Here is a 72,089-nt window from a genome sequence, read left to right as displayed (position 1 = left end):
ACTATTGGTAATCTGGAAGTTGTGTTCCCATAATCTTTAGTGCTCTATAAGATGTGTTTCAACATGGATTAGTTGAGTTGATGGTGATTCAGATGTTTCTATTATTGGATATGGTGTTTCAATCGATTGTGTTCATGTGTATCTTGGTTCTATTCTTATTTTTATTGTATTGGGCAATGATCTTTGGGTCTAGATTAAGTCCATAATTCAAGGATGTGCAACATCATTGGTGTAGCGTGTGAGTCATGATTTGGGTCCAGAATTTGTAATGGGTGTAATGTTTTGATCTGGCTGATGATGTGTGTTGTGGTATGGTCTACTTCTCATTCCTTCCCACCACCAAAATGTTTAGTGTTGACCTATTTTTAGATCTCTATCTTGGTTGACTTAGAAGATTATGTTTCCCAAAGACAATCTATATATGAGGATGATCTGAATGAGTTATGGAAAGAGAAGTGTGACATTGTTATGGAAGATAAATGAGTTTGAAAAGGAAAGATCTATTTACTAATGTTGTGTGAAGTGTGTTGGTGTTGAGGTACCGAAAATCAGTTCCAATTTTGTAGGTTGTGTTGCAGTGGTGGATTACTTTTATTTCTTTCTTTCTTCCTTTAGTAGTGATCCTTTTCTAGGAAGTGAGCCCTCCTACAGTGAGCCACCCTTTGTAAAAATCACCTTAACTGGTGTTTTATATTGAGAACTAACATTCTCCAAGGTTTTTTCCTTCTTGGGTTTTCCATGTCATAGCTGGTGTTCATTGTGTGATCTGTTGTATGTTTATGTTTTCATGCTATATATATTTTAGTTAATTTTGTTGGTTGCTCTAGATGTGTAAAAGAATAGAAGAAATTGATTTAAGTTGTCATCTGATTCACCCCCCCTCTCAGTTGCCCGGATATTCAATAATTCATCCCACTCCTATCTACCAATTGCAAGAAAGTAGAAAAGTGTGAAATCAAAAATCTCATCATGTATATCAAAATGGAAACTAACCAAATTAATGTGGAGATATATCATCTCACCTAGGTCTACCTCTCACCATTCAATATCGACTAAACTAATAGGTGTCTCAAATATTGTAATACGCATTGTATTTGGGGGCATAGTAGTAGCCCTTCTTGACTATCCATTCTCATTATATCTTGGTACCTCAACAAAAGAGGTTGATATTGATGATATATATGATCAAGAGGTAGGTCTCTTGAGTGGTACAACATCATCCTCTCTCTCCTCCACTCTATACCCTCTATCTATGTGATCGGTGGATCCTAATCCTAAGCATGGTCCTAACCCTGCTCCTACTCTCAATCTCAATCCTAATATCCATCTCCATCCTCCTCATCCTCCTTTGAATCATGCCTCTGATAAGTCTATGGTCTCAGGTTATTGATAAGATGATCCTCAGGGAATATGAGGTCAGGATGAGCAATCTCCCACCATATAGTGTATCCTCATGATATGCATCTCACTTCTTATCCTATATATCACTTAGGACAACATCCAATGTAGTCACTTGGGGCTCATCTCTGGTCTCATGGCACTATGAGTTGACTACATATACGTTGGTACTAGGTGTGGAACTCTATGTACCTGACCAAACTACCATGTCACTTGATCATGGTAGAAGGGTATATCAATGTTGTCATAGCAGTTGACAAGAATTTGATCCCACTACATCTTATTCATCCTCTCTATATGCCTTTCCCATAACTCAAGGTCCTATATGGCCTACATATGATGTTTGTAGGCTCCAATCTATCAAAAGTCACTCTCTAATACAACATGTATCATCTCTTCCATGGTCTTTAAAGTGGATAAGCATGTGCTCATGGGTAACTTGCTAGCCTTATTTATGTAATGCACTTGAATACCCACACCTAGAGTAATCTGCACGTCATCAAACCATATTTCTCATAATGTATGTACCTCTTGAGATCATATTAAAGATACACTAGCATTCTTAGTCCCCATGCATAGATGATCCTACTATGATCCATCGCTTATATTGTATATACAAGGACCCTAGCAAGGTGTGTGTCTTATCCATCAGGTTCTATGACTAAAGTGATAGTAATGATGAGTATCCATCATTAGATAATATCCACAAAACTCTATAACAACCAATGTATGAAGATGTGAATCCTTGTGTCTTTGGGTATGGTCCACCCTATACAATATATCTTATCCTCCTCAATTATAGTAGGAGTACATGGATCTATTTATCTCACGATATCACCTCACATTGGTAAATGAATAAAGTTATACACATCCTCTATAGTGACAATCATCTCCCCCATCAAAAGATGGAATGTGGAGATGTCAACATCTCATTGCTAAATCAAATCCATAAGCATCACACTATTATATCTTAAATAGTAGTCATGGCGTATACCCATTATATCCCTATGACTCATAACTATGTCTCCAGACCAAGTGGTAGAGAAACCACTTGGTCACACAACAGATTATATATGTGCTCACCTACATGTTCTTGCATCATTGGAGGGGTCTACAAACACATTATTGATGCTTCATCAATACTTTTAATCTCATTGTCATATTCTGAATATTCTCATGAAATCCCATGCAAAATCCATTGGTTACCTATTTAGACCATGGCACCTAGAGAGGACTATGGCACCCAAATAGGTGACTCTCATAGCCCTCACTTACGTCATTTTCTATGCATCTATTCAAAAATAAAAAATCAAGTCAATGAAAAAGTTAGTGTGGCCTACTTTGTGCATCTGAGTTCCCTTAATGACATGTCTCCTCAAAATATCTATCATGGGTGGCTAGTACACTCACATGGCATCCTTGCTCTCATGATAGTGTGGACCCCTCTATGATAAAGGAAAAACTAAATAAGACAAATGAATAGTTGTAGGGTTAAATGATTTCATTATTTAAAGGTGAGTCTTCTCTAAATCCTAATTTAGCATGCTTCAATCACTTTATCATTACTTGAGCTAGAGAGCTCTAATTCACACGTTGTTTGTTGCATTGGAATCATGATTCAACTCTTGTTTTTACAAAAAAAAAATTATATGGTGTTTTTTTAATTAATGATCCTATAGAAAGAAATTTTTATCACTTTTTTCCATAGTTTGGTGTGGTATACATGATACCTTGTGTTTATGCTAAATTGCAACCCTATTTGTAAACCCTATAGTTCCAACCACAAAACCCTAATCTATAGTGAAATTCAAAAAAGCATTAATGAAGAAGTATCACACATGCAAAATAATAAAATTAACCAAATAATACCTTCACACATGTAATAGGTTTGATCTTCATTGTTTTCCTATCTCCATTGATCTTTCTTTCATGGGTTGCTCTTAGATTTTTTTGCTTGCACAAAAGCCCAATGAAGAATGGATGTGGTTGTGATGATTTAAACTTGATTGTGAAGATGTAATCTATTATTTCAGCATAGTGTAGATATGATTTATATGAGATATCCCATGATGAAATGGAAAGGTTGCTTTTATAGATATTCTCATGAGAATGAAGGGTAGAGATTAAGAGGTGAGATAAAGATGGTAAGATAAGATTAAAGCATGATTAAAGAGAGTAATTAGAAAGAAATAATATAATAAAGGAGATGGTTAAGTTGGATTAGGAAATGTATGCCACTTGTCATTTGGATAATGGAGAGAAGAATAAACTAAATGAATTAATTAAAAAAAATATTTAACTAATAGAGAAAAGGCCACATAAATTAAATAGAAAATATATCTATCTAATTTAGGAGAAATGAGAATTTAAATAAATAAAATATTTATTTAAAGAAGGATATAAAAGGCTTAGTGAATTAATTTAACAAATCAATATTCATTTAATTAATAGAAGAAAAGGAGAATAATTAAATAAATAATAAATATTTATTTAATTGGACTAGGACAATTTTAAGTGTCTAAACCTTGTTTCTATCTACATAATGAGGAAGAAGAAATAGGGGGTATATATCTACCCTCAAATTTGATCACTCTTAGTAAGCATTCGAGGTGAGTTTGATTTCACTAACAAAGGGGTTTTGTAGAATGTGGTTCCTAACGTTATATTGTGGGTATCGATACACTAGGGGCTTTGTTTGGACATCCTTACGAGTATCATTTACATGAATGTTTACTTTTATGTACTTTATCTTGCATATTCACGTAGTATCATGTGACCACTAAAGTGGGGGCTAAATGTAGCCTCATAAATTACACTCCTTAATTGTGGTCCCAATTTTACACTCTCCTTAGCACTTACTTTAGTTTCCACTCCCCAAGACATTTTTAGGATCATTTCTAGCCTTGAATATAATCCCTAGCTCAAGAAGATGAGTCTTATCCTACTCTAAAATTCAATTTTTATATTTCATATTTAATCATTATCAAATTCAAAAAATAGGTTGGCCCTAAAATCTAGCATTCCACCTTTTTGGGAGCCTATTTTGGTGGGACCATGCTGATTTTCACACATGCCCCAATGAAATTTCCTAAAATGTTGGGTATATTAAGTGTTGTCCTTGACATTTCAAAATTTGGTCTCGATTTTTTAATTTGACTAGTTTATGTTGGCTTTTTATCAAATTTAAGCTTTTTAATCATATATAATCTAAAGGCTTTCCTCATTTGAGATATACATTAATTATGACATCCTTATGATGAGAAAACTCTACCAAATTTGAGTCTACAAATATGAGGAATAATCATCAACATAAAATCTTCATTAAGTATTCATCAACTATCATTCATCATGATGGAAGCTTAAAGGAATGTTGGAGGATAATAGGGAATTACTAATTGATGATGTGTGTGTACTTCTGATTAAAGGTTTTATATGATTTCATGCCTTTATTCCATGTTTTAGTTTTATCTTCGAATCTAATATTTATCATTGTCATTTATGTGATTCATGTATTGTTGAGTTGATATATGTATCAACTTTTGATTGTCTCATTTACGGTTCACTCGAAAACACTTGAGTAAGGCTCTTATTTATGTTTATGAACTTATTTTCTCGCCACAATCTCAGGCACACTTAAGATTCAAATCACACACTTTTATCTCATATCCAACTTAGCTATCTGTGGAGGTGGAAACACTAAACTAGGGGCTTCACTAAGATAAGCACTTATATAGCCACAACACCATTTTCCTCTTCTCTTGTGCATTTGTAGGTTCAAATAAAAATTCTAGTCCTAGTTTGTAGGTACATGAGAATAAAGTCATTTGAGATATAGATATTTCTAGAAAAATTTAAGAAAAAGGGTATGGTCTAGGGTGCCTAGTACCATAGACTTGGTAGTTTGACTTGAAACTTGGAGGAACAATAATTTGGAAGCTTTTGATACTAGATCTAGGAAGTTTCCATAAGTTGGACACCTTTTGGAGTATGGCACCTAACACATTTGACCACCAGTTTTGAGATCTATTTTCTATCATAGGTGCACCTCTCTATCTGAATTTATTTGTTGTACTAGTCTATATATCTCCATTTGTTTATTAATATATTTTATTAGTTTAAGGTATCATTTATGCATTCTTTAAGGCCTAATTAGCTCACATATAAATAAATCATTTATTATTTCATGCAACAAAAGATAGAGCCCAGGTTGCTTGACTTTGTTTGAGTAAGAGTTAGTTAGCATAACACCTTTGTGGTTCACATTTCAATGTTTATGGAAGAGGGTTTTCTTATGGTTAACTTATACTCTAGATTTGTCCATGTATATTCCATATCAAACATTGGCATTGTTACGTTGTCAAAATTGTTCCAAATTTCTCTATTGTTGTATCAACTCCTGAAGAGAATATTATCTATGCATTGTATTTTAATCTTTGCTACTATTATACATTTGAGCTCTCTTTTTTGGAGTGTTGGTTTTTTTCCCATAAGGTTTTTCTCACATAAATTTGGTGTTGTACATTTATGTTTTTTGCTTTTGAGCATTTAATCTGTAATTGATTTAAGGGTTTATAAGAATTTTTTGCATTCACTCTCCCATTAGATTTAGCATTGGAAGTGTTATTTCACACTTAGCTTCCTTTCAATTAAAGCACAACATACCACATAGTGGAAGTAAATATAGGTGTGAAATATGCTTCCTACACTAATTATGAGAGGATATGTGTAAAAAAATCGAATTGTTTCATATGGAAAAGAGATGGACAAATCTAGCTAATAGTTTAATCAAAACAAACCTCTCTTCCATAAAACATCAAAGTACAAATGAACCAAAGGAGTTTAGCTTGACTAATTATAATCTAAGATAGTCAAACAACCTAGGTTTCATTCCTTTAATGTATAGAAGTTAAATTGATCGGCTTATATGCTAGCTAATTAGGTCTAAAAGTATACACAAATAACAAAATACGCTACTAAAACAAAATTATAGACACTCGGGAAGCTCTTGAAAGTTACATAAACGGAATATAGAAATAGAGTGGCACCTATGACTAAAATGTGAGCCTAAAAATTCCAGACACAATTGTAGGGCACTCTAGTCCCAAGGTGTATGTGCCAACAAAATCTTCTTAATTTGTGATCAGGAAGTTTGATAGATCTATCTCCCCAAAATTCATTGCAAAAGTATCACACAGACTTGGAGGGTGCACTAGTATAGGTGTTGTTGAACAACTGAAATACGGGGGGGGGGGGGGGGGGGGGGGCGTAAATCAGTATTCCCTCTTTTATAAACTTTAATATTAACCCAATTATTACTTTACATATTTATATCGATGATCATGTAACATAAAGAAATGACAGATCAAATAAGAAACAAAAGTAGAGATACCATCCACAACAACATGCATAAGAGAACACCATTTTTTTGCGTGGAAACCTGTTAGGGAAAACCATAGAGAGGGTTAACTCTCAATATAATATAACTAGTTATAAAATATTATAAAGTGTTCACTACAAGGCTCGCTGCCTGAGGCTCATTACCAAAGGGCTCATTGCCAAAGGGCTTACTGCCCAAAAGAGAACAAGTAGACAAAATGAATAGCTATAGTTGCATCTTACAAACACATAGAGTGAAATTCCAATTAGGCTCAGTAGACAAACTTCACACACTTCATTAGCTCTTCTGTTATTTGCATCTTCTTCAATTACATATCACCGCAACATATCACATCCAATCACTTTATCACACACCTATGTCTCTATATCTCTATCACTGTGTCATTGAAAGAGTACATCACACACATATATACTAATCTATATCTTAAGTTGACCACACATTCCTTACAAAGAAAATTCTTTACACACTACCACGATATACTTCATACGTTTCACCCACATAGGTCAGCAAAGATATAAAAAAAAGTTAATGCCAAATGGAATACACACATTACCCACAATGCTTAATCATGTCCTAAAACCGTAGGACCAAAAACAATCAATTGATGAAATGTATATGTCCAGACAAACAATTATGTTCCAAAGAAATGGAGTAACTGACAAGCCGAAATGTTGAACCATGTATCTCACTTTTTGAAGATCCATAACATGTACAAACTTGAATAAAGGTACATCTAATATTTATAAGTATACTATCCAAACTACAAACCTAAATCTATAACTACAAAGTAACATGGAGCAAAACATGACAAACTGAGTCACAAAATTACTGGAGCAACAAAAGTATACGTTAATAGAAGTATGCTTACATCAATGACAACTAGTATAGCCTATACACAACATTCTCCTTCACAAAAAGGGCATTAATGACAAAAGTTCAACAATCTCCCCCTTTGTCATTAATGGCAACATGCAAAAAAGTTACTTTCTTCAAAACATTACTTTTCTACTATTCCCCCCTTATGCCATTCAGTCCTTTACCATCACTTACTCTCTCCCTTTTATCACCGTCTCTCCCCCTTTGTTCTTATTCTCCAATATTCTACTATACTCTCCCAACTTCTCATTCTCTCCCCCTTTGCCATCAAGGAAAAATGGTATCAAAAAAGGTACCTTCACACAACTTCCCCTTAACAATAATACAATTTAGAAGAAAATGGAAAAAGGTCTCAATTACTTTTTTGCAAGAAAATCTCCTTATACTTTTCTTTGAGTTCTAGGAGAAAACAATTCCAAGAATTGATAGTAGATGACAACACTATGCATTGACTATTGCATTGCACAAGTAGGTCAATAGAACCAATCAAATCATTCGCATAAGAAAAATTAACTCAACTTTCTTTGTATCTTCTAGAAGATGGGTAAAATGATCTATTTTAGCTTCAATAATTTATTTGACTGTCGAGAACTTCCTAACCAAATCATCTATCTGTTTCTAAACCAAGAACAACTCAATCTACAATGAATTAATCTTACTCCTTATTGCACCATCTTTATCACTCAAAGGAGTCAATCTTTTCTTTGTGGTTTGTTGTGGTAGCAGGCCACCTAACACAATATTTATAGGCATTAGCAACTGCACCCACAAATTTCCTATAGTGTTGAAAATTGCATATCCCATTGTAATTTGACCTACATCTTTTGTAACCACTTTGGTGTCCATTCCTCTAGCACCTGAGTAGGCTCACTTTAGCCCTTGCATCAACATTTTCCCTCTCAAGATTCTCAAGACACCATTCAACAACTATCCTTCTGCTTTTGTCTCCTATTAGCCGTGTGTTTCTCTTGTCACTTGTCATTTATGAGTGTGATTTCTCTCGACACTAGCGCATCATGTGAATGTCCATGAGATGCGCATTTGTCCTGTGACATCTTAACGTTCAAATGTCGGTTCTAAGAGTGCCTTTCCATTTGTCACATATCTTGGTCGATGGGAATGGCTTAGAATATTTTGAAATGGCTCACGACCCTCTCTTTCCCTCCTCTTCTCTCATTTTAAACCCATCTTTCTCTTCTTTCAAGATCTCTAGTTCTTCCATACAATCTCTCTTATTCGTTGGGCTCTTACAACTTTCTTTGGCTCTCTCTCGCTTGCTACAACAATCTCTATTTTTTCACAACACTCTCAAGCTCTCACACTATTCTTTTACAACTCTCTTGGCTTTCTCAAGCCTTTTTTGTAATATCTATCCATTTATCTTGTGTTTGATCATCTTGGGATTTATCATAACCCTCTTCTATCATTTATCATTTATCATTTATCTTATCTACATTTATCTTTTATTCTATCAATCTATCTAGTTGTTTGTGGAGGTGGAAACACCAAAACAAGGATTTGATTGAGGCAAGTCCCCAAGCAGCCCCAAACATTTTTCCTTTCTGGCTTGTGTGTAGGTTGCATTAAAGAAGATATATCTAGCTGGAGGTTTCAATCGAGGACATGTTGTAAGCTTCCTCTAACTTTCCTTCACCTTCTTTTAACTGTTAGTATCCTATCCCATTTATTTTATTTATCACAGTGTTGTTAATTTAGTTATATTATTGCATTCATGTCCACTGTATGGTTTGTATGCTCTATTTGTATAGGACAATAGTGTGTTGTGCTATTGTCCCAGCTTTGCGCATTCATCCTAAAGATAGAGGATTCACAGGATCATTTAGAGGTCTTCTCTACGACATGATCATCTAGTTTTGTTGTTTGTATCCCCTGGCTCACCTTAGTGCTAGTTCGAGTGAGGTAGCGATGAATAGTTTGTTCTCTAAGATTCATCATCTTAGAGGTAACAAATTCCCACCTCTACATTTTGGTGAACCTGATGTGAACACTTCTTTTGTAATATTTTTAGAGCATTCTTTATCATTCCTTTCATCATTCAATGTCCCCCTTAAAAAAAGGACAACTCTAAATCTTTCCACTTCTTCCAAAAAAATAAAATTTGGGGCGCTGCCCTGAACCCCATTTAATGGTTCATTGGCCTTTGGCCGACAAATTTATGCATTCTTTCTTAAGTTTAAGTTTATTAATTTCAAAATGCATATGTTATCTTCTTTTATTAACTTAGTTTCTAACTTTATTCAAAGTGCTAATGACGTTCCTTTTCATGCTTGTGATGGTGACTTAAGTCTACCTATGTCACTCTATGCCTTTGATCCCTCTTGTAATGTATCTTCTGTTTCAAAGGATATTTTGTTACAAGAGGATGAAATCATTCACACCTTTCTTAATGTTACTCTACGATCTCTTCATTCTAGTGCACTCTCTTCTAGAGATGATGCATTAGTGAATGATGAGTCTTGACTCATATCTAATTTTCCAAAGGTCGATGTTGAGAAAATTCCTTCATCTAAATCTTCTAAATATCATAATGAGTCTGTGAATGTCATTTATGTCTCTGCTTCCCCTAAAAGGCCTAAGAGACCAATCATTCATGTGAGTGCAATTCTTCTCCAAATAAGGTAAAATTTATTTATGGTGTTCCTTTTGAAAATGACTCACCATATCTTTTTATGAGATATATATAGTCTAAGGCTCCTTCTTATAGAATAGTAGCCCATACTTATAATACTTGTAGAAATAAGCAAAATGATGATCACTATAATAATTCTTTACCACCTTCTTAGCCAGATCTTCCTCAAGCACCTAAGCCTTTAGTTAAGCAACCTAGTGATTACGATCTTATTGAGAAACTTCATGTTACTCGCACTAAGATCTCACTTTGGGATTTTCTTCAGACTGCTCTGGTTTATCAAGGTATGCTACAGGAAGCTCTACAAAAGATCTTATTGCCTTCTTCTTCTAGGTCGGCAGATGTAAATATATTGATGGATCATATTCATGCAAAGTCACTGAATATTACATTCTATCCACATGAACTCCTGCCTCCAGAAGTAAGAAATCAAGCAGATCCATTAATGATAATCATTTATGTTAATAGTGTTGGCATTAGACGAGCTCTCATTGATACTAGTTCAACACTCAATATTTGTAGTCTAGACCTATTGCCCAAAATCAAAGTGGATTCTAAGTCTCTTGCTGCATCTTTTATGCTCATCCGTGGTTTTGATAATATTGGTAAACCCTCTTTGGAAATTGTTATTTTTCCTATAAAGGTTGGACCAGTTAATATTCCAACCTTGGTGCATGTTATGTCATGACCTTTATCATATAATCTTATCTTGGGTAGACCTTGGATTCATGCTTTAGGAGTGGTCAGTTCTACCCTTCATGGTTCTATTAAGTTTGTTGCTAACAATCAAGTAGTTACAATCAAGGCTGATCCTGAGGCTATGCACTTATGTCAAATTGTAACACCTGGCCATGCCTTAGTTACACCTACCTTTCAAAACTATACTCGATATTTATCTTCTAATATGTCGACAACTATTCCCATGGACCTTCCTAAAGAGGAAATCCATGAGAAGGTTGTCCCTAAAGAAGATCCTCCTAAAGTAGAAGGTCCTAAGTCTACTTCTACTTCATCTCCTTCTCAATCAAATGCATTTATTGGTGATGATTGGGGCTCCTTAGACTTTACAAGCTCTTTCATTGGAGAATATAAAGTCAACCCTATCCACCTTAATATTCCAAAAGTATCATTCACACCCACTACCAAAGATGATTATTCTTCTATAGCGCAAGATCATGTGAACACCATTGGCTATACAATTAAAGGTGATCCTCCCCCTTTGGAGGAGTTGCAATCATGTTATGGTCTAGGGTTCAATATTGCTTCCAAGTATGGATAAAAAGGAGATGGTCTTGGGTGCATGGGTCAAGGAGTTAAGGTCCCTTTGGAATCAAAATCACACTATTTTATAGTGGGTTTAGGTTAAAAAGGTTCTCCTTTATCTTCATCCCCTTCATTCTCTAATGTTCCTATGTCTTATTCTTCTTCTTGTGAGAAGTTAAACTCTTCTCCTCAAGAGAAAGGATTACTTCATGCTCCTCATCCTTTATCTAAGTAAGAATATGTCTTGTTGTGGCTTCTCAAAGCTCGCTTGATTACTCTTCCTCCTCCTACACATAATAAGTTTCCTAGGAATGATTCTTTTTGTGCATACCATCAAGTTCTTGGCCATTCCACTAGTGAATGTAAGGCCTTTAATGATAAGATTCAACAACTTCATCAATTAGGTGTCATCGATCTTTCATGTATTGGTATGCCTGCTTATTCTTCTTTGCATAGAAAGTGGCATTGAGGTGTATCTCTATCTTGTTCTTGATCATATTTCAACCTGTTTTGCATTCTTATCATCTCTATCTCTCACCTGCAGAGGTGCATGTCTATCTCTCACCTATCGTGGTGACTATCCTTTTATCACTTTTCCATGTTTTCCTAGGTGGGGGCCAAACCACTTGATCTTTTTCTTTATCATTTTCTTTGCCTAGATGGGGGCCAAACCATTTGATCTATTGCTTTTTCTTGCCTTTGTAGGGGCCAATCTACTACTAACCAAATCTATCTATATCATCACCCTATTGTATGGCTATCTAACATAATGCACATTGTTATCCATACGAGCGTACCTCATATCATGATGAACACTTATCTTGTATCTTTTCATAACAAGGGGATTTCCTCTAAAGTGGGGCTCATTTTTGTTACGTTGTCTTATCTATCTTCTATCTCTATCCTTTATCTTATCATCTAACATGTTCATATGTAGCTAGTGTGTTTGTGATGTATCGAGTAACAATTTCTATTTCAAATTTCAGCTTCATCTTGCTATGGGCAACCTCATCTAATCATTCAAAATCTACCTCCCTATTGCGACTATCTTCTTTATCTTATCTTTTGGTAGTGGCCTTCCTTCAGAGCAGGGTTTGTGCTACTTATCTTTGATCATATGGTATAGCACAACTTGCTAGATCTATCCCTTTTATCATCATCATGTCTACATGACCGCTAGTGATGCATCAAGATAGTGTCTGGGTCATGTGATATCTCTTTGAGATTGATTGCTTCTTTGACTTCTGGGTGCATTCTTCCTTAAAGTGATCAATCCTTTCATTCTTCTCTTCATTTTAGAATTCCTCTATCTGTTGTTTCTTGTTATTTTGGGGATGATGCATAGTTTTGAGACAACCCTTTTACACCGAGGTCTCTTTTACTTTGCTGACTCAAGATCATAGTTTCTTTATTCTATGCTTTCATGTTCTAACTTGGTTGTCTTGGGATTCCCTTATTCTCTAACCCTTCTCTCTCGTGCAGGTTTTTCTATCTAATGCATTTGTTTTGTAGGTTTTCAGCTTGGGGGCATTCTTCCTTGGCTTGGATATTTATTTTCTTCCTCTACAGTATCCTTTTGGTATCATGACATTATTTCTTGTTCAGTAGATTTCCTTTAGCATTCACATTCATAAGCCCGCTAAAATGGGGGCAAAATATAGTATTGAAAATTACATACCCCTTTTTTAATTCAACCTACAGCTTTTGTAGTCACTTTGGTGTCCATTCCCCTAGCACCTGAGTAGGCTCACTTTAGCCCTTGAATCATCCTTTTCCCTCTTAGAATGCTTAAGACACCTTTCAACAAGTATCCTTCTCCTTTTATTTCTTGTTAGCTGCATGTTTCTCTTGTCACTTGTCATTTCTAAGCGTGATTTATCTCGACACTAGTGTGTCGTGTGGATGTCTGCGGGCCACACATTTGTCCCGCGACATCTTAACATTCAAATATCACTTCTGAGCGTGCCTTTCCACTTGTCACCTATCTTGGTCGGTGGGAACAACTTAGAATCTTCTAAAATGGCTTGTGACCCTCTCTTTCCCTCCTTTTCTCTCATTTTAAACCCATATTTCTCTTCTTTCAAGCTCTCTAGTTCCTCCATACAATCTCTCTTATTCTTTAGGCTCTTACAACTTTCTTCGGCTCTCTCTCACTTGCTACAACAATCTCTGCTTTGCTACAACACTCTCAAGCTCTTACAATATTCTCTTTCAACTCTCTTGGCTTTATCAAGCCTTTTTGGTAATATATATATCTAGTTATCTTGTCTTTGATCATCTTGGGATTTATCATAACCCTCTTCTATCATTTATCATTTATCATTTATCTTATCTTGCATTTATCTTCTATTCTATCAATCTATTTGGCTGTCTATGGAGGTTGAAAGACCAAAACAAGGATTTGACTGAGGCAAGTCCCCAAGTAGCCCCAAACATTTTTCCTTTTTGGCTTGTGTGCAGGTTGCATTAGAGAAGATATATCTAGTTGGAGGCTTCAATCGAGGACTAGTTATAAGCTTCCTCTAACTTTCCTTCACCTTCTTTTAACTATTAGTATTCTATCCCTTTTATTTAATTTATCACAATGTTGTTAATTTAGTTATATTATTGCATTCGTGTTTGATGTATAGTTTTTGTGCTTAGTCCATACAGGACGACAACACATTGCGTTGGTGTCCCATCTCTGTACGTTCATCCCGAAGACATAGATTTCACAAGATCGTTCAAAGGTCTTCTCTGTGGCATGATCATCTAGTTTTGTTGTTTGTATCCCCTGGCTCACCTTACCACTAGTTCGAGTGAGGTAGAGGTGGATAGTTTTTTCTCTGAGATTCATCATCTTAGAGGTAACAAATTTCCACCTCTACATTTTCTCATTTTATTTATACTTTCAGTCATTTTATTTTGTGTAACAACACATTTTATGCTCATATCTCTTTGCACTTCATCTTCAAGATCTAGTTGTCCTTTTTCAATAGCTTTGAAGGATAATTGTTCACTCAATTTTTCAAACAAAACATTCAGGACCAAATTTTCAATAGAACTAAGAACGATATTGTTTCAGAGTAAGTAATACAAGATTCTTCAATCCTTTGTTTGTCATAAGATTGTTATGATAACCATGTGCATCTCCTATTCTCTTTATGCCATCAGGTTCCTCAAGAATTTTCAGCACTTTATCAACTTCAAAGGGATCTTCATCGGAAGAACCATAGAGTTCCTTCAACTTTTCTTCTTCTACAACAACTATCTCCTTCACCTTCACATTGCCTTCAACAGTCTCAATATCATCAATGCTAATGATTTCAATCTTTTTCTTTCTAATCAACTTGTTTTTCTTTGGGATTAAAGAGGGGACCTCAATAGATTTTTTGCATCTCTTCTTACCAGAGGAGGATCCTTCCAGAGCAATCTATCTAGTAACATATAATCCAATGAGTTCTTCATATGTACCAAACGTATCTTCTTTGAGATCTACCTGAAGTTTAAGAAGCTCATCTACATACATCATAGACTCTTCAACATTAATTTCATATCCAAATTTGTTAGCTAAAACTTTCGAGGCAACACAACTTCCAAGAAACAATGATTTGTATCAAGCAAGAATGTAATTCTATCCTTGTACATCTCAAAACATTTTTCCGGGATCCTAAATCTTGAAATGGAGATTTTCTAGAGTTCATAGAAATACTATTTGCATTGCCTTTGTCATTTAGATTATCCAAATATCTCTTAATTTGCTTTCCTATGGGTAAGTTCTCATCCCAAACAACATACTCCTTCATTGGTAATAATTTTAAAAACTAAAATGCCAAGTATACAATTAATGATCCAAAATAAAAATCACAATCTTCATTCTTTGTCAACTCACTATTACATTTGGGCCTAATTTCCGACGAACAATTGTCGATAGTCTGATGACACCACATCAGACTTCTGACAAGTTAAACTGTCAAAAACTCATCGTCAGTCTTTCCGATGATGCCATTGGTGTCAGAATTCCAACAACGTTATGAACTCTTCCGATGGTGGCTATATTTGCTCCCTCGACCAAAAATTTACACAGATTACCATTGGAATTTTGACGAATGCTATGTTTTCTCCTCGACGACTGTCCAACAAGGAAGTGATGTCGAATATACAACATTCTTGTTGGATGTTTCTTTATTTGTCATCAGAATTCTGATGGTATCAGATGCTGTGGGTCAGATAGCTTTGTTGTCGGTGCATGAAAGCATTGAACGAGTTCTACTTTTAAAAATTGCATAAAACATTTTTTATTTATTTGATTCAGTGTTATTTGTAAAAAATGATTATCAATGATGTTTCCTTTCTCTAGGAATTGTCTAGGATCTTTCTGTTAGATAATATGTAACATCCAATGACTAAATGTTTTCTTTACAAATGCTTATTTTATTTAATTATCATTTGAGTGTGAATTATAATTTATATCTATGCGGAAGCAGAAGATACAAGCTGAAGACTCGTGCACAAGTAAATTTTGTAAAACAAAGCAAGCAAGCATTATCTTGAATGACATGGAAACAAGCTCATCAACTGCCTAGAAGAGAGCAATTGGAGAAAAGCAGAGGAAAGTGTTAAAGGGTGATAGATACATAGAGAGTATGCAATACAAACAAACAATGTCTGGAGTGTGTGATGTGATGTCTCTAATTTATATTCAGAGGGACTAACTGGTTTTGAAGTTCCTGGGAAACCTATTGGGCCACGCTTGGAGGAAATCAATGTGTTCATGCAAGGACCACCTTTTTTCTATTATGAGAATGATGCTTTTGCACCGAAGGATATTTGGAAGGCAATATCCAGAATTTCTATAGTGTGGAACCAGAGTTGGTGGACTTGAAGTACTTTTTAGCTTCCAGGAGACCAAGAGGTTATGTACACAATCTCCCAATAGAAGGGTGATTTCAAGCATTACTTCTCCCCCCCATGACTATTCAGGAATCATTTCCTCATACAAAGGACTATTGCCCTCCATGGGATAAAAGAAAAAAATTGAAGCATAGACTCTAGATGATGTGGTGGTGTCCTTCGTGAAGAACTCTGCACTATAATTGAAAATTCATGAGGGAAACTGCAAGATAGTGAATAAAAATACATTCTTGAAAAGTGGGAAGAATGGATCTTGGTTTGGGTGGGGCTAGGTCAAGTGGCTCCTCTAGAGGTTGATGAGATAGAAATCATATTAGGATTTGAAAAAGATCGCACTCATGGAACTTCGTGTGCGATTGATCGATTGCACTTTTTGGGTAATGCATTCCAAATAGATACAGTTGCATACCCTTTATATGTATGCATGAGTATCTATTTAAAATGTATTACCCAAACAACACAATTGATTAGTCGCACACGAAGTTCCATGAGTGTGATCTTTTTCAAATCCTAATATTATTTCTATCTCATCAACCTCTAGAGGAGCCACCTAACCTGGCCCCACCCAAACCAAGATCCATTCTTCCCACTTTTGAAGAATGTATTTCTATTCACTATCTTGCAGTTTCCCTCGTGAATTTTCAATTATAGTGCAAAATTCTTCATGAAGGACACCACCACATCGTCTATAATCTAGCAATTCAATTTTTTTCTTTGATCCCATGGAGGCCAATATTCCTTTGTCTGAGGAAGTGCTTCTTGAATAGTCATGGGGGGGAGAGGTAATTCTTTAAATCTCCCTTCTATTGGGAGATTGTGTACACAACCTCTTGGTCTTCTGGAAGCCGAAAAGTGCTTTGAGTCCGCCAACTCTGGTTCCACACTATAGAAATTTTTGGATATTGCCTTCCAAATATCCTTCGATGGAAAAGCATCATTCTCATAATAGAAAAAGGTGGCCCTTGCATGAACACATTGATTTCCTCCAAGCGTGGCCCAATAGGTTTCCCAGGAATTCCAAAACCAGTTAGTCCCTCCGGACATAAATTAGAGACATCAGATCACACACTCCAGACATTGTTTGTTTGTATTGCATACTCTCTATGTACTTATCACCCTTTAACACTTTCCTCTTCTTTTCTGCAATTGCTCTCTTCTAGGCAGTTGATGAGCTTGTTTCCATGTCATTCAAGATAATGCCTTTTTGCTTTCTTTTACAAAATTTACTTGCACATGAGTCTTCGGCTTGTATCTTCTGCTTCCGCATAGATATAAATTTTAATTCACGCTTAGATGATAAATAAATAAAATAAGCATTTGTAAAGAAAATATTTAGTCATTGGATGTTACATATTATCTAATGGAAAGATCCTAGATCCAATTCTTAGAGAAAGGAAACATCATTGATAAAAATTTTTTCAAATAACACTGAATCAAATAAATTAAAAATGTTTCATGTAATTTTTAAAAGTAGAACTCATGTAATACTTTCATGCACCAACGGCAAAGCCGTCTGACCCACAACATTATCCATAATAGAACAAATCACTATAATAGGCTATTATAAAGAATCTTTACAAAAATATGATAGAACATTAAATTACCATTATGTTGGTAAACAGATTTGTCCCTTTCTTGAAACCTTAACAATTATCTTCTTTAAGCAAAATATGACTCCGTTTTACCCTTTAGAAAGAAACAAATATACCAACAGTTGGAAGAATTAATAAAAAATCAACCTCTGCATTAGAGGGCAGCTCCTCCTATGATTTGCAATGAATTAATTATATATGCTGACACTTTTTACCAGAAAGTGTTAAAAGGCCTTAACATTCATCCATCAACACAAATGAATGCCTTCAAACTAAAAATAGAGAAAACCTTCTGAACATTTAGTGAGAGTTCACAGACTCTAATTCACAAACATACTCACTATATAAATCCAAAGCATAGAAAAAATACAACAGTATTGATGCCTAATCGATTCTCTCTCATGCCTCACAAGACAAGGGGGATTAGCACAAATCAATCCACAATGGGTCTGCTAACAAGTACTGACAACATGAATTGAAGAAAACACAAAAATAACTAATCACAAAATGTTATCGTGCTCATAGAAAACTTCCTAGAAAATATTACTAATCTTCAAACACACAGATTTAAAGATAACACCATAACTTTTCATTGATTTCCAGTCATTCTAGTTTACAACAATTCATAAACAAAACAAAATGAATATTAACTACTAGTGAAAAATCACAGTTTTTCCCCAGCCCATTTCTTTTCTTTTTCCCCCATGTATATAGTCTCTCTCTCTCTCTTTTAAAGAGACTTTCAGTTATCAATAACTGATTCTTGAAAAGATAATTAATTAATCCTTTCTTTTATCTTTTATCCTCTTCCTGATAACTTTTTTGTTTTAAATCTTCAAATATTTTATCTCAGAAGTTTTATAGACCCGTACTTAGAGATAAATAACTTTTGACTGAGATAATATTTTCCTGATCGTTCTAATGATAATTTAGAAAACTAGGTTTTCTAAAACATATTAAAAGTTCAGTGCGATCCAACGGTTCAATTAAAAGTTATACCCCCCACACCGAGACTGATTTTTCTATCTCAGAAAATCCATGGTTCTAGATTACATTGAAAATTACAAACATTAGCCATGCCAATGTTATTGGATTTTTGAACTTTTTTTTGAAATCTGGAACTCACACACTTCGAACCTACATCTGATGAATCTTTGGATTCTGAATTTGAACTTCTGAAATTGAACCTTGAACTTGTGGGCTTGAACCTACGCGCTTGAACCAAAGAAGGTTCAAAGTTCAAGTTCAAAGACCAAAAATTACAATGAACCCGAATTTGAACTTTGAACCTTTTGAACTTTTTGAACCGCTTGAACCTTTTGAACTTGCGGGGTTCAATTAGAAGGTTCAAAAAAACAAATTGCACCCATATTATATTTGATTTATCACTTTGTTTTCATATTTGGCTGCATGTTGAACCTTTTGAACCTAAGTAGGTTCAAGGTTCAAGTTCAATGATAATTGTTCCTTTGGGCTGCCATAGAAAAACCTGCATAACGTTTTACTGAAAGCTCTGTTTCTTGTGAAATTTTAACTGTAGAATAAATAAGATGAGTAGAGCATAACCCAGAAATCATCTTTGCATGAGACACATAAAACTTGGGATTTAATTGTTTGGGTATATGGGTAACCCAAAAAAAAAAAATTAAAATTTCCCAGCCGACATGGAGTTTGGCTATAAAAACTTCAGCATTAAAACATTAACAATAAGTGATTTTTAGCTGATTATGAGGCTTTAGGCATGAGCAAAAATATAGGGGTAAGACATTACAAACCCATAAACTATTAAATAGTGAAAATAGATATAAATTTGTAAATGTCTCCCTACAAACACCACAACCATAACCAAAACAAAAAAAATTTCTTGCCTACAAAAACTAAGTAGCTGGTGAGTTGCAAGTCTACAACATCTCTTAGATGATTGAACCATTTCTTAATTTTGCTCTTCTGATTAGTCAATGGATTTAGTTGCATGTACAAGTTTTCTATTTGAACCCTTTTGTTTCCTTCTGCATCATTCTTCATGTCCATAGTATTGGATAGTTGTACAATTTATGATTCTATAATATCTATGTGACCCTTAATATCCTTAGTATATTTAGGCCACTACCTTTAAAACATGTATGCCGCCACTACATCCTTTACACTTTTCTAAAAAGAAAATAATGCTTTCTTGTAGTTGGATATGTGTTGTTGCACATCTAATCACCAAAACTTCTAGTCTTTTCTCTTCCACCACCTTCTCTACATCCTTCAAAACTTTGGCTTCCAATTTGAAAGAATATTCCTTAAATCCATTAAGCATCAATTGTTTTTTCTCTACACTTGACAAAGACTCATCCAAAAATACTTCTAGAAGTCCTTCATGAAGGACTTTCACTGCATCATTAATAAGTTATGATCCCTATATTTGAGACTTAATAAAATTCCTGTGAGTAGAATGGTGAAGTTTATCACCCAAACAAATCATATGCAAGGGAGACAATCACTTAAGGTCCATTTGATCTTGAGACATTGATGCCCACTTTAGCATGTCACATCCTAAATTGATAAGACTAGGATGCCTTAGGTTCCCTGGTACTCGTGATTGGGACCCAAAATATGACCCCTCATTTCTTGCCTCATGTGTGAGAAAAAATTCAAACACTTTATGTATGATTAGGTATAAAAGGAAGACTACCCTGTCATTTGAAGGGGTCTACCTACAATTCAAATGATCTCTTAATTATAAAATCAATTCAATTCCAAGTGAACAAGCAACCAAGCATTCATCAAGCATTGAAGGAGAATCCAAGTTAAAGCACAACATTCATGATCAACAGTTTGCATGACATCCTAAAACCTTGTGTGAGGATTCAAGAAAGATTCATCAAGGTATCATGTTCATTTTTAAGCATTTTTAGATTAGATCTAAAGGGATAATTTTAAAGAGGGAGGAAGAGATCTTTTCCTAAAGATGTCTACCTCCAAAAATAGAGGAGATATTTAATAAAGATATCATCTTTTAAATTAAGAAATGGGTAGGAGATTAAGAATACAAACCTTCCATATTGCACACTTCAAGGTATATTCAAACCTATTTGACCTAGGAAAGCCCCCATCAACAAACCTATTTTCATCATTTTGTGTGTAGGAAATTGATTCAGGAGTTACATGTGAAGAATTTGGCAAAGTAAATGATGACAATCAAACTCAAATTTTGATGGCATGAAAAGCAGAAGAGTAGGCCAGTTCCATACACCTTCCTTTACTATTTTAAAAATATCATCGACCAAAATATTGTGCAGTAGTAGTATGGAGTGCATTTCATCTATTTTATGCCCAAAGATTTCATCATACCACTTTCTTTCAAAGGTGACTGATAGATTGCGTTGTTTGGGTAATGCATTTCAAATAGATATAGTTGCATACCATTTATCTGTCCTGAAAGCCTTTTATCCTGATGGCATTAAATTAAAGTTATTTCTCTATTTTCTAGTGATCTCTAGAGAAGAGGTTGCTTTGCATCGACTTGGGATACATTTAACTTGTGTTGTATCTATGGAAATATGTATCTTAGGTCAATGCAATGCAACCTCTGCTCCACCAATACCAGATAGAAGAGAAAATACTTTAATTTAATGCCATCAGGATAAAATGCTTTCAAGACATATATTAGGTATAAAAGGAAGCCTACCTTGTCATTTGAAGGGGTCTACCTACAATTCAAGTGATCTCTTAATTATAAAATCAATTCAATTCCAAGTGAACAAGCAATCAAGCATTCATCAAGCATTGAAAGAGAATTCAAGTTAAAGCACACCATTTTGCATGACATCCTATAACCTTGTGTGAGGATTCAAGAAAGAGTCATCAAGGTATCATGTTCAATTTTAAGCATTTTTAGATTAGATCTATCCTTTCCCTCAAAAGGAAAACATTATACTTCAAGGTTAATTCACAACCTGAGGTTTGACCTAGGAAAGCCCCCATCAACAAACCTATTTTTCATTATTTTGTGTGTAGGAAATTGATTCAGGAGTTACATGTGAATAATTTGGCAAAGTAAATGATGACAATCAAACTCAAATTTTGATGGCATGAAAAGCATAAGAGTAGGCCATTTCACACCTCCTAGTCCCAAGAATTTTTGACAACCTTTTGATAGTAGATTCTGTGTACCATCCTAATCCAAAAAGCATTCATTTTGTCTACATCCGATAGGTGGAGTATCTGGTTGATCCACACCTCCTAGTCCCAACAATTCTACTTGAACACTCTGTCACGGGAGAAGAGATATGACTTCTAGGTCTACTAAGGAGATGATTACTATTAGTCATATGATAAGAGAAAAGAGAAGAAACATGAATACTACTAGCTAACAAGCTCTGTAATGTTGGGTGATTCATGTTACATCATGGATTTTATTGGCTAGCAAGTTGTGTTATGCTAGGTGATCCATAATAGAGAAGATTAACAAACAAAACCATTTGTTCGCAAGGCAATCCAAAAACTCTACTACAAAATGGTTGTTGTAGTGACACAAAACACAAACAACAATAATAACCAACACTTGCAAAGGTGTAAACAACAACAATGGTCACACCAGCATTAATCCATGCTATTCCAAGTAACGAATCTCAAAAAAATAATAACCATGCCCTAGGGGGCACTATGTACCACAACACTTCTAGTTTGAGGATATAACATAAATGAATTAACACGAGAAAAAAGGAGAGCTCATATGCCTCCCCTTAAGATGTCAACATACCTCTAGGTTGATATCTTAAGGTAGATAGTGATCAAGGCCGATAAGCACCTTCAACACCAAGAAGATACCCTTAATAAACATACATGCATTCCAAGCTAGGAAGAAAGATCCTTGTACATGCCTCATTGCTATAAGAAAGGAAGAGATAGTTGTAAAAGAGATAGTGAAGGGGTCATTATGATGATTTATTTGAAGGTTCATAAGTTAAAGGTAGTCACTAACATATAAAGAGTGAATAAATTGAAGATCCTGACGAATTGCCAGTGTAGCATGAGGATGTATGATGTTAACAATAGCACAATGATATTATGATGATGGTGAAATTACAAAAAAATTTGATCATATTTTTATTGAGCATGAAAGCAACCACCTTGAGCTCATGAATGATAGGCATCGTGTTGTAGAGTATCAATCCTTGTAAAATAAGGGTGTCACATTTTTGAGGCTCAATCAATGCAAGGAGACATTTTGTGTATATGAAGTGGTTTCAATTAGCCATTTTGTGTATAAGTAGAGAGGAGAGGTCGATGTATTTGTTTAATTGCCTACAAAAAAATGAAAGAGGTCTTGATCAAGGAACACACATGTCCAAGCAAGGAGAGAATTTGAATTCAGGACAATTCTATGCAAGAAAGGATATCAAGTTATAAAAGATAAAAATCAACAAAGGTAAAGTGGATCCTTAAAAAAGAGGAACAATTGACAACTATTATTCTTGCTCCACAATGTAGAGACAAGAAGAACTAGGCTATTACGTTGCCTCCCAAGTATGATTGCACATGAAATCATAGTACCATGAATGACAATGAGCCCCTAATAGGTAATTAAGCTACCAATGTCATATAGCAAGATAAAAAACACAATATGTTATAAATGTCATTTAGAAGGGATATGATGAGTGTATAACTCATTGTCACCTATTATTTAAATGTTACTAGAACTATAATAAGTTGTTGAATTTTAATCTCCAAATCATAACATTCATTAGTGGAATAGTTTATGATGCTTGAAAAAATGGATTGTCCTAATTTTGTTTATGGTTTTTTCTTCAATTTTTCAAGGGGAGAGTAATAAAGTTGGCTTTAAGAAACTCATAAAAAATTATCTCTTGTTGTGATTAAAAGTTGTTGGAAAAGTCATAGATATATTAGATAATGGGGGAGGGGATGTCAACAAAGTAGGAGGATAGAAACCTAAATCTTCTTTAGAAAAATGTAATGTATATTTCTCATGAACCTCCACACTTCATTGTAGACATCCTAAATCATGTCCATTACATCCATGTGTATAATTAAATGTTGTATTTCAATTAATATTTTAAAAGTTTAAAGATCCTCAACCATCATCAAGACATGTGTTGGAAGAAGAGGTTGGAATGGATTTAGAAGAAGTTTGAATAATTGACATATACAACTCCCTTGAGACTTCATATTTGGATAGAGGGACCTTATATCAAATTAAGGAAGGCATGAGAGTGATATATGTATTAGTGTAATTATTATACTTTTTGAATATTTATCCTTAGTATAATATTGGAAATAGTATCTTATACTAATTAGGGAGTCGTAATTAGGATATTATTTTCCCATTTTTTGTTGTTGATCTCATTATTTAAGACACAAATGATTTTCATCATTTCTTTTCTTTATGTGGAATATATATCTAATGTAATTATTTATATTTTTAATAAGAAAATAAATTTCTTGTAGTAATCATGTGGTTTTTTAATTTTATCTCTTGTTTAAGAGAAAGTATTGAAGATCACAACTCTAATATGGCTTTATTTTGGATGAGTAACAAAATTCCTCTATTATTTATCCTATGATAGATGTTCATACCTTGTTCAAAAACTTCCAATTTCTATGAGGCAGTCTATCAAACAGTCGGCGTGTCATTTCAAAGCTCCCTTTTTTGCATAGGCTGGGGGATGTTGACAGATCTTTACACCTATACCCACACCAATAGACAATCAGAAACATCACTATCTCAACATTAAGGGATATTTTCAGATGTTGTAGTTGTGAATGCCCCTAATAGATATCTCTGCAAAATGTGGGAGCATAAAACAAAACATATGAATTGATTTTTGACAAAAAAAAATTCCCAAAAAGGAATGCCCTTGATAGATATCTATGGAAAACTCCATATCCAATTCTTGGGTGGGGGAAGAAGAGATTTGCTTTGCTCAGGATCACCATTCATTTCTAGCAGGGACTCGAGCGTTGATTTAGAATAGATATGCTCTTTATTCAACAGATTCTCCAGTTGTAGATCCAGATGTAGAGTCAGTTTCATATCCCCCAGATGCGGATCGAGCGTACCCATATCCAATGGTGGAGGGGAAAATGGATCTACCAGAAGCGGATCGAGTTGGATATTAAAATGTTGTTGATCCAGTTATCCACCTAGTAGAACCATCAACATCTGAATGGTTGATCAGATTGCTATAGCTGGGTAGCAAACCGCCTTCGCTTATGACTAAACTTCACTATTTGGATCTGCTTCAACCCGCCTCTACCCGTACCATGCCTCTTCTCCCGTCCCTCTCTCCCCTGCAGGTCCGCTTCGAGGCTCAGATGACCTAGAAAAAATCAGTCGACCATAGCATTATGCAGACACGACCTCTCCTCTATTGTTGGGGTTTGACAGAGGTGGAATTGCAAAGAGCCAATCTAGGTTAAGGTTCACGCTTAGTACTGTGGGTAGGAGTACACTACTGGGGCGACAATGTGAGAATGGGAAGAGGCCGTGAAAATGATTTGAAATGTCTTGGTCTTTTTTTTTAAGTAATGCCCGTTGTCGTCAGAATTTCGACGAACGTGAGCACATTTTGTAAAAAAACACAAATGTCATTGCCAATTCCTTCTCTGCCAAAAACATATATTGAATTATTGTCGGAATTTTGACGAATTCGGGCAATTTTTCAAAAAAAAATCAAATTTGTTCACAATATAACTTCTTAGTTGGAAACCTCCATCAGAATTTTAGGCCAAATGTATTAGTGACTCGATATTGTTCAATACTTGTCTCAACAGTTCACATAAATCATAGTCCTTTCATGTCTTGGCCATATGATAAGCAACATATACTATAATAGAAGATGTAGAACCTTCTTTGTTCTGAAAGTAAATCTAATAGGTAATACCCATAACAACATATCTTACCAAAGGGTTTGAAATGATGTCAATCCATAGAGCTCTTTGATCCAAAGTCACACTTGTCAATACTTCAACTAGTTCTTTGTTTCTTATTATCTTCATCACAGGTACATGGTTCCATCCAAACAAAGACTAGTAACAACCTTTAGAGATTCCTTTGAGATTTGATATGGTCTATCTAGCCAAATACAATCATCATGAATTCTACTCAACACAATCTTGACCAATTCTTCATCAAATATCATCAAAAATTCACTCCAAACATTCAAATCCTTGTGCCCTAACTCAACAACTGACTGTAAATTTTCTCTAGAGAGAGAACCTTTGAAATTATTTATTTTTGCATTGTCATACTCTTCAACTTGTACATCAACAAACTTGTATATATCTTCAAGACATACTACCCTATCTAGTAGTGATGAAAATACACCAACTGAGACATCTCTTATCAGTTCTTTCATAAATTTCTTGAATTTAGGTTGGGATTCATCTTTGTGACTAACAAACTTGTTGGAATCCATGAGATAGAATTTTTAAATACCTTATCATTGTTGATAACAATTCCACTTGAACACTTCTTTCTGCTTTGTTTCAATATGTGGCGATTGATCATGCAAGTACTATACACTTGTTATGTATCCTTGTCAGGGTTCAGATAACAACCAAATTTGAGTGTTGCCCTAAGAAATTGATTGTTATAAGTGGTTGGAATGTAAAAAGGCATTGTAATGGTGGTATATTGATTTACTGGATAATAAAAAAAGTTTGGACGATTGTGTTCTATGAATGTAACCCATCTTGGATGAACCATATAAAATCTTTGTGTTATTTGTGTTATGTATTTTTCTTCATCTTTTGTGTTTGTATCTACATATAATTGTTAATTTGTATTTGCTCCAGATCTGCCTAAACCCTAATAATTGGTATTAGAGTCATGTATTTCTATAAATTGGCAGGGACTTTCAGATTTGAGAGGAGCAATGGAAGAAACCAAATTCAAGGTCGAGAAGTTCAACGGCCAAAATTATCAGTTTTGGAAAATGCAAATGGAGGATTACCTATATCAAAAGGATCTGTGGCAGCCATTAGAAGGAAAGGCAAATAAATCGACTGCGATGTCATATGAAGATTGGGATATTCTGGACATAAATACATGTTGGCAAATGCACACTCCAATGAGATATTGTAGGTGATTGAAGGTTTTGTCATTGATGGCAACCTTGCAATCATATGATACCGACAAGACAATTTACCGACACCAGAAATGATAGACTCTACACCGGCACACAGAACACCGGTAGTAAAAGGAAGTATACCGACACCCAGGCCGACAAGAATTTTGTTTATAATATTTTTTGTAATTAATTGTAAAATCATTGTAAGCTGACTTGGCAAGTTGTAAAATGACTCATATATGTATGAGATCATTATAGAATATTTTGTAAGAAAGAAGATAGGTGAAATAAGGTAGACCTAATATGCAAATTATAGGTTAAGGGTTTATGTATGAAGTAGAGCTAAAACCGGTACTAGATCTAGTATAGTAGATGCTATTTTGAAGCAGTACAAGACATTGGATTTGCATGATCCATTTTGTAAGTCAGTGAGACTTCCCATTTTTTAATTGAGCAGTGAGCTCTAGGCACTTGGCCTTCCTGCATGTGCAGGCCCCTATTGTAGCAGTAATATTCTCTTATTGACCAATAAGTGAATATTGTGGGTCACAAATCCACCGAGGCTTTTCCCACACCGAGTTTCCTCGTTAAACTACTGTGTTATGGTGTGCTTTTCATGTGGTTGTTGTTATCTCTGTTTATTGCATTACTTTTGTTTACCAGTATACAATATTGATATGCTTTAACCGGTTAGATATTGATTCAACACCCCCCCCCCTCTCAGTATCTTTGGGAATCCTAACAATTGGTATCAGAGCTTGGTCCTCTATTTTCAGAAGCCTAACAACTTGAGGAAGATCTTGACACCGGTAGAGATGGAAAACTTGATGAAGCAATTAGAAGCAGCTCTCTCACACTATGATATAGAAAAGTTGAAAAATATCAAACTTGAAGATGATCTAAAGGCTGCATAGGATATTATTCAAGCACTTCAAGAAAATCTTACCTTTGCAAGAAACAAGAGATGAGAACTTTGTGAAAAAATGCAAAATGAGAATGATGAAAATGAAACTCTTAGTGATATGATGAATAAGCTGAAACAAGAAAACATGACAACAAAGAATGAGATGCAGGATATGACTATGAGATTTTGTAAAGAAATTGAAGATAGAAAGAAGAATGAAGAAGACTTGACTAGAAGACTGAATGATGCTGCAAATAAAAACATAAGACTTAGTTATGAAAATGATATGTTAAAGACAGATCTGATGCATGCACAAAATAAGTCAAATGAATTCATGAGACAAAAAGGTATCTTGGAAAGAGAACAGGCTACTGCAAATCAACACAAGGAAAAATTCAAGAAAACTTGAGAAGAACTTGTTGACTTGCTAAAAAATCAAAAACCAAATGGTGACACTAATGGCCTTGGCTTTGACGTTGGTGAAAGCTCTGGTACTGCAAACACACATGATCATAGCAAACCGGTAAGACAACCAAATGCTTATGAATTTAATGGAAAATTCTTTAACTGTAACAAGTATGATCATAGAGAAAATCAGTGTAGATCTAGAAATTATCAAAGCACTAATACACCCACCGGTCAATGCTCCAAATGCAACAAAATTGGTCATAATTCAAAAAATTGCAGAATGAATGTAATATGTTATGTTTGTGGAAGATTTGGACACTTATCTAATTAGTGTAGAGTACAAACCGACATAGGATATGGGAAAGATATTCAGAAAAAAAATGTGACCTATTATGCTTGCAATAAGATTGGACATTTTGCAAAATTCTGCAGAAGTAAGGCATCATCGACAAGTAATAATGGTGCTAGTTTGAAAGGTAAAGAAAAGGTTGAAGAGGTAAAGCAAGAATTCTCAAAACAATGGATCAGAAAGTTAGATCTAAATGTTGATAGGAATACTCCTCCACCAACAGAATAGAGTAACGCTCCACCAGAAGGAGACTCTTCATCTAACTGAAGAAAATTCCTTTTAGGGTTTAGCAACCAAATGTGAAACATGCTATTATTCCCTCGGTTGATGGTGAGAAGTTGAAATTACTTCTATACCGGCAGATAAGTTAAGTTATTACTTAACCAGCAAGCATTACATGTGGTGGTTGGCAAAATTAACATTATAAAACAAGTGTTTTGGCTCCATTTTCATTTCACCGAGCATTCAAATCTTCAAGAGTGCGAAGGCATTCCAAGCAAAGAAGTGAAGCAATTAATCAAGCAATCATTCCTTAAGGAAGATAAAGGTATTTATAACCATGGCTTCTTCATCTGCTCCTGAATTCATTGCAAACCCTACTATTGCTGAAGTTATTAAATGCCCTAGACCCATATTCTAGTTAGTTCCTGAAATTACTAAGAAAGATGATAACATTGGTGCATTTTCTAAAATTCCTGAGGGAGTAGTTTTTGCTGAAGACCCTAGAATGTATATATATTGTCATATAGAGGAATTAGGTGATGAGGAAATTAAGAATATGTATAAATCTATAATTTGTAATGAATCTAGAAATATCAAACCTGAACACAAGATAGTTGAAACCCTAGGTTTCACTAAAATTCTTAGTATCCTGGATTTTCCCAAGGATGTTATAAGGATAGTACTAAGTAGGGTACATGGTGAATTCTTCTGGTTGGACTCAGTTCACAAAATCACAAAAGAAGCAGTAAAGGTTGTGATAGGGTTACCCTCCACCGGTAACAGACTCGATAAGAAAAAGAAGGTCTCAAATGACCTAGTGATAAACCTAACTGGTGCAACATCTGATAAGAGATCTTTAAGGGTAAATGATGTAATAGATATCAATGTCAAATTCATTAGTATGATCTTAGCTTACAAAACTACACATGCAAATAGGTTAAACCCAATCTCTAGCCTATGCATTAAAAGTGCCTATGATATGATTAATGATAATGTAAGAATAGATATGTGTGAATGGATTAAAGATGAACTGATTGACAATTTGGGAAAGATAAAGAAAGACAAAAAGGGAACATTCAGATTTGGAAACCTACTTATTTGTCTAATGCTACACATAACCAAACAAGTACCCGGTATTGGTATTAGAAATTTTGGTTTTGATATACCGGTAGGCAAACAGTTGTTAGATTTACTGAACAACATGGGAGAGAACAAAGAAAAGAACATAAATGAGTATTTTCAGGCATTAAAGGCCCGGATGAAGACCAGAGTTAGATTGTCACAAGCAATTATGGACAAGTATAAGGATGAAATCTATTTTGTAATAAAGAAGGATGAAATTTGGATGGAGGCAGTTATCCCAAGAACCATCTGGGTTACTGAAATGGGGTATGAAACTGATGACCACATAATAGAAACATATGCAAAATCCCTCCTAGAAGCACCTAAGGAACCTAAAGAAGAGGTATTTGGCAGTGCTGAGACTATTGAAAAACAAATTCAATCCAAGAAAAATGTTCAAAAGGTTGAGGCAACAGTTAGAAAAGGATTCAGGTAAGCAAAAGCTATTAAGGAAGATGTACTTAAATGAACTGGATATTAGTGAAGATGAGTTAGAAGCACTTCAACCGGAAACTCACCTTTCACCAGTTGGAACTTCTTCAGAAAGTGACATACCAGCTGCATTCAAAAGAGTTGTGAGAAAATGGAAATCTTCACCGGTATCTTCACCTTCTCCTAGAAGAACAAGATAGAAACAACAGGCAGTAAGGCCCCCAACAAAGAAATTAACTCCGAAGAAGAAAAAGGTGACTCCTAAGAAGAAGTCTATAGCTCCTATTGATAAATTACTAGATGAAATTACTGAGGATGGTAAATTGAAAAATATCAGCAAAATGTATAACATATTATCAGATGATGACAAGGAGAAAGTAGAAAATAGTGTAATCCTACACTTAGATATCTACAAGAAATTTTTGATGCAAGTTGTTGATGAAATACCGACAGATCTCTACAACAGACTTGAAGATAGGAGAGTAGGTATTATTGAGCTTGATAAGAAAATAAAAATTGAAAAATTACTTGTTGTACATCCTCTCAACTCACCTGATGAGATAGATAAATTGATCTTAGAGGCTAACCAGTCAGTATTTTCAACTGCTCATTGGCATGTAGCACTAATGGCAGGGAGAGTGAATGAGGTAACAGAAGAAACAACTAATGCATGGGACATATTCCTTGTAGAGAAGGAAAAGCAAGAAGAGTATCGAAGCCCTAAACCCATCAAGGTATATCAAAAGGATAAGGGAAAAGGAAAGGTTGGTGGACCACCCAGCATAAAAATAACAGACAATTTATCCCCACCACCTCTAGATACTCCACCGGTAGTTACTACTGATAATCAATCGGTTAGTGAGAGTATGGACATATCACATGATGACACAAATCCTGATTCTGAGGTGTTATATACAATGAACATTGACACTCAGAAAGTCAATATTGTGGTAGATAAGGAATTGGAAAATAGATGTGGCAACTGGGCCACCGGCAATAGGTAGCACAGAAGAAAAACCAATAGTGGACAACACTGAGAAATAGGCAAAGCAACAAGCTCCCTCACAAGAACAGGTTCATGCAAAGATAGTGCCATCGGCAACAATTGAGAAACCCAAACCTTTGCTTAGAGAAATGCAAATACAAATTGACCTACCAGAGGTCACTACAAGCAAAGAAATTACTCACACCGGTGGAATACAGATTGCAGAATTCAGACCAACAAATGTGACAGAAGTTCTTTGGGATTCTATCAAGAAAATAACAGAGTGTAGCTCACAAGCATACAAAGCTATTGATGATACAATTCCAATTTTGAAAATGATAGCACCCAAATGTAATGTGGATAATAAAGATTCTTTGAATAAACTTGACACATTGTCTAAGTATATTACTGACAATATTGTGACAGTTGAACAAATAAATGAGGAAGCATTCAAAGAGAAAATAGAGAAAGAAAAACAAAAATTCTTTGAAGAGAAAATAAAGAAGTTCATGAGACAATTTGACACTCTTTTACCGGCATTATGTAATACACTAAAAGAGTTTAAAACTTTGTACAGAGATACATGCAAAACAAACTTCGTGACAGTAGATATAGACAAGAAGATCAACAAGGTACAAGAAGAAATAAATAAATTAGCTGACAACTTCATTAATTCATCTAAACCATTATCAGTTTTTGAGTAGAAAACAACAGGTTTTGAGGAGGAACTTCTAAAATTGGAAAGAGAGAAGGAAAGTATAAAAGGAAAGGAAAAAGATCTAAAATGGAAACTTAGTCCAAGATTGGACTACCTCGCCTCCTTGAGAAAATAGATATCTGAGGCTCTAGCTCAAGGACAGAAAACACCGGAACAACAAATGCAACACCTCACTGGTACAATTAAGAGGACAGAGGCCACATTAAAGGATAGTGAATGGTTCACTAAGAGCCCGAATCTGGTATTTGCAGACCTTTTTCAGATTGTAACCAACCGGTTACAAGGATGAAGATGGAAACCACACTCAATTGACACTTTGAAAACCTTTGTCATTGATGGCAAAGGGGGAGTAGTGGTAATGAGAAAAATAATCAGCAAATGGCTCATCAGCTTAGGGGGAGCACATATTTTTTTGGTACACAATTTTTGGTAAGACAATTTTGGCAGATTCTATTTGGATGACACTTTTTGGATTTTTCTCATGAGTGTTGCCATCAATGCCAAAGGGGGAGATTGTTGGCAAATGCACACTCCAATGAGATATTGTAGGTGATTGAAGGTTTTGTCATTGATGGCAACCTTGCAATCATATGATACTGACAAGACAATTTATCGACACCAGCAACGACAGACTCTACACTGGCACACCAAACACTTGCAGTAAAAGGAAGTATACCGACACCCAGGCTGACATGAATTTTGTTTATAATATATTTTGTAATTAATTGTAAAATCATTGTAAGCCGACTTGGCAAGTTGTAAAATGACTCAGATATGTATGAGATCATTATAGAACATTTTGTAAGAAAGAAGATAGGTGAAATAAGGCAGACCTAATATGCAAATTATAGGTTAAGGGTTTATGTATGAAGCAGAGCTAAAACCGGTACTGGATCTGGCATAGTAGATGCTATTTTGAAGCAGTACAAGACAGTGGATTTACATAATCCATTTTGTAAGTTAGTGGGACTTCCTATTTTTTAATTGAGCAGTGAGCTCTAGGCACTTGGCCTTCCTACATGTGCAGGCCCCTATTGTAGCAGTAATATTCTTTTATTGGCTAGTAAGTGAATATTGTGGGTCACAAATTCCACCGAGGTTTTTTCCACACTGGGTTTCCTCGTTAAACTATCGTGTTATGGTGTGCTTTTCATGTGGTTACTGTTATCTTTTTTTATTGCATTACTTTTGTTTACCAATATACAGTGTTGATATGCTTTACATGTTTTAAGTTAAGAAAATTATATAACCAGTTAGATACTGATTCACCCCCCCCCTCTCAGTATCTTTGGGAATCCTAACAATGCACTGGGAACCATTCGGTTATGCCTTGCACCATTTGTAGCATTCAATATATCAAAAGAAAGAACGACTACATATTTGACGTCGACACTAGCTAAACTCTATGAGAAACCCTCAGCTTCGAATAAGGTATTTCTTATGAAGCGTTTGTTTAATATGAAAATGAGTGAGGGAGGATCTGTTGTAGATCATTTCAATGAATTTAATATAGTTACCAACCAATTGACTTCTTTTAAAGTTAACTTTGATGAAGAGGTTAGGGCTCTCTTAATTTTATGTTCTTTTCTAGAAAGCTAGAATAAATTGGTTATGGTTGTAAGTAACTTTGTCTTTGGTACAAACACTTTAAAATTTGATGATGTTGTTGGTGTTATCCTAGGCAAGGAAATGCGATGGAAAATCACAGCTGAAACTTCAATATCATCGGGTACTATTTGAATGTAGAGAACAGGGGAAGATCAATGGAAAGAGGAAAAGGCCTTGGGCATGAGAAGTCATGAGGGAAGTCAAAGAAAGGACACTCTCAATCCAGAGGAAGAAAGGATTGTCTGTACTGCAGAAAGCCAAGACATTTAAAGAAATATTGTTGATCTTAGAAAAATAATTAAGGAGATGAAAAAGAAGATGACAGTAAGGAAGCTAATGTTGCAAGTAGTACTTCACAAGATACCTTGATTATGTGTTTAGATAATGTTAATGATTCTTGGGTAATAGATTCAGGGGCTTCATTTCATGCTACACCCCATAGAAAATATTTTCTAGATTATGTTCAAGGTGATTTTGGACAGGTATATTTGGGCGATGATGAGTCCTGTCAGATTGTTGGAAAAGGTAAGATAAAAATTAAGTTGCAGAATGGAAATGACTGATTGTTGTAGGAGGTAAGGCATGTTCCTTATTTAAGAAGAAATTTAATTACTGCAGGACAATTGGGTAGTGAAGGTTGCATAGTTACCTTTACAGACAATGTCTAGAAGGTCACTAAAGGTGCATTACTAGTAGCTAAAGGTGAAAAGGTAGGCACATTGTATTTTTGTACTGGTAATACTTATTCTACTTTAGCTGCTACAAAAAACATTGTTGTAGGGACATGTAGGATTTTGACAAGATCAAGGGCACAATGAAAAGCATAAAAGAGAATAGAATGACAAGAACAAACTGTATTCTCATCAATATACAAATGATCAACTAGATTAACCAATATAATGAATAGAGGCCTACTTATATAGGCAAGGCCATATGGATGTATGAGCACACAAATATGACATGTGGCTCAATGAGAAACAAGGGTAGGTAAGAAATACTAAGGGTAGGTAGGAGAAATAATATAATATTCCACAAGAGGTGGATGACCCACCGAATGTGGAGTGTAATAGGAAAATAAGACCACAAAAGGTGGAATTTCTCCTACAAGCTCTATCCTTATGTGCACACTTCCCTAAGTGTCTCAAATCCAAACTACGAAGAGATGCATTATCCTAAGTTAACTTAAGTAAGTGTAATAATATCCAAAATGAATATTTATTTACACCAACACCCCACCTTAAGTGCAACTTAGGGGAATGAAGACTCAAGTCAACAATGCAAGATGGGTCTCGGCTATGAGGCCATGATAGGTACCCATGTACAACATGCAAATGCAAGCAAAACTATGCAATGCAATCTCTCACAAATAGAGAAAGGGAGAAAACCCAGTGGGAAAAAACTCCCCCCCAAAAGAGAGATGAATGTACAAAAGACTCTCAAAGAAGAAGGACAAAACCTCAAAGAGTAAAAAGTCCCCCCCAATAAGAGAGGAATGAGAAGTCAACTAACCCCCCCTAATGACACATCCTGCATCCCCAAGAGAGCTTGCAACTGCTGGAACTTACTCTCGGTGAAAGGTTTGGTGAATATGTCAACAACCTGCTCTACAGTAGGTCAATGCTGCAAATCAATGACCTACTCCTGGATGAGCTCTTGGATATAGTGCATATGAATCTCGATGTGTTTGGTCCACTGGTGCTGGACCGGGTTCTTCAAGATTGCAATAGCACTCTGATTGTCACAATGTAGAACTGTCGGCCGTGGAGTGGTGAATCCAAACTCTGTGAGAATCTGCTGGAGCCAAATGGTCTCAGTCGCTGCGTTAACAGCGCCTCGATACTCAGCCTCAGTCGAAGAGAGAGCAATAGCATGTTGCTTCTTGCTCTGCCAACAAATGGGGCCCAAACCAAGGTGAAAACTATAACCAGAAGTAGACTTACGATCACCTAGATCGCCAGCCCAATTGGAGTCTGTGTAACCAACCAAGCGAAGTCCTATGCCTGCTGCATAGTGAATCCCATAGTGATGTGTACCCTGGATGTAATGAAGGATGCATTTGGCAGCTTTCCAATGAAGCTCATGTGGATCCTGCATGAAGCAGGAAACCATGCCAACTGCAAATGAAATATCAGGGCATGTATGAGTCAAGTAGATGAGACTACCCACAAGCTGACGATACAAAGTGGCATCAACTAGTGGAGAAGAATACTGAGCCTCAAGCTTGACTCCTGAAAGAAAGGGAGTCGGGGTAGGCTTACAATCAGCCATATGAAAGCATGCAAGTAGATCAAGAGCATACTTGGGCTGCGATAGTGTAATCTCGGAAGGTGACTGTGAAATCTCTATCCCGAGAAAGTAGTGCAAAAGACCCAAGTTAGTCATAGCAAATCTGTCATGCAAAGCATATTTGACCCTACTAATGATGGATGAAGTACTCCCTGTAATGATCAAGTGATCAACATAGAGCACAAGGATCAAGTGAGAGTCATCCTGTTGCAAAATGTAGACATTCAGATCAGAATGACACCTGGTGAACCCTGCAGAGAGAAGAAATGAATCCATCTTGGTGTACCAAGCCCTGGGGGCCTGCTTAAGGCCATAGAGAGATTTCCTTAGTCTGCAAACCAAGGAAGTATCCTGGATGAAACCCTGTGGTTGCTCCATATAAATCTCCTCATCAAGATCACCATGAAGAAAAGCACTCTTCACATCCATCTGATGTACAACCCAACCATGAGCTACAGCAATAGCAAGTGTCAAACGAATGGAGTTCATCTTGGCTATAGGTGCAAAGGTCTCAGTATAGTCAACACCTACAACCTGAGAAAAACCTTTTGCAACAAGCCGAGCCTTATACTTATCCACACTACCATCCGCTACAAACTTGGTTCAATAGATCCACTTACATCGAACCATCTTTCTCCCCTTAGGAAGATGGACTAAATCCCATGTGTTGTTCCTCATCAAGGAACTATACTCTTCCTCCATAGCTTGGTCCCACTCAGGAACCCCTTATGCTTCCCTAAATTTTTGTGGATCGAAAGCGGTAGCAATGAATGCATGTGGAAGATCCTGATGTTGTGATCGAGTTCTCCGTGTATCTGAAGGATCCCCAACAAGAGAACCCCCAGACTCAAGTGTCTGTCGAGCCCAACGAGGTCTAGGTGGAGGTGGAGAACGAGGCTCCTCAACTGCAAGTGGACCCTGCGGGGGTGTAACCCTGCGAGTCAGAGTTGAGGGAGTCTCATCATCTGAATCACTAACATCACTATCCATAATGGAGGAAGGTGGAGGAGGTAGAGAGGCTAAGCTAGGAGAGCTTTCCTCAAAGTGAACACTCCTCTCAATGAATACCTCATGTGTCTCTAGATCCATCAATCCGTATGCCTTAACACCCTTAGGATATCCAACAAATATGCAAAGTCGACTCTGAGGTTCCAATGTTGGACACCCAAAGACTCTGAAAGGTCTCACAATCAGTTTCCTACCAGCCCAAGCTTCAAAAGGAGTAATACCTTGCAAAGCTTTGTGAGGAACCCGATTCTGGATGTGTGTGGCACAACTGATAGCCTCTGCCCAAAAGGTGGGATCAAGAGAACGTGCATGTATCATACAACTAGCCATTTCTTTGAGAGTTCTATTCTTGCGTTCTGCAACCCCGTTCTGTTGTGGAGTGTATGCAACAGAATGCTGAAGATCAATCCCCTCAAATGTACAAAAATCCTTAAGTCTTTTGTTCACGTATTCCCTTCCATTATCTGTGCGAAGAATCTTGACCACTTTCCCTGATTGCTTCTCCACACGAGTCTTGAAGTCCTGAAATCTGTCAAATACTTCACTCTTATGAATGAGAAAGTAGACCCAAGTGAAGTGAGAGTAGTCATCAATGAAGGTAATAACATAGTGGGCTTTACTGAATGAAGGTGCTGGAAATGGACCTGCTACATCATTGTGAACAAGTTGAAGAACTTCCAAAGCTCTCCAAGTTTTCCCTTTATCAAACTTCTCTTCGGGATGCTTGCCCATGGAACAACCTAAACATACACCCTCTGAAAAACTGATTCAAGGTAGACCTGTGACCATGTCTTTAGTGCTTAGCTACTGAAGATAGCGGTAGTTGAGGTGACCAAACCGCTCATGCCATAGCTTACTTTCTGAATTTGAATGAGTAAGCAAGGCCCTAGAAGGTGAACTTGGCACAAAGTGGGAAAATGAATAAAGCCTTGAGTTGTCATTGACTTGTCCCACTGCTACCAAGGCATCATCATCAAGTTCCTTTACCACAACTGAATCTGGTGTAAACTCAACCTTTTCCCCATTCCCATAGTGAGTGATTTGGTAGATGGAGAGAAGGTTGGTAGACAAGTTAGGAACATAGAGAACATTCTCAACTGCTCCATCATCCATGTCAACTGAACCTTTCCCTTCAACCTCTACTTGTGTGTCATCACCTATGTAAATGTGAGGTGCCTTAGATGGCTCCAATGAAGAAAATTGCTCCTTTGTAGAACCCATGTGATATGAGGCACCCGAGTCAAGTATCCATTGTTGTGAAGAACCTATTGTAGCCACAAATGCTTGCCCTTTTCCCTTAGACTATGAGGAAGAGGAAGGAGTTGAATCCTTCTTTGTATAGGCGGATGGCAAGTTGATGTTGTTTTTCTTGAGAAGATTGGTTAACTCATCAACTTGTTTTGCGTGGCATCGATGCTCATCATGACCATACTTTTTGCAATATGCACAAGTTGGTTTATCCTTCTTAGGTGGTGTCCCCTTCTTGGAAGAGGATGATGAATCACCTTGTGATGGAGAGGATGATTGTCCTTTTTCGTGGTGTGGCTTAGACTTGGATTGCTTCTTCTTCTTGTTGGAATCTTTGCCTTGACTTCCTTGATTCCCTTGATTAGCCACCAAAGCCTTGGACTTTTAAGACTTGAGAAACCCCATGTTCAACAACTTAGATTGTTCCAATATCAACATTTCTGTGAAAGCATCAAATGAAGGCATAACATAAGAACTCCCCACTATCAAACAATGAGTTTGGAAGCTAGATACAAATGCTGCATATTCTGGTGCAAGCTTGTCCAACAAGTTGAATATCAATTGAGCATCCTTTTTGTCAATTCCACAATCCTTTAGCTTTGCTCTTAGCTCATTTGCTTTGGTGACATAATCTTGGATTGTATCAAAACTCTTGGGATCTAAGTTGGTGAGCTCATTGTCAATCTGATAGCCTCTGATTTCATCAACTTGTCCATACAATTTTTGAAACATATCACAAGCCTCTTTAATTGTTTTACACTTCTCAATGTGAAAAATGAGGTCATCTGATACATACTTGCGTAAGGTTCCAAGAGCCATGCAATTCTTTGTGAGCCATTCTAATTGAGCAATTGGATCAGCCTTAGGATTAGGTGGTGTTGTTATTGTTCCATCTATGTAGTGTGTGAGACCCTTTTCCATTAGTTTACTCCATACTTTAATTTTCCATGATGCATAATTATGTGGAGTTAAAGGTGGAAATTTGTTAGGACTCATTGCAACAAGAATGGGAAGAGCACAAAGAGAGGCACAATCACCCAAGACACCCCCCCAAATTCACTCAATCAAAGAACCCCCCCCAAATGTGATGATTTTGGCACTTTATAAGTAGTGCGTATACAATGGGCCACTTGCAAAAAATGGCAAAGTGGACTTTTGATTACAATTTTACAACTGCCTCAATAAGGACAAAAGAGACTCAAACTGATAATGCAAGAGATCTAACTAAGATCCAAGCAATTTACAAGTACCTAATAGGCCAAATAAGACCAATATCTGAAAGTACAATTTTCACTCAAAATCTCTGAAATCTTATCATAGATTCTAAAAGTAGATGAAAAAATAAGGACTTTCAAAAAAATGGCACCTGAAAAGGAGGTCGTATGAGCTCAAACGAGGCCTTTGAAGTTGCAGAATTGAGGATTGGACAGGTACAACTGAGAGAATCTGAAAATTCTGAAAAAAATGTGCACCAAAATCAGAAAATAACCACACCACTGCGAAGATCACGAAATTTTAGCCCATTTAAAAAAAAATTGCACCAAAAAAGGAGCAAAAATGAGCAAGATATGGCCTTCCAAAGTTGGACTGCAAAACAAAAAAGCCCAATGGAGAGGGGTCAATTTTTTTTCAAAAAGTGCTGATGTGGTGTTGATGTCAGCAATTCACTATGTTAAATTTGACGACCGTATGACCATCACAAGAACTTCGCCTCCCTGCTGACTGGGCATCCGTACTGTACGGACTGCTGACGTTGTAGGTGATTGTGCAGGTCATACCATACAGATGGCTGACTGGGCGGTCTGCGTCAGCTCTGCGTGGTAGATGATGTGGCAAATGACGTGTGTATGGAGGCCTGCATGGCGTATGGTTTAGCCCGCGGGCCAGTGGCCACCTGTCACATGGCGGATGCGGGGCCGCCTATGTCGGTGGTTGCTGGCGGAAGGAGCGGCTGAAGCCGAGGGCCTGCGGCGAAGGACTTGGACGCCGGCGACGGAGGTAGCCGGCGGGAGTGAGGCGGCCGGTGGGAGCGAGGCGACCGGCGACAGTGACGGCAGCGTGCGGTGGCGGTGAGGAGTACGAGCCGGCAGGTACATGTCTGCGACAGGTACGCTGTCTGCAGCAGGTACGCGGTCTGCAACACACACGCATGTACGACAGAGTACGAGGGGGTCTGTAGACCCCCAAAAATGCAGAAAAAACTTTTTATTTTTTATTTTTTTTGCTTTGTTTTTTTTTCGATTTTTTTTTATTTTTCAATTTTTTCAATTTTTTGAAATTTTTTTTTTTAATTTTTAAAATTTCAAAATCCATATGATAATAGCCAAAATGGGGGAAAAAAATTTCTCACCAAAATAGGTCGACTTTATAGTCAAAATTTATGAAAACGGCCTCCCGGATTCAACGGTGATGTCCAAATCGTTGTATGATGCCTCCAAAAAATGAAGATCCCCAAATCCGAAAATAGAAGCCTTCCACGATGTCTCCAAAAACCGATCAATGAAGCCCCAATAGCTCTGATACCATGTAGGATTTTGCCAAGATCAAGGGCACAATGAAAAGCATAAAAGAGATAATAGAATGACAAGAACAAACTGTATTCTCATCCATATACAAATGATCAACTGGATTAACCAATACAATGAATAGAGGCCTGCTTATATAGGCAAGGCCATATGGATGTATGAGCACACAAATATGACATGTGGCTCAATGAGAAACAAGGGTAGGTAAGAAATACTAAGGGTAGGTAGGAGAAATAATATAATATTCCACAAGAGGTGGATGACCCACCGAATGTGGAGTGTAACAGGAAAATAAGACCACAAAAGGTGGAATTTCTCCTACAAGCTCTATCCTTATGTGCACACTTCGCTAAGTGTCTCAAATCCAAACTACGAAGAGATGCATTATCTTAAGTTAACTTAAGTAAGTGTAATAATATCCAAAATGAATATTTATTTACACCAATAGGACAACTACAATAGATGTTGCAAGAACAGATTCAAAACTGTGGCACCATAGACTTGGGCACATGAGTGAGAAGGGGACGAAAATCCTTCACTCTAAAAATCTGTTACCAAGATTTAAACAGATTGATTTAGAGTTTTGTGAAAATTGTGTTTATGGTAAACAAAAAAGAGTCAAATTTATCAAGGTTGGGAAAGAGAAGAAGAGTGAGAAATTAGGGTTTGTGCATTCAGATGTATGGGGACTGGCTTAGGTATCATCTCTTGCTGGCTCTTGTTATTATGTTATTTTTATATATGATGCAACTAGGGAAACATGGGTATATTTCCTATAACATAAATCAGATGTTTTTGAAACTTTTAAGAAATGGAAACCTTTGGTTGAGAATGAGACAGGAAAAAAGTTGAAGTGTCTCAGATTTGATAATGGAGGTGAGTATTGCAGCAAAGAATTTGAAGATTATTGTTCTTTCAATGAAATCCAAAAGCAGAAAATAATTCTAGGAATCCCACAAGAAAATGGTGTGTTTGAGAGAATGAATAGGACCATCATGGAGCATGGAAGGAGCATGAGATTACATGCTAGATTGCCCCTACATTTATGGCAGACACTATACATACTGTGGTTTATTTGATAAACCGAGGACCTTCAAATCCTTTGGATGGTGGCATTCTAGAGGAGGCATGAACTGGTAAATAGGTAAATTATTCTTTTCTAAAAAACTTTGGTTGTGAAGCTTTATCCATGTTGATAAAGAAAATAGAACCAAGCTTGATGCTAAATATAAAAAATGCACCTTCATTGGATATGGAATGGATGACTTTGGTTATCGGTTATGGGATTTTAAAAATCAGAAAATAATTAGAAGTAGAGATGTTATATTCAATGATAAAGTCATGTATAAAGCACAAATGCAGGAAACAAAGCATGAATAGGTCAAAAAGGAAGATGTGGTGCTGGATGAGATTCCTAAAAATAAACTGCCATTAGTACCTAATGCTCAACAACAACAAAATATCACACAAACTCCTGCAAGTGTTAGACAATCTACGAGGTTAAGTAGACTTCCTGAAAGATTTTCTCCTTCTTTGTATTGTATTTTATTAACTGATTCTGATGAATCAAAAGGATATGAAGAAGCAATGTAGGTGGATGCCAAACAACAATGTGAGCTAGGAATAAAAGAGGAAATGGATTCCTTGATGAAGAATCAGACTTGGGACTTAGTCCCATTACCTGCAGGAAAAAGAGCCTAGCCAAATAAATGGGTTTATGCGCCGAAGGAGGAGGATGGAGGACATGAAAGATATAAGGCTATACTCATGGTTAAAGTTTTTGCACAAAAGAAGGATATAGATTTTGATAAAATATTTTCTCTAGCTGTAAAAATGACTTCAATTAGAACTGTTCTAAGTGTTGTGGCTACAAAGACTTGCATCTTGAACAACTAGATATTAAAACAACTTTTCTTGATGGGGATTTGGAGGAGGAAATCTACATGCAACAACCATAGGGATATGAGGTCAAAGGTAAGGAGGAGTTGGTGTATAGGTTGAAAAAGAGTTTGTATGGACTAAAGAAAGCACCCCGACAATGCTATTGAAATTTTATAGTTTTATGGTTGAACAAGGTTACCATAGATGTCATTCTGATCATTGTGTTTATTTTAAGAGATTGGATAATGACAATTATATTAGCTTGTTACTTTATGTTGATGGCATGCTTGTTGTTGGGTCTAACATGCAACATATAAATGAACTTATATAGAAATTATCAAAGTCATTTGCTATGAGAGATTTGGGTGTACCTAAGCAAATCCTTGGTATGAAGATTTCTTGAGACAGGAAAAATAAAACATTAACTTTGTCCCAAAGTGAGTATATAAAGGTGTTGAAAAGATTTAACGTGCAGAATGCAAAAGCAGTTGCTACGCCTTTGGCTAGTCATTTCAAATTGACTACGGATATGTGTCCAAAGACACAAGAAGAGGTAAACAAGATGTCTAAGATCCTGTATTCATCAGTTGTGAGCAGGTATATGAGCAATCCAGGAATGGAACATTGGAATGTTGTCAAATGGATTCTCAGGTATTTGAGAGGTACTACTAGTAAGGTATTATGTTTCAAATGATCACATGTTGTTCTATGAGGATATGTTGACTCTGATGTGGTAGGTGATATTGATACAAGGAGGAGTACTATAGGGTATGTTTTTACTGTAGGGGGAATTGCAGTTAGTTGGATTTCTAGACTGCAAAAGGTTGTTGAAAAAAAACCGACATTGGAAAAAACCCTAAAATAATCAACTTTGAGTGTTACCCTAAGAAATTTCTTGTTATAAGCAGTTGGAATATGAAAAGGCATTGTAATGGTGTTGTACTAATTTATTGGATAATAAGAAAAGTTTGGATGATTGTGTTCTGTGGATGTAGTCCATCTTCGGTGAACTATGTTAAATCTTTGTGTTATCTATTTTTATTCATCTTTTGTGTTTGTATCTACATATAATTGTTAATTTGTATTTGCTCCAGATCTACCTAAACCCTAACATGCTCCTCAAAATTTCCAACAAAATTAACATAAATTTTTTATGTATTCTACTGAATAACCTAGGTTTTTGCGGCCAAAACCGTCATATCACCAAAAAGCTACTAAACATCTATGCTTGTGTGAACAGTCACTTTCTAAAGCTTCTCATTCTACCGCATAACAATATTTTCTGACATAATCTTCACCAAGAGTTCAGGTATGTCATTTTATCCAACATATCAACATGTTATGACAACAACATCAATCTCTTTGGCAGGAGAAAATGATCTTCATTGTATCTCCCCTTGAGCCAAAGCTTTCAAACTAGTTTTTGAAGGGGATCTTTGCACTGAAGCCAGATGAAGCAACATTTTCCATCAAGTCCCCTTTCTTCTTTCTTCAAATATTTTTAATTTTATTCCTCACCTCTTCTACATCAATCTTCTTTACAGGTTCACTCCTTTTTACTGAAATATTTTTCTTCATATTCTTGCTTCTGCATGTTTTAGAAATATGCCCAACTTTGTTGCAACTAAAGCATTTGACATTCCTCTATTCTGAATTTCTTGTAGTCATTCTAGATCTGCATTGATTAGCCTTGTGTCCAAAACCATTGCATAACTAACAATAACCATAAAAGAATCTATTTCTTCCATCCATAATCAGACTTCTCCAATCAATAGCCTCATGACCAAATCTCTTGCAAGTGAAACATTGAACATTTTGATTCATTCTGCTTCTACATTGTAGAGCCTCATGCCCAAATTTATTATAGGAAAAACAATAACCATTTAATGAAGGGTACCTTTGAGCATTAGGTTGTCTGATTAGAGGTTTTCTTGTAGAACTTCTTTGATTCTAGGGCTACCTTCCTTTGTTTGCTTCTTCAATATGTCATTCAGATTCAGTAATCTTCATCTTGCCTTTATCTCCAGTCCTCTAATTTGAATATTCACAAATTTCAAAACCTAATCCACTTTTGTCTTCCGAAGAATTATGTATAGCCATCGTCTCATCAAGTTTCTTAGTACTTTCCTTGAATTTATTTTATAATATTACAATTACAACTTCCTAATCTAGTCTTGCACATTCTTCAGTCTTATGTTTGATTGCCATTCAAACATTCCTCATTTTTCTTACTTTCCTCAACTTGTAACATCAAATTGACAATTGTTTCATTTTCTTGTTTCAATTCCTTTCTAACCTCTTTATATATTTCTTTGAACTTCCCAATTTGTTCCCTCAGTTTTCTAATGCATTCATTTGCTTCTTTGATATTTTCTTTCAAATCTTTGTTTTCACTTTCCATATTCTCAAGATCTTCAAGAGCAGATTGCAATTCTCCATCCATAAGAATGCCTTTAGCAATTAACTCAGGATTCATCTATTCAACCAACAAGATCCCCCTTAACCAGTTAAGCCAAAATAAGGGACCAAGCTCTAATACAAATTATTGAACAACTGAAATACTAAGAGGGGGGCACACAGGGGGTGGGGGGGGTGGTGAATCAGTATTCCCTCTTTTCTAAACTTTAATATCAAACCAATTATTACTTTACAAATTTATATCAATGAGCATGTAACAAAAACAAATGAATAATCAAATAAGCAACAAAAGTAGAGATACCATCCACAACAACATGCACAAGAGAACACTAGATTCTTTTTGTGAAAACCCGATAGGGAAAAACTACAAAGATGACTAACTCTCTATATAATATAACTAGTTATAAAATATTACAAAATGCTCATTTCAAGGCTCACTGCAGGAGGGTCACTGCCCAAAAGATGAAGGCTCACTGCCGAAGGGCTTGCTGCTCAAAAGAGAACAAGTAGACAAAATGAACTACTATAGTTGCATCTTACATATGCATGGAGTACTCACTGCTTAAGGCTCACCTCCCAAAAGATGAAGGCTCACTATCAAAGGGCTTATTGCCCAAAAGAGAACAAGTAAACATAATGAACTGCTATAGTTGGATCTTTCATATGCATGGAGTATATTTCGAATTAGGCTCAAAAGATAGACTTCACACACTTCATTAGCTATTTTCTTATTCATATATACTTCAATTACATATCACTACAACTTATCACATCCAATCACTATATCACACACCTATGTATGTATGTCTCTATATCTCTAGCATTGTGTCATTATTGAAAGAGTTCATCACATATATATAATGATCTATATCTTAAGTCGGCTACAAATGCCTTACAAAAAAAATACTTTACACGCTACCACAATATAATTTATATGTTTTAACCACATAGTTTGACCAAGATATAACTAAATTTAATGCCAATTGGAATACACATGTTACTCACAATGCTTAATCATGTCCCAAAATTGTAGGACCAAAACAATCAACTGATGAAATGCAGATTTCCAAACAAATTGTATTGTTATGGAGAAACAAAGCAACTGATAAGCTAAATTACCAAACCATGTATCTCAACTTTCGAAGATCCATAATACATACAAACTTGAATATAGGTACATTTGATATTTATAAGTATACTATCCAAACCACAAACCTAAATCTATAACTATGGAGCAAAACATGATGAACCGAGTCACAAAATTACCAGAGAAACAACAATATAAGTCAAAAGAAGTATGTTGACATCAATGACAAATGGTATAGCCTATACACAACATTCTCCTTCACAAAAAGGGCATCAATGACAAAAATCCAACAAGTGTTTCTACCTATTTGAAATCTAAGACTAACTACCACTACATACCCTTCACTCATGTAGCAATTTTTTTTGTTGAATCTAAACTTGTGCAAGCATAAAGATAGGAAAAATGGTTGTGGCTATATGGGAGCTTTCCTTAGTCAATCCCCTGGTTTCGTATTTCTACCTTCACAAATAGCTAGATTGAATATGAGAACAAAATGTGTGTGAGTTTTGAATCTTAAGTGTGTCTAATATTGTGGTGAACAATGATTTGCAAAAACATAAAAGGAAACCCAACTCAAGTGCGTTAGAGTGAGACCCTAGATGAGTTAATCAAAATATGATGTATAAAACCAACTTACGTTTGAATAACATGTAAATAACACTAGAATATCAAATTTGAAGATTAAAACTAAAAAATGTGAGAACAACATAGAACCATACTAAACCGTTGAGGAGAGGTACAAGTAGATCATTAGTTAGTAGTTCCTCTCATCCTCTAACATTTCCTTAAGCTTTGATAATATTTGTAGTAACAATGAATAAATATTGTTGATAACTTGATGTTGCAGATTTTGCAAACATGAGTGATCAATTTGGTAGAGCTTGGTTGTCATAAAGATTGTAAGTCCAAATGAGGAAAGCTATTTAAATTTATGAGTCACAAGGTTTATTTTTGATAAAAAATTGACATAAAATGATCAAAAATAAAAGTCAAGACTAGATTCTATAATGCCAAGACCAACACTCAAAATATTTGAAATTTTGAAAGTTTTTGGTAGGACGTGATTGTTGGGTGCACTGGTCCTACCAAAGTGAACTATGAAATAAGGGAGATCCAATAGTGTATACCTATGATGTTTTATCCTATCCTAAATTTTGTTTTTGAAGATTATCAAGTGTGGGATAAGATAATTAAAATTTATAATAGGATAGGACACATTTGGAGTTGGGGGTAAAATTCAAGACTCTAAATGCTCCTAAAATTGTCCAGGGGAGTAGAAACTAAATCAAGTGCTAAGGATAGTGTCAAATTGAGTTCAAAATCAAGGAATACAATATGACACTACACAAACTACCATACAATTACTAGGAAACAAACACAAAAAACATGTATACGATTTAACCTAGTGATTTATGTATGTGAAAACTCCTTCAAGAGAAAACCCCACACTGCCAACAATAATCAATTTTTATAATGAACTTGTAGATTCAAGCCCTTTATAGCAGTACTACCAACAAGAGATCTGGAGCAATTCTGGCAACAAAATACATATAAAACACAATATGAAACCTCCATCATAAGAACCTAATAAATAGGAGAAAGAAACATATAACCATAAAATAAAAAATAGGAATCCATGAGATAAACTCACCCAAAGTGTGGTGCTCAAACTCGTAGTCAAAATCCATGACACAAATCCTAAGATAACTCCATACGTCAAACATATGTTATTCCTTTTACCTATGATAATTCTATCATAATTTTCTCATCAAAATGAGTGATCCATTTTATCCAATCAAAGGTGCTTTATGATGTGTCATAACATGCATCATAAGTCAATCAACAAGTGTAACTCTCTCTTACAACACTCTTATGCACTATAGATGCTCTTGTATTTTTATATGAAAGGTCAAACTTTTAAAGGTCATAAAGTTTGATCCAAGAAGTTGATTGAGCCCACTTTTATAACTTAGAAAGATCTCAAAGAGGTCCACATCATCATAACCATTTTTCTCTAGTAAAAACCTATTTTATTATTTTCAAATGCCAACCTTTAAAGCCTTGATTTTTTTTAATTTTTTTTTCTAGCCTAAAAATCGATTCCTTTTGATTTATAACATTAGGATGCAAGTTTGAGATGTTTTTCCCAACACATAAAAGGTAGAAAGAAAATTTCAACATGCTAGAATTTATAATCCTCAATTGAATTAATCATTTGTTGAATAACTACCTTTATGACACACATACTAATGAGGCACACATGTAGTCTAGACCTAAACATAATTGTAATGGGTACAAAATCAACATCCATTTTTATTAACTACTTAGACCTAGACTTCCTTTGGATGCTTCCATCAACAATTAAAAAAAATACCTTAAAAACTTTAGCACAAGATTGCTCGATTAAGAATACATCATTTTTCTTTTTAATATTTTATAATGGTGGAAAACACATACATGATTCATTTTATCATTTAGGTTTGTAATTAATTTCAAATGATTCCATGATGTATTTATATAGTTGCAAATGGTGTATATTTGGGCCATAGTTGAGCTTGTATACCTAGCACTATGCTTAGCAATTAGGCCTACGTTTATGCACATGTAATTCTAGTTCAACTAGCATTTTTGTTTGATTATGATGATTAAATCTATCCTTATAAATATTGATCATATTTGTTGTTCCAACTAATTATCCAAAAATTCCTATGAGGTAGTCAACTTAAATCTACAAATCTTTGGGTTAGTCACCAACTAATGAGATTCAATCAAAGGATTAAAATATCTCACACTTCCATTTGTGCAAGACCAATAGGGGTTACCCTTTACAATATTTTAAGATCTTACAAAAATGTTAGAAAATATTGTAATTAAGTAGATGGTTCTCAATGGATTTCAACCATGGCAACATAATTTAACCCTAAACTATCTCTATTCATGGTTATTTATCATTAGCTACATAATTGAGAACAAATTCCTAATCTAAACCTACACCTAACAATAGGAAATCAAAAGAATTTTAGAATTTCAGATGTTTCTGAATCCAAGCTTAGCAGTGCAATAGATCAATGCCTAAATCCAAGGGTAAAGAGTCAAGATTTAGATCATGAATATATCTAAATAGTGTCATTAAATCAAATCATTTGGACCTAATCATTTATGATTTACACAGATGAATCCACTTATGTAATCATAAAGTTCTACTTACTAATCTTGATTATGCCCTCGAATTCACAACAATGTGCACATAGAATTTAATTCTTTCATTAAAATAAACCCACACACACATAACACAATCATAGGAAAATTGTAATGACAAATCAAAACATGCTTGATATATTTGATTCATATGAATATTGAGAATAAAATTTGGAGACAACACTATAATATTTTCATTATCTATTAAAAATGACTAAGATTGCTACATAAACATGTATAATTTCTGCAACTTTTCTATTAGTCTTGTTAGACACTTCTATCTACCCAACCAAAATTAAGATTTAGAACCTATAACTATGGCCTTGAATTCCCTTTTATAAAAGAAAGGGAGCATACAAGCTTTAGGCCATTTACACATGTCATGTTTTCATTTGATATCCTTTCAAAACCGTCGAATATGCCAAAGGCATTTTTACTTGCACAAGAGACAACAACCATTTATGTTGATGGAGGGAAAAATTAGAAAGATTGAATCTTCATGAGAGGAATGAACTCCAATGTTGACATTTCTCACATTTGAAGTGGTTGGTTTAGAAAAAAATAACAAATAAAAAATAAATTGGCAAGTGTTAATGAAATGGTTGAAATGACCAAGGCATTGAAACCTGATTTTAAATTAAAATATAAATTGGATATACTTCATTTTCCTTTACATAGCAGTAGACACCAATGACACATAGGTATGAAAAGGTTCTACATATTGTAAATTATATTCCAAGATGTATTTCACTTTATGCTCCATTATTCACTCTAAGGGGGTGCAATATTTTTATTATATTGCTTTGGGAAATGAAGTTAGTAGGATAAATTCTAGATTCTAAACATTTACTTGATGATGTGGAAGAGAAGGATTTTTTTTCTCTTTGTCATCATAGTGAAAAGTTTTTGGTTAAGGTAAAAATGTGTTTTGAAGGGACCCAAACCCTTTAACAAAAGGTCTTAACTAGATATAGCTTTAGGAAAAGCTAACCAAAAAAGGATGCTACCCAAAAGAAAGAACATCGAACCTGGAAACACAGAGACAACAAAAAGCACAGACTATCAAAAAACCAAAACAAATAACAAAGAACTACACCATAGACTTTAGGTTATTTGCCACCTCGACTTCCAAAATGTTCATGCCTTGAGTCGCTTTCTTGAGCTCCTGGACATCTGGGGGGGTCTCAGCCTTCATTTTCAGGTTATCCCTTATCAAAGTGAAAAGATAGAGAAGCCAAAAAAACACCCGCAAAGCGTGCGAGCACCTGATATTGCAGTAGGCATTAAGAACATTAGCACAAAAGGGATTAATGGAAATAATGACATGACACACAAAGGCCATCATAGGGAATTATAAATTTGTAGGGATATTAACTCCCTTTCGTGAATTGTATCATAGCTTAACAAGGCTCTAATGTCAACCTCCAAGCTGGCTTCTTCCTACCACATGGTCCTTTCCTTCACCAACATGCCTTTGTTAGCAAAGAAATCAGACATAGAATTTGGTTCCCTATAGGCATGATATATAACATTTATCAAAGGAAGCAATGATCTCCTTAGAATAATTTATCCAACTTTTGATGGTCCAGGAGGATATATTTTTCCCTTTAAGACATTGTATTATATGATTTGAATCTCCTTCAATCCAATTTTTTTTGAAATTAAGATGATAAGCAAGAGCAAACACCTAATAAGCTCCAATGATTTCGACTAAATGTTAGTTTGGTAAGCTCCAATGATTTCGACTAAATGTTAGTCTGGTCACCCAAGGAGAGTGTCATCACTGAAATAAACTTACCATTCTCATCCCTTATCACTCCTCCACACCCAGCCAGCCTCAGGTTACCCTTGGCCACCCCATCAAAATTCAATTTAACCCATCCCCCAAGAGGTGGATTCCAAAAAACTCCTTCATGTGGTTTTTTAATAGGTCTAAAGGCTTTAGTAATGTCTCTTTTAATTTTCAAAGCCCTAGCTACTCTGACATCATAATCCTGAAAAACTTGTTTCCCTTTACATGTTAGATTGGCATTAAGACAATTCACATTCTCCCCAATAGCTCTGTAAATTTTTTCAAAGACCATGTTCTCTGGCAGAGCTATTTCTCTGAAATTTTTTGTTATTATGTTATTTCCAAAACTCCCCAAGCAAGATGCGGGAATATATAGGACCACAATAATTGAATAGTTTGGTTAGCTAAAGGTATTTTCCATTGATAGTAAAATTCCTCTAAAGATCATAGGAAAACCCAATTTAACACTCACAACTGCAACACCCTACACCAGATATTAAAGACAAAAGGGCAATGGAGATAGAGATGAGGGCCAAATTCTACATCCGCCATACAAAGGTAACACCTATTAGGTATAAAGAAGCCTATTTTGTATAAGTTATCCATAGTAGGAAACTTGTTCTGAAGGAGAATCCAAACAAATGTATTGACTTTTGGGATAATATTCTTCACCCACACCTTTGCCCAGAAGGGGGGGGGGGGGAGGGAGAGAGAGAAAGAAACTCCACTACCAAAGATGCAAAGAAGGCTCTTGACGGAGTAGCTCTCCACACAAAGAAGTCCTCAGTCCCCATATAGTTCAAGTGCACAACATTGAGGGAGAGTTGGATAGGAGAAAGGTCTTGACTTATTTGGACAAGATTAACCCATCCCCCCTCCCTCCAATAGTCATTAACATACTGACCAAATCTATCTTTACAAACATCTATCTAATGTCTGAAGGAAACGTTGTCATAGAAAGGCTCATTAAGTAACCAATTGTCTTCCTAGTAAAAAACCTGTTTCCCATCCCCAATTCTCCGATCAACCCCCTTAGCAGCTACCTCCCTAGCTTTTATGATATTGTTCTGAAGGGTAGATCCTTTAGGGAGATCTTGAGAAGACATAAAGACCTTAAAATATCTAGCACTATGCAGATATTTGCTTTTCCAAATAGAATTCCATTCCCTTCCAAAAAAAAATTCCACACTTGTTTAGCCAAGAGGGCTTTGTTGAAGGTTTTGATATTTCTTAACCCCAAACCACCCATCTTCTTAGGGATAAACACAACATCTCATCCAATTAAAGGAATTCACTTTTGATCTTCCATCCCCGACCAAAGGGAGTGTTTCTGAATCTTTTAAATGATGCCAGCAAACCTGACCGGGATTATAAACAAACTTAAATCATAGACTAGAAAATTTTGTAGAGAGGAATTTGAGTAGTTGAATTTTACCAGCCTGGCTGAGGAGAGACCCTTTCCACCTAGCAAGTTTCTTATTAAACTTGTCAATCAGAGAAAGCCAAAATGAATTAGGCCTTAGCACACAAAGGAAGACCAAGGTAAATAGAGGGAAGAGTTCCCACAGTACAACCGAGAATGTTAGGAATTTTAGCCTATCTATCTTTAGGATTGTTGAAGAAAAATAATGAGATTTTAGCTCTATTAACGTTCTGCCTTGAAGCAAGCTCATAGACAACTAACATCTTCTTAAGACTTCTAGCCTCCCAATAGTAGAGTTGCCCATCATAATTGTATCATCAACAAATTGTTGATGGAAACACGCCATATTGGCTGAAGAAGGTCTAAGACCCTTAAGATTCCCCTCCAAAACCATTTTCTGCATAAATCTGCCCAATCTTTCTGCCATAATACTGAAGAGAATAGGGGAAATAGGGACCCCTTGTCTCAATCCTCTTGACACTTTAAAGAAATGAGAAGGAGAACCATTCACAATGACTGAGACGCTGGAGGTGGATATTAAATGCCAAATAAGTGACAAATTTCTATCATTGAAACCAAAAGCCTTAAATTAAGTGACATTTAACTGTATTGACAGCTAGTCCATGAGCATCATCTACCTATTGTTTGCATGGGGTGTAGTACCCCTACTCGTTTGAACTCATTAGACTCATATTTTATTATTGTTTACTTTCAGTGGATACATTACCATGATGTGTTATTCAAACTTATATGACATTATTTCATGCTTTATCTGGATATGAGATGCATAATTTATTTGCAGTATTTCAGTAATTGTGATTTATGGTATTTTATGGATTATTGCTATGTACTGACACTTTATTTTATCTATGCAATGTGAAATTATATGTTGTGTGTCTGCGAGTGTATTGGATGCAAGGGGACGATTTTCCTTCACTCACTCCGGTGAGATAGGGAACGTCGCGATTCTCCTTCATCGGTGTGTATGTCGTGTTTTCTATATTTTATATATGCATGTGTGGTTCGGTGATGCAGGATATTGCAAGTACAAGTATCGGGTAGGTACAGGGTATTGTCTCCACTTGGCTTCACAGGTCTGAGCATGCCTTATATTTTCCGATGGGAGTGGAGGAGATAGTAGTTGACCCTAGTTTACTCAGTTACACTCTTGTGAGTGTTGTCAGTTGGTCATCCTGTCAGTTTGTTTTGCTTTCATATTTTGTCGTTTGATCTTTTTATGAGTATTTGCTTGAGGTTTGTCTAGTTTGTGTGTTTTAGTGTATTTAATTAATTAATTAAATTTATGGAGTTATCTCATAGTTGGTATTTTTGAATTATGCATTTTACGCATTGAGATTATAAATTTGGTTAATTAAAAAGAAGTTATTAAATTAAGTTGCAAGTTGCATGATATTAGAAATACATTTTATTTAAATTTTAGTGAAAAATAAATTAGATTAATTTCATTTATTGTTTCCTATAATTTTAAATAAATAAAAGAATTAATTAGAATTGAAGTATTGCTCTAATTTCTTTATTTAGAAAATTAATTAATTTGCATGAGAAAAGAAAAGAAAGAAAAATGATTTTTAATTATTGCATGTTAACTTATCCTTTGCTAGAAAATTAGTAAAGAAAACAAAATTGCTTTTATTACTAAATTTAGGTTTTTGGGAAAAATATATTCAACCTAGAATTTTAGTTTTAAAAGGGGGAATAGGTCTTTTATTTTGGGGATAGACAGGAAACAGGTCAGGGATTTAGGTGAAGAGAAATTTATTTGGAAGCTTGTTGAAGGATTGGTTCTCTTCTAAAAATTTCTTCCAAGAAAGCTATACTGGGTTGGGTGGCTTCGTTTGATTGTTTGTTTTAAAGAAAATATTTTATTTCTTTCTTTTTTCTGAATGATGTGTGTGTTAAGATGTTTGTCAAATCTAAAATCCTGTCTGATTATTTCTTGTTCTTGGCTAAAGTCCATTCCTGAAGTTAATTTCTAGTTTGTGCAAAGAAGTTATTACCTGGGTGTTTGTAGATTAAATTTTGAGAAAATTGGGAAAAGTTATTATGGCAAATTTTGCCAAGATTTTTATTGTGCTTGGAAATTACAAGATTTGGGAGGAATGGGATTTACTAGAGAAAATATTCCCTCTTGTTTGACTTTTGTTTCGATACTTGGCTATGGCAATCCTTTTTAATATTTGTGTATCTCTGTGGAATTATTTAGTTATTTTAGAAATAAATTTAATCATTAACTAAATTTATTATGTTATTAAAAATTAAGGGAAACTATTTTATTATATTATTTTGGAGAAATTATGTATTAATTAATTTCCCTTTTAATAAATTTGATTGGAAATAAATTTTGGTTGAAAATAGAATTTACTGGTTTTTAGGTTATTGTATGTTAAAAAAAAAAAAAATGAAATTAAAAAATAATAATAATATATATATACATAAATATATACATATATATACATATACATATATATATATACATATACATATATATCTATACGTATGTATATATATGTATATATATATACATATATATATACATACATATACATATATACATATATATACATACATATATATACATACATATATATACATATATATATATATATACATATATACATATATATATATACATATATATATACATATATATATGTATATATATATAAAATTATCTGTGGTTTTAATTATATTATTTGGAAATGAAAGATATTTCAAAATTAAATCTTCTTTTTATTATATATTTTAATGTGATATAACTATATAATATTATATTCGTAGAATATATATATTTATGTAATTATATTATATTATTATATATAATTTTTAATTTAGAATTTAATTTAGAATTTAATTTAGATTATTGATATAATCTAATCGGGTTTATTTGTAAATTAATCATGAACATATAATTAGAGGTTAATTTTTATGTGATTTTATTTAACTTTATTGGACAAATGACAGATTGATTTCTTTGTATTAAAATAGTTGTATTTTCTTATTGTCTGGAAAATCTTTAATTGCAAGTTATTTATGCTTTGGCTATTTTAAGAAAAGATTGCTTTTATTAGGATCTTGTGTAAATGGTGTTTGTAGTTAAGCTTAATTTCATTGCAATTCTGGTTGAGTTGTCATTGTGTCATATGTTGTTATATCTCCTTGGTCAGGTGTTGTTGTATAACCTCGTGGATGTGAGCCATTGTGTGTTTTGTTCCAAATGGTCAATCTTGGGTTAGTGATTGTGTATCCTTCACCTGTGGTTTGTTAGAATTAGTTATGACTATCTGTTTTGCCATAGAGTTCTCGTAGAAAGACCTTTCCTGTTAGTGTCCTATGAGAGAGAGTGGCTTTCGAGCGGGGACCGTGCCCGAAGTGGATGACAGGATAACCTGTTGAAAGTCAGTTAAAAATTGATAACCTAATAATATATTGGGGGGGAGTGGAATAAATATTAATTAAGATAATGTACCTCGTGCATAGGTGTAGTGCTTGTACAGGGCTCATAATGTTACGAGAAGGCCTGGAATGGCAAACTTACCACCTTGTCTTCACGAAAGGATTGGTAGGGTCCACATGAGACTTAGTTGGAGCCAAATGCCAGGAGAGGTTACCAAGATAGAGAGTCGAGACCTAGGAGGCCTACCATGGTAACCATCAAGCTATGCGATGACACTCTCTCCTTAGAGTCACTAGTTTTTGTGAGTTGAGTCACATGGATGTTTGTGGAGTCATGTAGTTATTTCATACTTGTCTTAATTTTTGCTTGCTTGAGGGTTTTCTACTATCTCCTAGCACGGCGGGGTGGTTCCATTTCGAGATCACATGGTTGGGTGGTAGTGCCACTTCCCATCAGATGTTCTAGATTGTATCTTCAGGCAAGGAAAGGATTCGCTGGTGTTTCTTGGTTCGTGGTTCATGTACCAGCTCATGTTTGTGATCATTGTTCAGTTGAGACCTTGTGGTCATTGTATCAGACTTTTATGTAGCCTTGATATTGTAACTTTGTAATCCGTGGTATTATTGGAAGCCATGTATTTATGGATATTGTAATATTATGTTAGTGGGATGTATGTTAATTCAGTTGCTTTGATCTTATGTAGAAATGATTTTTGAAAAATTGAATGCAATGATATACTTGAATCTTTCATTATGGAATTTAGATGTATGTGTAGTTTTTAACTTAAGCATTTACTTTATCTAATTAAATGGACAATTGGATTAACCATGATGTTAATATAATCTATGATTAATCTTCATTGGTAACCCTTAGGAAATCATGTGTTAGTCTTTAGTTGTGTTATTAGACATGCAATGGTTATAATTAATGCACTTAATCTTTAAAAAAAAATTTATTTCACCCTTTAGTTGCCTAGTTGTGTTGTTTTCTTTTAAGGTTCCCGGCAGGGCATTACATGGGGAGCTTTGTGAGTGCCATGTTAACAAGAAAAAAAGTTGTAGTGTTATGTGGTTTATAAGCAAGCAGAGGTATTATAAGTATTGAGCAAATCATAATTGAATCCAGATGGATTACTAGTCAGTTTTAACACTTGAAAATGTTTTATTATTTTAGAACTTGCTTGCTACTAGGGTGTTCTGGTCTTATTTGAATATATGTAAGAGTGTTTTATATTTATGTAATTTTTTATTTGGTTAAATGTTTTAACTTAATACTATATTGGTAAGTAGTATATTTTGATATTACATTTGATTTATGGTCTAATTTTTATTAATATAGTAGAAAGTTTATGAGGATTTTGATTAAGAAAATTATTTTTAATTATAAGTCCTAGACATATAATCAATTATTATTTGTTTAGGTGACACATTTTCGAAAATTAGGTTTATAATTGATCTTTATTAGTATCTAATAGAAAGCTTAGAGAGATTTACATTAAAAAGAATAATTATAATTGCAAGCTTCAGAGACACAATCTATGACTATTTACTCCAATAAATATTATTCCTCATACATTCATCATTCACTCTCCTTTATTGTACACTCATTTGGTCTTACTTCCATATATTTGTCCTTGACCTTGATATTACATCTCTATTGCTATAATTTATTTATATGATATTTATGATCAATAACACAACACATAGGAATAAACTTAAAATATATACAAATTCTAATTCTAACATTTTGCCCCTTCCTAGTAGTCATTATGAGTCAAGTTTCCACATATTTTGTAAAATGTTATGTCTTGGTATTTAAAGACATTTAATGTGTCATGAATTCATATGTAAAATATACATGAAGAGAACGATTAGAATACCCTTCAATTTGTAAAAGGAAAATGTCACATCCCTCACTCTAAAGGGGCAAAGAAAGGACAAATATTAATAATTATGTTGAGAAGGGGTTCACTTGACATGGGGTTCACTTGACATAACAAGGAGTAAATATGGTGACCCTCTATAACCTTTACTCAAATAAGGGCAATAAGGAGATGGTGCTAGCATGGACATCTTGACAAGTGGTATGCGAATCCATCTAAGTTGTGGTGATTTAAGCTTGTTGTATATTCAACTATGGGTGAGTGTCACAATTTCACGAGTAAAAGAATGTAAAACCATCCAAACAAAGACACTATAAAGAGGACACCCTATGCTCTCGCTCCACATTATGGTTATTTCCCTCTAATTTATAATTCTAATAGTGTACAACTATTTCTCTACTTATCTACCAAGTGTTTTATCCTTCTCACATGTTACTTGCAATCATACCCTCACACTCTCCAAACTCCTAAGAGGATCATGATCCACCCCTCTAAACATTCTTAGGCAACAAAAATGCCAAACACATATTTAGCAACTCCATAAACAATATATATCATCATAAACTTCATCGTGAACAAAAAGAAAGATAATTTCAAGCAAACAATATTTAACAATATAGTTATTTTTATTAAGTTGATTATGAAAAGTTCAAATTATGCGACAATTGCAGATCATCGATCGGGTTTCTTAACAGTGGAAGGTGAGGATTCAGAGGCTTCTACAGTAAGATTGGAGGTTCAGTTGTAGCGGTTTGTGAATTCTAGGTAAGGTTGGGCTTCTGTGCTTCTTGCCGATTCCTCCATCAATTTCAAATTTGTGGTCTTATTGGACAAGTAAATAAATCTCTATAACAACATCTTCCTTCCACGATTTGGTTCATACACCCACCATCATGCATTGATATTGATATTAAAGGTTAGTGATTTGTTCAAGAAGGTGGCCGATATTATTTGTCATTCTTATGGAGGGAAAATTGAATTATATTGTTGTTGTTGATGCATGAGTTGCAGACCCTAGGCTTCCACAATTTTGTTCACACCACTCTCTTCATGCTTCAATTTCCACTTTGGATAATTCCTAAATTAATAGGAGTAATGGGAGATCCCTTTGGGACATATTGGAGGGCAGTTTAGTGACCATTTCAATAACTTTGGTGATCCGAACTTCTGCAGGTCTGTCTCTTCATACTTCATCAGACTACATCATTTGATGCATCGATTTATGATTGCAAATGGTTCCAAAGGGGAGTGAGGCTTAAGGCGATAATGTTAAGGTCATTAGTTGGAGGTTTGGTGTCAATTTTTAATTATTCTGAAGGAGCCAAAGCTAACTGGTCTCCCCTCCTTGTAATACCATGATTTCATCATTGAATGCTTTTTAATTGATCTATTTCGCCCTAGGTGAAGATGTTGTCATTTGGTTTGGAGATCGACATTTGGGAGGAAGTTTTTAGACTATTAGTAGCAGATAACTTTTTCATACTTAGACTTGTTTGTGATAGCAGCAAAGGATAACACCTGCCAATCATCTTGAGGTTCATTGTTAGTAAAAGTTTGCTTGCATTGTCATCGCTATAGTTGGGGTAACATCAAATTAGCATAATATAGTGATCGGACATGGCTGATAGAGGACATTTGGGTTCATGGGTGGATGTGGGCTGGGAAGACCCACCTCATGTTCCACAGTGGGTCTACATGAAGGGCAAATGGAAGGACATGGCGATACAGGTAAACTGGAGCGGAAATAACAAGGTTTTTCAGCCAGCTTCAAAATACTTTCAAGGCTTCTTTGGGAACAAACGTAGTGTGGCATGGAGGCAGAATAACAATGGAAGGAGATTCACTCAAGGGCATTTTAATAATGGTGCGAATCATGGGAATTCTAAGAAGCAATTCAAGGGCTTTTCGAGGAAATGGTCTTTGGATCTGGGCAATCAACGAACGTTTGCTAGGGTTGTTGGCTTGGCAAATAAGGAGATTGCAGCTAGGGTTTCTATTTTTTCACAGCAAGTGGGAAATAAGGTAAATGTGAACCTCAAGGAAGCTAGTCTAGAAAAGGTAAGTAAGATACCTTCTGATCCTATCCTGCCCGAGGTTTCTTCATCACAAGTTTGGGCTCGTATCCCTTGTATCGATCTTTTAGGTTCCTATGTCGATAAGAAAGCAAATTGTTTGCATATGAATCCTATTTGTGGGGAAATTTGGGGTGATCAAATTAGTTTGTTAAAGCTTTATCATAAATTGCAGAAAAGATGGGGGGATATGCATTATTTTCAATTATTGTCTATGAATGCTTTTATTATTGTCTTTGATTCTCTTTCTTTCAGAGATGAGGTATTAAGAACTTCGCATCATTGGTTTGGAAAACATTTAATTTCAATTGCGGCTTGGAAACTTTTTTTTGTTCCTTCTTGGTCTAGTTCAAAAATTATTCCTTTCTGGTTTGGTTTACCTAAAATTCCTTTTGAATTTATGGATCCTGATGTTCTTGAGAAAATTGGAAATACTATTGGAACTTTTTTAACATCTAAAATGGACTTTGTGGAGGGGGAGGTTCTGGTAAAAATTTGTGTTCTTATTATCCCTAACAATGTTTGCCCCTGTACTTGTAATATCAAGTCTCATGACGGTATTTGGTGCCAGTCAATTGAGAAATTAGATACGGAGCTTTCTAAGTCTCCTTTACTTTTGGATGCTCCTTTACTTATGGATTTTAAGAAAAACCAACAGGTTGTTGACTCTGTCCCTAAATCCCTTAATAAAGATAGTTTGTCGGTGGGACCTTCGATTGAAGGATGTGGAAATGTCTCTTCGCATAAATTGGTAGAAACAGGTCACATTAATCTTGAAAATAATCCATTGTGTTGTAGTTCTGGGAAACCAAATGATCACACTTCGGGGTTGGTCTCACTTTCATCTTTACTGAAGACATTTTCTAATAACGGGGGTATAGTGGATGGTAATCCCTGATGAATGGAGTAGATCCCCCATTGATGATAGATTACCCTAAGATGCCAAATAATCACACAAAGGGTAAGGATGACAATTTGTCTTCATGCACTCAAAAGGAGGTTTTGGATTCTTCAAAGAATATGAATTTAGATAAAAATGCAGTGGTTGATATGGAAACTATTAAACAGGTACCTGCCATAGGTTTTCCTAATGATGCTTCTTTAGTTCAGGAAATTAAGAATTTGGTGTCTAATAATTCCTCTCTGAATGTTGAAATTAATATGGCTAATGAATCTTCCTTAGGGAATAGTAATCCGTCAGAGGTTGTCCCTGTTATTATGCCAGATGAGAATCTAGTTCGGCAAGTACATGATATTTTTAACAATCATGCACATCAAATGGATGAGGGTATTACTAATAGAGTTGTTTGTTCAATTGAGAATGATTTGGGGGTATAAACTTGACCCTTCCAATTTCTGCATCTGCTAATCCTTTTACGGTTTTGGCTACAATAGAGTTGGGTTTTGAAGATAATCCATTTACCCTGGCTTCTCCAAAATCATGCAAGAGTTTACCAATTGTCCAAACATCTCTGATTTTTTCACCATCAGTGGTTTCTCCTAGGAGAGGTAGGCCTCGAAATAATCTTAAGACTCAAATGGAAATTAATGTTGGAATTCAAAAGACTTTGTCCCTTTCTCCTGCTGGTGGGCAAGGGAGGCATTCGGTCTCTCTTGGTAGGCCTAAGAAAACATGCCTAACTTTTGTAAGTGTAAAAAGAAAGAGGAGTAAAAGATTCGTGACTAGTCCACCCATGACAAGATCAGGGGCTATGAAACGTAATTTGCAAGGTTGCTTTGGGGAAAGCAAGAATTCTCTGATTAATGGGGAGAGGGGAGCTTTGGCCTCCCCTTGAGGACAATGATAATTATTTCTTGGAATGTTAGGGGCTTAAATGCCCCTAACAAGAGATGCTTAATTAAGTCCCAAATGGACTTAATTAAGTGTGATATTTTTATGTTGCAAGAAACAAAGTTGTCAAAGGAGTCTGCTGATTTGGTTTTTTCATCTTGGAGAAGGTGGATTTTTCTTTCTTCTTCGGCTTGTGGTGCTTCAGGAGGTTTGGCACTGCTTTGGAATAATTATAATATTGAGGTACAGTTAGTGGCATCTGCTTCAAATTGGATGTTGGCTTTAGTTATAAGCAAGATTTCGAAGGTTAAATTCTTTCTTTTTAACATTTATGCTCCGTCAAGAATTCAAGGGAAGAGTAAGTTATGGGGTGAATTAAAGAGGATTTCTTCTCCCTTAAAACATGGTTCCTTTATTATCTTCAAGGGTGATTTTAATGCTATCATTGATTTAGATGAGAAAAGAGGAGGTGTTTTCCCTAATAAAAGGATTATGGATGACTTTGGGGATTTCATTTCTGCTATGAGCCTTTTTTATTGTAAGTCTCAGAATGGGGTTTCACATGGACAAACATGAGAAGGGATTTTTCTCAGATTGCTGAGAGATTAGATCGGTTTTTGTTATCTGAGAATTGGATTGATTCAGATTTTGAATTCTTTTCCTCTATTCTACCAGTCTCAGGTTCTGATCATTTTCCAATTTCCCTTTCAGTTATTGAGGATAGGGCTTCTTTTAAGTCTCCATTTAAATTTGAGCCCATGTGGTTTAGGGATTCTTCCTTTTTGCCTCTGCTTATGAAATGGTGGAATTTTGCTCCTTTTTGTTCTGGGTCCCATATGTTTCAGATTGCTAAGAAGTTAAGTTATTTGAAATTGAATATTAGGGAATGGAATATCTTGCATTTTAAGAACATTTTTCAGGAGAAACAAAGGATTCAAGATACAATTGAGTGTTTTAATACTCATGTGCTTCAACATGGTATGGTGCCACAAGTTTTTGATGAATTGAAGTCACTAAAATTACAACTTGAGGAGGTGTTAGCTAGAGAGGAAATCTATAGGAGATAGAAATCTAGAGAGTTATGGCTTTTAGATGGTGACAGTGTAGTACCCCTGCCCTAATCAATTTCTAATCTCGGTTTAATCTTGTTCAATTTATCTTAATATAATGTTATAGTCAGATGTTTGAGTTAATGCATAGCTATTGATGTGGTTTTCACACTAGTTGTATGCAAGTTGTTCAGTGTTCCTTTCTCATGGTATTAATATCGGGCTAACGCTTTCATTAAGTTTATATATGTATGCATGTATGACTCTTGGTTGCAAGAGATTTCAGGTACAATGCCGCATGAGTGCGAGGTTCGTCTTCACCTGGATTTATAGGTTTGAGTGTACCTCTTTAATCCTTAGAGTTGGATTAGGTGGTCGTAAGACCCTAGTTGACCCTAGTTGTGCTCAGGTGAGCATCGTCAGTCATCGTCGGTAATCCCTTTTTGTTCGGGTTTGCGAGTCATCTGTTTGGTTGACCTTCTCGATTTGCGTGCTTGGTGTGTATGGTTAAATTGATTAATTAGTCCTTAGTAATTATTTTGATTAAATATGTATTTGTGCATTAGAGATTAATGGACTAGATTAATCGGGATTTCGTTATGCGATTTTCGTTGATATTGGATTGCTCGTTTTAAATTGGGAGTAAGTTCAATTAAATAGCTGATTTTGAATATTAAATGCATTTTGTATATGCTGTCGAAAAAGAAAGTTTTGTATTTAATTGCAATAGATTTAATTGTATTCTGTTGGCTTTTGAAATTAGAAAGGTTAAATTGAATTAAATGAGGAAATCAATTTGGAATTGAAAAACAATTTAATTGTTGATATAGTTAGAAAAGAATTATTTTTAAATAAAAATTTTAATTCCAAAAATGAAATTTTGATCAACTCTTCCTATAACCTAGACTTTTGGAAAATTTTAGAGGATGGATATTTGTTGGAAAATTTTTTTTTTTTTTTTGGAAATTGTTTTGGGGGTTTTGGGAGGAAGGAGTTATTCTGGATCTGGCAGGTGGGCTCTCCTTTAGCTCTTCTAGGATTGCGTATGAAGGTAGGAATTACCTTAACTGTTCTTCCTTGTTGCCATGGAAATAGTTTGTTGTTGAATGAAATTGCTTGTTGTCAAAATCTAATCTTTTTAAAATTGTTATCAGATTGAAATTTAGAATTGTGGGTTTAGAACTATGCTTTTAGCTTGTGTTCTTCAAGAAAATTACATAGGTAAACCATTGTGTTAAAATGGTTCTTTTTGCCATGTCTAGTCTTTCTTAAAAAAAAAAAAAATTGTTTTGGGGGTTTTAATATTCCTCAATTTGTTTTGGGTATTGGAAACCCATTTGTGTTTGTAAGAAGAATACCCATCAAAATAAGATGATACCAAAACATACTTCTTTAAACCTGAGATTAAAACTAAATCGAAGTTTTTAAACAAATTTTGGTGTGGCATTTTTTTAGGTTTCGAACTGTGCATCAAAAAAAAAAAAGAAAACTTGTGTTTGGGGTTGGAGGCCGGGGAGCGGAGCTCTACTCGCCTCCTCCTCCCCTTCCTAGCGCTTGGTGGTAGCTCGCGGTGGCCACAGGCTCACTGCGGTGGCCGCAGGGGCCGCGGTGGCCGCAAGGCACCGCGGAACCTGTGACCCCCGCCAGTGGCGCCGCCCGCGAGGGTACCCTGCGGCTAGGGTTTGGGCGCCCAACCATCCCCATTGGGAGGTGGGCTCGGCCTTCGCCACCCAATATAAATGTTTTTTTTAATTAGTTTTTAAAAAAATGTTTTTTTTAATGTATTTTTTTTATTATTCAAAAAAAAAAATATATGATATTTTAATATTATTCAATGTTAAATTTTAATTGAGTTTTAATTATGGTTAATGTGGTGTAAATTACAAATAATGATTAATTTGATATTATTTAATGGTATGAGGAAATATATGCGTTAATTTAATATTCGATTTCATTTTATGATTAATGTACTATTTCTATTAAATTCTAGAATTACCAATTTCGCAATTATATATTAATAGGTTATATTTTGATTAATCTCGGATTAATAAATATATACCTTAATTAATAATTGTTTGAGTAATTTTCTTTTTATGCTCAGGGAAGCCATCTGTTGATCCGGAAATGTTAGAAACGAATATTTAACCCTTGGATGTATGAATTTAAACGATGTGCTTTTGGAAATTTAGTTAAGTATCATTTGGGAAAATTGTTTAATTACTGATATTCTCATTTAGTAAAATGAATGGTTAATTTATATTTTTCCCTTTGTTTGAGAAATAGACAATGGTACCATTGCTAATTGTGGTATTGTACTCACCTGGTAACGATGATTTTCCGTCAATGCATTTTTGAAAACTTAGATCAATCAGAGAATTGGATCAACTGTTAATGCTTAAATCAATTTGAGAAAATATTGTCTTTTCCGTTTATTGCCTATGCGAGTTTATTTTCTGTATTCGCTTTTGATTATGAAATGGCAAGTCATGCTTTGTTTGCTAGATCCCTGTTGTATGGAATGATTTGGGGTACCTGTATCAGTCCTCGGTCCCGAGTTGACTGTTGTTTTGTGGTGGTGTCGTATTTGGTCATATCCTCTATGTGGGTATCGAATGTTGATTCGTGGTTGACCTTAATTGGTCAGGTCTCTGGTTAGAGTACCGTCAGTAGTGTACCTCTTTCGAGTCGTGTTTGACCAGATGATTGTTCCCTCCTTCTTGAACTCCGTTCGTCTGACCATGTGTATTCCCTGGTTTTGAGTTCGTCTGCGTTTAGTCTAGTGTCATATGGGAAAGTGGCTTTCGATTGGGGGCCGCACCCAAAGTGGCTGCTGGGTAACCCATCAAAAGTGAGTCTAATAAGTGATAACCTTTCAGTAGATTTGAATGTTAATCTCTAAGTAAGATAATTGTGCCTCACACATGGAACGAGTGCTAACACAGACTCGACATGCTATGAGAAGGCCTGAAATGGCAAACCATCATCCTTGTCTTCACAAGAGGATGTGTGGGTCCACATGAGGCTTGGATGGGCCGGAAGCTCGGATTAGGTTGCCAGGGTAACCCAGTGTATGGGGCCGAGACCTATGAAGACTTGCCATGGTAATCATACCAGGTTGTGTGATGACACTTGTCCCTACATTCGCTAGTGTGTTGTCATTTTGTCCTGTTAGGAGTACCTTTGTGGGTCGTCCTTTTGTCTCTGCCCTTGTGAGTATCGATTTCATGTTAGACCTTGGGTGGTGATGGCTCAGTTTTGTGGATGCTCTCCTGGACCTTTGTATTAGCTTTGATTATGTTCAGTTGGATCCTTTCCTTTTTAGGGATCGTTTATGTATCAATTGACTGATGCGATCGCTTGCATATTGTTTATGTTTCACCTTGATGGCAGGATTGTAAATGGTGTAACCTCTTGTATTCTTAACTTTATTATTTATCAGAGGGGTCTTGCAGTTGAGCAGACTCGGAGATGTAGCCCTTTAGGGGTGAACTCCGAGATCATTATGGTGTTATGTGATGTTATTCTCTTATGTTTCCCTTATTCAGCTTTATCATGTATGATTAGCTTATGTTAGAATGGATAAGTGGATAAATGGAATTAACTTTAAATGCTTATATGTAGTCCTTTCTTGAATGCCATTTTGATCAAATGCATAAGTGGTTTAGATGAGATGTATCGTAGATGCATGTATGCAATTGTCTTTTTAAATGCAATAAATTGGAATATGAAAGAATGTAACTTAGAGTAATGGAATATATTCAGTAGTTGTTAAGGAAATTAAGTATGCTTGAAAAGATCTCATAAGTTTATGATGAAATTCTAGTGTGTTAGAATATTAGATGTATGGCTTGTATTTCTTATGAAAAGCTTGAATGAAGATTATGAATAGATCTTAATGGATGAATCTTTGCTTGTGATTTATGTTTCCATCTTCTGAAAGAAATTATCCTGATTATGAATTATCTTGTTATTACGATAATTAGCTTATTGGACTAATTGTGTGAGTTAAGTGAATTGTGAAATTTAAGTAATCTCGTTGGGAAACTCTTTAGGTGTTAGTTGATGTCTTCCGCTATGTAATCTGAATCTTTGATATCTTGTTGTATCTTATGTGGTGTAACTTTAAAAAAAATAAAAATTATTGCACTCTATCTTGTATTTTTGTCTTATCCCTTCGGGGTTTCCTGGCGGGGCATTACAGATAGGAACACAAATTTTTTTATTCTTCAACTAAGATTAAAAGATGTAAGAATAGGATATCTTGTATTCAGTGTTAGAATGGGAATTTATTGACAGAGCTAGAGGACATTGCTTCAGAGGCAGTTAGGTTTTTTAAGTCATTATTATCTTCGGAAAATGGAAATCTCAACAATGATATTATATCTAATATTCCTCCTTTAGTATCTTTGGAAGACAATAAGATGTTAATGTCTCCCTTTTCCTTAGAAGAAGTTAAGAGTGCTATCTTTTCCATGAATCCGGATAAAGCCCCGGGACCAGATGGTTTTACTCCTTTATTTTTTCAGAAATGTTGGGATTTTGTGGGAAATGATGTTTTATTGGCTCTCAAGGAATCTAGGAGAAATAGGTCCATTTTAAAAGAATTTATTACTACAATGATTGCAATTATTCCTAAAAAAGAGGATACTAAGACTTTTGCTGACTTCTGCCCCATTGTTTTATGTAACACTTTGTATAAGATATTTACAAAGGTAGTTTCCCTTAGGTTGGCAAAAATTCTACCTAGGATCATTTCATTGGAGCAAGGTGGTTTTGTTCTCAGAAGGGAGACGACAGAGGGTGCAATTGTAGCACATGAGGTGCTACATTTAATTTCCACCCAAAGAACCCCAACCATGATACTTAAACTAGACATGATGAAGGCTTATGATAGAGTAGAGTGGGGGGCTTTATGTGTTGTTCTTGAGAAGTTAGGTTTTTCCAAGGCCTGGGTCAAATGGATTCGTGCATGTATTTCTTCTGCAAGATTCTCAGTTTTAATTAATGGTTCTCCTTGTGGTTTTTTCACTTCCTCTAGGGGTTTGAGACAGGGAGATCCCCTTTCTCCCTTTTTGTTTATTCTCCTAGATAAAACCTTTAGTTGGGCTATTAGGGTTGCTAAAGTGGGGGGGCTTTGGAAAGGTATAAGGATTCAAAATATTCCTTAAAGTATTTCTCATTGTCTCTTTGTAGATGATACTCTATTATTTGGACATGCTTCGTTAGTTGAGGCAAAAGTGATTAAAGGAATAATACAAAATTATGCATCATTTTCTGGTCAGAAAGTGAATGGTGATAAATCAAAGATTTTTTTCCTTAATACATCACAACTGGTTTAGCATAGGTTGCAATCCTTTTGGGGATTTGAGACTGGAAATCTTCCATGTACTTACCTTGGGATTCCTTTCTTTGTTAAACAGGATAAGATTGGTTTTTGGGATAATATTATTTCGGTCATTTCTAAAAGAATTCTCTCATGGAATCATAGATGGTTAACTTTGGCGGGTAAAATTGTTCTCATCAAGTCTGTTTTGAAGTCTCCAAAAGCAACCATTGTTAATTTACAGGATACTCTTAGAGATTTTCTTTGGAACAATAATAAATATGGCAAGAAGAAAGTCCCTTTAGTTGCATGGGATAAGGTATGTTTGCCTAAGAAACTTGGGGGAACAGGAATTCAGAGTCTAGAGAATAAAAATTTAGCCTTAGGTGCTAAGTTGGTTTGGAAATTATATGACAAGCCTAGCTCCTTATGGGCACAGATTATGTTTGCCAAATATTTAAATAATGGACCGAGAGAGTACATTTTTAAAGTCTCAAATTTGCCTTTGGGTTCTGCTATTTGGAATTTCCTTTGTAAATGTAGATCAGTTATTTTGCCTCATCTCTCATGGATTGTTCATAATGGTAGAAAGGTCAGATTCTGGGATGAAGTATGGAATGGACACACACCTTTAGTGAATATTAGGGATTGGTCTCCTCTAATCACTATTCTTTCCTCCCTTTGGGGTGTTTTTGTAGTAGATTATTTTGAAATTGTGACTAGTGGACCCCTTAAGCTAGCTAGATGGAAGTCGATTGATTTCTTAGATGTTGATCAAAGCACGAAATTAGATTTTGAAAAGATTTTGGGGGATAGAATTGTATTTCTTTCTGATTCTGAGGATGAACTTATTTGGACAAAGAATATTTCTAGTAAGTACACTGTTAAAGATGGTTACAACTCTCTTATGGTTGCTAAATATTTATCTTCTTGGCCTTATAAGTTGTTTTGGCATTCGGCTTGTCTTCCCAAAGCTAGAGCCTTTGCTTGGTTGGCAGTTCAGGACAGAGTCCTTATAGGTATGAGACTAGACAAGCTTGGTATTACTGTTGTTTTCCCTTGTGTCCTTTGTAACAAAAATTTGGAATATTCTTCACACCTGTTCCTACATTGTGATTATGCTTATGAATGTTGGCAGTGGTTGTTTGAGAAGTTAAATATATCCTTTGTTATTGGTAAGGATCTCATTTCCCATTTTAGATCTTGGCCCTTTATGTTTGCCTCATCTTTTTATGCATGCCTTTGGATCATATCTCCATCTATTGTGATTTGGAATGTTTGGCTAGAGAGAAACAACAAGATATTTTAAAAAACAAGGTCTCCTGTGTCTGAGGTTCTATTAAAAATTGAGTCTTCAATCTTTGACGTTGCTTTGTCATTTATTTATAAGAATTTGGAAAATCTTACTTCTTTTTTGCATTGGGATAGTAGAGTTACTAGAGTTTGGAAGTTGATGTTAGTTTTACCCTCTCATGGTTCAATTTTAAAAAAGAATGATGCAGTAGGTAAGAGATGCTTTGCTAGATGGAAACCTCCTCCACAGGGGCACTTTAAACTGAATTTTGATGGGGCCTCTCATGGTAACCCTGGGCCAGCTAGGGTAGGCATGGTAATTTATGATCACAATGCAAATTTTATTCAAGCTAAGTGTCATGCTATTGGTTTTAAAACTAACAATTATGCAGAATTTCATGCTTTGTCTTTTGGATTGGATATGGCAATCTCTTTGGGAATTAAGGACTTAATAATTGAAGGTGATTCTATGGTGATTATTCAATGTGTTATGAAAAAGAAATCGAATTGTTGGAATTTGCAGTATATACTTGATCCCATTTTACAAAAATTAGAATTGTTTGAACCTTTCTTGGTATCCCATTGTTACAGAGAAGTTAATAAGATTGCAGATTATTTGGCAAATTTAGCCATTGATAGCAATGCTAATCAGCGAGAGGTGGGTTTTGAGGAAATTCCTTCTAGGGTATGGGAAGTTTTGCAACAATAGTCATATTATTTTCTTGAGTAACGTCGATGTAAAATTTTATGATGATAATTATTCATGCTTTCCCCTTTCATTTCAAGTATTCATGTTCGTTGTCTAAAGAAGAGTTCGAGGTCATGGTATTTGATATAATAGTGCTTTTCCAAAGGTTTTTTGATACTTTCTTTTTTGGCAGGAAGGTTTTTGGCTCATGGGATTTGGCACAGGGCTTTGGAAAATTTTGTCTTCTTCCATTGATAGCACCTATGGAGTCTACATTTGAAAATTATCCGATGGGTTTTTTTGGCAAATTGTCATATGGGCTCTATGCAAAACTGATATTATGTGTCATGACCACATTTTGTATGTGGTTTTGGGCAAGGTGTATAAATTGATCCGTTAGATACTATAGGTTTATTTTATGAGCTATGACCGAAGGTTTTCTTCCCAGGGTTCTTTCCTCTGGTATGCTCTTTGAATCCTGTGTAAAAAATAAAAAAATATTAATAAAAAAGTTTAGTGGGGTAATCCACTTTTATTGAAATTTTTTTTTTTTAACAATCTCATAATATAACAAAAGAATAAAAAAACACAATCCTATAATTACAATTCACAATTATAAGTTAATCAAAGAAGGAAAAAACCACAATGCCATAATCACAGTTCACATACAAAAACCTATCACAACAACAAAGAAATCAACCTCAGCCTCAATTTGTTTGTTTACATGAATACAAATTAGAGTAATTAACCAATATACAATTTGAAAGTCAATCACAAAAGAGAAATAATAGATCTTAAAAAACCCACCAAGATTCAAAATAGATCAAAAACCACCACTTATAATATACTAGTGAGGCACACATGCAATCTAGACCTAAACCACATTGGAATAGGCACAAAATCAACATCCATTTTTATTAACTACTTAGACCTAGACTTCCTTTGGATGCTTCCATCAACAATTAAAAAATATATATTAAAAACTTCAGTACAAGATTGCTTGATTAAGAATACATCATTTTTTCTTTTTAATATTTTATAAAGGTGAAAAATACATACATGATGCATTTTATCATTTAGGTTTGTAATTAATTTCAAGTGATTCCATGATGTATTTATATAGTTGTAAATGGTGTATATTTGGGTCATAGTTGAGCTTGTATACCTAACACCATGCTTAGCACTTAGGCCTACATTTATGCACATGTAATTCTAGTTCAAATAGCTTATTTATTTGATTATGATGATTAAATCTATCCTTATAAATATTGATCATGTTTGTTGTTCCAACTAATTATCCAAAAATTCCTATGAGGTAGTCAACTTTGATCTACAAATCTTTGGGTCAGTCGCCAACTAACGAGATTCAATCAAAGGATTAAAATATATCACACTTCCAGCTCTGCAAGACCAAGAGGGGTTACCCTTTACAATATTTTAAGATCTTACAAAAATGTCAGAAAATATTGTAATTAAGTAGATGGTTCTCAATGGATTTCAACCATGGCAACATAATTTAACCCTAAACTATCTCTATTCATGGTTATTTATCATTAGCTACATAATTGAGAACAAATTCCTAATCTAAACCTACACCTAACAATAGGAAATCAAAAGAATTTTAGCATTTGAGATGTTTCTGAATCCAAGCTTAGCAGTGCAATAGATCAGTTCCTAAATCCAAGGGTAAAGAGTCAAAATCTAGATCATGAATATATCTAAATAGTGTGATTAAATCAAATCATTTGGACATAATCATTTATGACTTACACAAATGAATCCACTTATGTAATCATAAAGTTCTACTT

This window comes from Cryptomeria japonica, chromosome 9 (assembly GCF_030272615.1).
Source record: "Cryptomeria japonica chromosome 9, Sugi_1.0, whole genome shotgun sequence".
Taxonomy (NCBI): Eukaryota; Viridiplantae; Streptophyta; class Pinopsida; order Cupressales; family Cupressaceae; genus Cryptomeria; species Cryptomeria japonica.
The sequence above is the reverse complement of the archived record's forward strand: the minus strand, read 5'-3'. Positions refer to the sequence as shown.